Source organism: Ipomoea triloba, chromosome 1, assembly GCF_003576645.1.
Source record: "Ipomoea triloba cultivar NCNSP0323 chromosome 1, ASM357664v1".
Classification (NCBI taxonomy): Eukaryota; Viridiplantae; Streptophyta; class Magnoliopsida; order Solanales; family Convolvulaceae; genus Ipomoea; species Ipomoea triloba.
The window spans coordinates 17,660,082-17,724,194 of NC_044916.1; the positions used below are offsets into that span (position 1 = coordinate 17,660,082).

The 64,113-nt window shown below is 34.0% G+C and overlaps 3 protein-coding genes and 1 long non-coding RNA gene across 6 annotated transcripts; 2 read left to right on the forward strand and 2 right to left on the reverse strand.

The window, feature by feature from the left end:
* Positions 1 to 12,220: 12,220 nt before the first annotated feature.
* LOC115999806 lies at positions 12,221 to 14,076 on the reverse strand. The gene is made up of 2 exons (XR_004094037.1): positions 13,940 to 14,076; positions 12,221 to 13,145 (listed from the first exon to the last, which is right to left on the reverse strand). It is a non-coding gene; the product is annotated as an uncharacterized LOC115999806 (long non-coding RNA).
* Positions 14,077 to 20,796: 6,720 nt separating this feature from the next.
* Positions 20,797 to 30,332, forward strand: LOC116030595 (cell division protein FtsZ homolog 2-2, chloroplastic-like). Of its 3 annotated transcripts, XM_031272906.1 has the most exons (10): positions 20,797 to 20,943; positions 21,101 to 21,856; positions 22,481 to 22,562; positions 24,261 to 24,478; positions 26,217 to 26,307; positions 26,634 to 26,758; positions 28,368 to 28,460; positions 29,485 to 29,547; positions 29,651 to 29,782; positions 29,886 to 30,332. In XM_031272906.1, the coding sequence occupies exons 2-9, from the start codon at positions 21,203 to 21,205 to the stop codon at positions 29,780 to 29,782; spliced, it is 1,458 nt and encodes a 485-aa protein (XP_031128766.1). In that variant the 5' UTR covers positions 20,797 to 20,943; positions 21,101 to 21,202; the 3' UTR covers positions 29,886 to 30,332. The 3 variants fall into 3 exon arrangements, with proteins under 3 accessions (XP_031128766.1, XP_031128774.1, XP_031128758.1); XM_031272914.1 differs by lacking the exon at positions 24,261 to 24,478 and having other exon boundaries at positions 22,481 to 22,780; positions 29,883 to 30,332; XM_031272898.1 differs by lacking the exon at positions 24,261 to 24,478 and having other exon boundaries at positions 22,481 to 22,780.
* Positions 30,333 to 33,755: 3,423 nt separating this feature from the next.
* Positions 33,756 to 39,324, reverse strand: LOC115997366 (protein CIA1). Its single transcript, XM_031236914.1, has 10 exons — positions 38,954 to 39,324; positions 38,312 to 38,458; positions 37,360 to 37,578; positions 37,181 to 37,245; positions 36,904 to 36,969; positions 36,695 to 36,766; positions 36,184 to 36,246; positions 35,839 to 35,908; positions 34,692 to 34,778; positions 33,756 to 34,086 (listed from the first exon to the last, which is right to left on the reverse strand). Exons 1-10 carry the CDS (start codon positions 39,146 to 39,148, stop codon positions 33,994 to 33,996), a joined length of 1,077 nt encoding a protein of 358 aa, XP_031092774.1. The 5' UTR covers positions 39,149 to 39,324; the 3' UTR covers positions 33,756 to 33,993.
* A 13,542-nt stretch (positions 39,325 to 52,866) lies between these two features.
* Positions 52,867 to 54,551, forward strand: LOC116008798 (replication protein A 70 kDa DNA-binding subunit A-like). Its single transcript, XM_031248713.1, has 7 exons — positions 52,867 to 52,976; positions 53,067 to 53,123; positions 53,316 to 53,381; positions 53,476 to 53,611; positions 53,684 to 53,971; positions 54,053 to 54,280; positions 54,366 to 54,551. The coding sequence occupies exons 1-7, from the start codon at positions 52,867 to 52,869 to the stop codon at positions 54,549 to 54,551; spliced, it is 1,071 nt and encodes a 356-aa protein (XP_031104573.1).
* The last annotated feature ends 9,562 nt before the right edge of the window (positions 54,552 to 64,113 follow it).

A 64,113-nucleotide genomic window follows, 5' to 3' on the forward strand; every position in this document is an offset into this window, starting at 1 on the left:
AAAAAAAATGTGTCATCTTGATCGATTTGCTTTTTATGTGTAGTTTGTAAATTATTACTGAGGAGTGGATCATGTAATGATTGTGGGTTTCCTTTATTTGATAGCTAGATTAGTTTGGATAGAAGCATGTACTTTTATAAGCGCAATTCCTTATGGCTGAATATATATAATTATATATTCCAAAAGAGGGATGTAAGCTAGGTACACATAATAGCACAATAATGTGTCTGCATCTGCATACATGTATGTATATTTGATTGCATATATACAGATCGAACACCTAAGCTGATCTGGTTCTTGTGGCATGTTTGTATTTAGAGAAATATTTTTCAAAGCTAAGTATTTGTCATGTTAAATTTATCATGAAAAAATAAAATGAATAAATGTTTCTACTTTCTAACGTAATTTCATATTGATAAATGAAATAGAAAAAAAATAAAATAGGTGAAGAAAAGAAAGATGAGAGCGGTGCCTTAAAAGGCAGTGAAATTTTAACAATATTAAATGATCATGACTGAAAAATTCAATCTTGAATGGAAAATTTTTCATATTGACTGCACTGCTGTCTTTGTATTCCGACTCTTGACGTTTGCGGATAATGCAATCGCCGCGAGAATGGAATTATAAGGACTCATTTTCTTGGTCTACCAAATCTACCTGTTTCTAAATGGGAGGGAGGGATTGTAAAAATGTACTTTCATTTTAATCACCATCCAAACATTGCATTAATGTGTGTGGTGACTATGGTTTGAATATTTTTGGTTAGCTTAACAGCAATTGGTAAAGTGCTGAATATGTTGTACGCTTGCATCAATTATGAGTTCTCCACGATTAATTTTGTCCATTTTTATACTCTTTCCTACAATTGATATAACAATGATATTAACACAAATCCTAATAGTTGTTGCTTATTCATTAAATTAGTGCTAGTTATTTCTGTGTCATCCGTGTAATACTCAACATAATTGGAATTGATATCATATACATTTTCCAAATTCTGGGGATTTTGGATGGCAGCAACTGTATGCCCCTTAACTTTATCACACTCCAAAATAATAGCTTTTCAAAATCCAATTATAAGCTAATTAGTAGCCAACTAAAACATAGACTACTAATAACATTCACTTGAATTTCATATACAAATGTATGCATTTTCTCAAAATATTCATATGTATGCATTAACGTACATACTACATATGATATATACTAAGATTACTCAGTGGAAAAATATTAGAATCAATATAATATTCATAAGATCATATGAATTGGGAAACTATGGCCCCCGTTTACTAACTGGAAATTTTCTCCAATTTTTCTGGAAATTTAGAAAACTGGAAAACAGAAAACAGAAAACATGTTTACTAGCACAGTTTTCCATTTTGAAAACAGGATATAATTTTTTAGTTTTATAGAAAACTGAAACACTATAAAAACCTGTTTTCAAAATGGAAAACAAAATCAGCTATCATATATTATACTATATATGTCACTATAACCACATTCTCACCATTCTCGTCATGGCTGGTTCTAGGAAATCATGGACTGTGAAGCTTAAAAAAGCAGCAACCTTTACTTGTTTGTAGATGGTTGGTCTGTTTTGGTGAATGATAACCAGTTAGAAATTGGGGATTGTTTTGTTTTCTGGTTGATGGATAATTACTCTACTTTTCATGTTCAACTCTATGGTCGCACTTGCTGTGACAAACACTTGTCATCTTCACACTTCTTCCTTGGATTTTCAGGTACAAGAATTTGTTTTTTTTTTTACTAGAAATCTTACCTTAAAGATTGTTGATTTGTTTTTAATTCTGGTTTAACCATGAATTAACATGTGAAAATTCATGCAATTTTGATTAGGCTATAAGGGTGAAGAAAGAAAGCCACACAGGATGATAAATCTCAGATGTTGATTGGCCCTTTCAAGACCACAACCAATCGAAGCTTTGTCACCATCCTTTTAGCATCCATTGATGACGAAATGGTGTGCGTTTCTGAAGTACAACTCCATTTTTCTTTCATCTTTAACCTTCTAAACTCTAATCTCATCTGTCTTTCTTTTAACATTGTGAACACAGACGCGCACACACATATATAGACAATACCAAAAGGCTTTGTAGAAAAAAAAGAGGAATTGCAGGGAAGAGAAACATAATGCTCCTGGATGCACAAGAAAAGGAATGGGAGATCAAAATAAGAAAAACAAGACGATGTGTTCGTTATGTGCATCGGCATACAGGCCGATTTTCGGATAGCCAATAGGTTGTCCAAGTGATATGTCTGTAAGTTTGAGATGGTTGGAAGTCATGCCGCCATCATCAACTTCAATTCTATTTGGAGAAAAGATCAAGAGGACGGCCCCTGGCCGACAATAAGTATGTTGGGTTAAAAGATATTTATTTATAAAAATGAACACTCTCATTTTTTAGGAGAAAAAAAGTTAAATTAGCCTTCTAAGTCTAGCAAATAGTATAATTGAGTCTCTTAAATATTTTTTTTAAAAAAAGTTCCATTAAAACCCTCTAAACCGTAAAAAATGTTCAATTGACGGTTTAAAAGTCAACCCAAGAAGTAGTTTAGATGGCTTTAATGGAGCTTTTTTTTTTTTTTTACTTAAAGGACTCAATTACACTATCCGCTCGACTTAAGGGACTAATTTGATCATTTTTCTTAAAAATAGGAGTGTTCATTTTTATAAAAAAAAAAAATCTTTTAACCCATCATACTTATTGTCTTCACGGGCGAGGGTTTACTCACTACTCACACCATCAGGAGTGGGGTTTACCTCGTTAGTCCAAGAAAATCGGTCCATCCGTCGTCGCACATAACGAACTCGTCGTCTTGTTTGCTTATTTTGATTTCCATTCCTTTCCTTGTGCATCCTGGATAGGGGTGGAAATAGGCTAGGCCGAGTCGGGCTTTAGAAAATTAGGCAAGCCTGGGCCTTGGCCTGAGCCTGTATGTAGGCTTTTTTTTAGGCTTAAGCCTGAGCCTACAGTTGGCCTGGCCTAGCCTGAAACCTTTTTAAAAGCCTATTTAACATATAGGCCTTTAAAAATGCTTCAAAATAGATTCTAAATAGGCTTTGAGCCTATTTAAATAGGCCTTGAACCTATTTAAGGCCTACATTTTAAAGCTTTTAAAGTATACCTGTAAAAAATTTAGAAAAAATAGGGATTTGGGTATTGAAAATTAGTGTTATATATATATATATATATATATATATATATATATATATATATATATATATATATATATATATNTAAAAATCACATATTTATTGGGTAGTGAGGTAGTTAAATATTCACCATCTTTGTGAATATTCTTCAATCTTCAAAGTAGTCCTAGGCAATTTATATCATGGACCAGGTCTACGTAGCATTATAGATCTTGGATCGAAACGACGATGTACAAAATTAATATTCGTAATGTACAAAATTTCATAACACAAGATACACAAAATCACAAAACAAGACACATCACATGTTATATATTTACTTATTTTTCAAATTTGATTTAGATACATAATTGTGTTCATAGACATAGAATTTTAAAATATAAGATACATAAATTTATAACATAAGACACAATTACTAATTTATTTAACTACAAAATTCATATTTTTAAAGTAAAGAATTTTCGTGTTCAGGCAATGGAAGTCTTCCGCTCTAATATAATGACGCATTGGAACTCTGATCTGTTCGTCAGTTTAGCGCTCTCTCTCTCTCTTTATATATATATATATATATAGTCATGATCAGGTGTGGCCGTGTGGCGTATTTTCAGTCATTAGATCATATCAACGCGCAATATATATATGTTACAGAACACACCATCCTACGTACTAAAACGTACCAGAGAACCGATAAAACACATCATTCCATACAATATACCAAATGCGTCTTTTCACTTAAAATTCATCAATATACTTAATAAAACACATCATTCTGGGTATTAAAATGTACCACAACGTGTTTCATGTCAGATTATAAGCATACACTATTTACACATATTAAAAAACATGTGCTAGTTTTCAAAAAAAAAAAAAGAAGAAAGAAAACACGTGCTTAAATATGCACCATTATACATATTAAAATTCACCACACTTATTAGAAACACATGTGTTAAAATGCACACCATTCAATGTATTAAAATGCACCAGACGACGTATTAAAACACACCACTCCACAACACAGTTAGACATCATTCTACGTATGAAAATGCACCAACGGATAGATTAAAACACACCATTCCACAACACAGTTAATGCACCAACATACGTAATAAAACGCACCACAACATGTATTCAAATGCACCACACTATGTACTAAAATGCACTATTCAAATTCACGTAATATAAATACTAAAATTACCATAATAACCCCACTTAAACATACGCGAATTTCAGTAAGATTAATGAAATTGGACGGTGCAGATTAGGCGGCATGACCGCACCGAAGCTCGTCGCCGCATTTGAACCAATATATATATATATATATATATATACAGGGTAACAAATAATAATACAATTGAACTTAGGTATTTTTTTGTAAATTTTTACATGTATACTTTAAAAGCCTTTAAAATGGAGGCCTTAAATAGGCTCAAAGCATATTTATGATCTATTTTGAAGCCTTTTTAAAAGCATATATGTTAAATAGACATTTAAAAAGGCTTCAGGTCAGGCTAGGCAACTATAGACTCAGGCTTGAACCTAAAAAAAAAAAAAAAAAACCTACATACAGGCTTAGGCTCAGACTTAGGCTTTAGATTTTCATAGCAAGTCCAGGCTTAAATTTCTAAAGCTCAGTTCGGCCTAGCCTATTTCCATCACTAGTCCGGTGGGCAAAGTGGTTAATTTCAAAATTTGGAGGGATTAACGGTCATATGGCAGAGCAGTTAAGGTGGTAATTTCATATCACGGCGCAGGGAGGGATTAACAGTCATGGCAGCGCAATTAATTTAAAATTTTGGAGGGATTTTAGACTTTCGGCAACGCTGCGAGGATTTAACGGTCAACTAGGCACTTTGACATAGCTGGTAATTTGGAGGAATTATTATTTTTTTTATAGGCCATTTAAGCATGTTTTTAGCAACAGTTAATATTGGATATTTTGGACTCCACATAAAAAATAATTTGCTACAACATGTCAAAAATGTCTAATTGTATTTTTTTAAAAAGTTTGAGTGTCTCTTAATTTTTATTTTTTTTTACATTAAAGGGACGGGCAGACCCCAGTTGAAAAGGAAATAATATTTTTTTGTGACAAGGAAAATCACAATCATTACCAGAGAATATGCATCACGTAAATTTCGCCTCATGATCCTAACTGACAAAAGATAATGAAAAGTTTTTTTTAGTTTAAGTATTTGATTGCATTCTCCTAACATATTCAATGATTTATTTGATGATATCCTTAACTTTTTTTGGTGCTTCAATAAATGCTAATGGAATTATCATTCAAAAAACATATATGATACGGAGTATTATACATCTAAATGTATAAAAAAAAATGTGTCATCTTGATCGATTTGCTTTTTATGTGTAGTTTGTAAATTATTACTGAGGAGTGGATCATGTAATGATTGTGGGTTTCCTTTATTTGATAGCTAGATTAGTTTGGATAGAAGCATGTACTTTTATAAGCGCAATTCCTTATGGCTGAATATATATAATTATATATTCCAAAAGAGGGATGTAAGCTAGGTACACATAATAGCACAATAATGTGTCTGCATCTGCATACATGTATGTATATTTGATTGCATATATACAGATCGAACACCTAAGCTGATCTGGTTCTTGTGGCATGTTTGTATTTAGAGAAATATTTTTCAAAGCTAAGTATTTGTCATGTTAAATTTATCATGAAAAAATAAAATGAATAAATGTTTCTACTTTCTAACGTAATTTCATATTGATAAATGAAATAGAAAAAAAATAAAATAGGTGAAGAAAAGAAAGATGAGAGCGGTGCCTTAAAAGGCAGTGAAATTTTAACAATATTAAATGATCATGACTGAAAAATTCAATCTTGAATGGAAAATTTTTCATATTGACTGCACTGCTGTCTTTGTATTCCGACTCTTGACGTTTGCGGATAATGCAATCGCCGCGAGAATGGAATTATAAGGACTCATTTTCTTGGTCTACCAAATCTACCTGTTTCTAAATGGGAGGGAGGGATTGTAAAAATGTACTTTCATTTTAATCACCATCCAAACATTGCATTAATGTGTGTGGTGACTATGGTTTGAATATTTTTGGTTAGCTTAACAGCAATTGGTAAAGTGCTGAATATGTTGTACGCTTGCATCAATTATGAGTTCTCCACGATTAATTTTGTCCATTTTTATACTCTTTCCTACAATTGATATAACAATGATATTAACACAAATCCTAATAGTTGTTGCTTATTCATTAAATTAGTGCTAGTTATTTCTGTGTCATCCGTGTAATACTCAACATAATTGGAATTGATATCATATACATTTTCCAAATTCTGGGGATTTTGGATGGCAGCAACTGTATGCCCCTTAACTTTATCACACTCCAAAATAATAGCTTTTCAAAATCCAATTATAAGCTAATTAGTAGCCAACTAAAACATAGACTACTAATAACATTCACTTGAATTTCATATACAAATGTATGCATTTTCTCAAAATATTCATATGTATGCATTAACGTACATACTACATATGATATATACTAAGATTACTCAGTGGAAAAATATTAGAATCAATATAATATTCATAAGATCATATGAATTGGGAAACTATGGCCCCCGTTTACTAACTGGAAATTTTCTCCAATTTTTCTGGAAATTTAGAAAACTGGAAAACAGAAAACAGAAAACATGTTTACTAGCACAGTTTTCCATTTTGAAAACAGGATATAATTTTTTAGTTTTATAGAAAACTGAAACACTATAAAAACCTGTTTTCAAAATGGAAAACAAAATCAGCTATCATATATTATACTATATATGTCACTATAACCACATTCTCACCATTCTCGTCATGGCTGGTTCTAGGAAATCATGGACTGTGAAGCTTAAAAAAGCAGCAACCTTTACTTGTTTGTAGATGGTTGGTCTGTTTTGGTGAATGATAACCAGTTAGAAATTGGGGATTGTTTTGTTTTCTGGTTGATGGATAATTACTCTACTTTTCATGTTCAACTCTATGGTCGCACTTGCTGTGACAAACACTTGTCATCTTCACACTTCTTCCTTGGATTTTCAGGTACAAGAATTTGTTTTTTTTTTTACTAGAAATCTTACCTTAAAGATTGTTGATTTGTTTTTAATTCTGGTTTAACCATGAATTAACATGTGAAAATTCATGCAATTTTGATTAGGCTATAAGGGTGAAGAAAGAAAGCCACACAGGATGATAAATCTCAGATGTTGATTGGCCCTTTCAAGACCACAACCAATCGAAGCTTTGTCACCATCCTTTTAGCATCCATTGATGACGAAATGGTGTGCGTTTCTGAAGTACAACTCCATTTTTCTTTCATCTTTAACCTTCTAAACTCTAATCTCATCTGTCTTTCTTTTAACATTGTGAACACAGACGCGCACACACATATATAGACAATACCAAAAGGCTTTGTAGAAAAAAAAGAGGAATTGCAGGGAAGAGAAACATAATGCTCCTGGATGCACAAGAAAAGGAATGGGAGATCAAAATAAGAAAAACAAGACGATGTGTTCGTTATGTGCATCGGCATACAGGCCGATTTTCGGATAGCCAATAGGTTGTCCAAGTGATATGTCTGTAAGTTTGAGATGGTTGGAAGTCATGCCGCCATCATCAACTTCAATTCTATTTGGAGAAAAGATCAAGAGGACGGCCCCTGGCCGACAATAAGTATGTTGGGTTAAAAGATATTTATTTATAAAAATGAACACTCTCATTTTTTAGGAGAAAAAAAGTTAAATTAGCCTTCTAAGTCTAGCAAATAGTATAATTGAGTCTCTTAAATATTTTTTTTAAAAAAAGTTCCATTAAAACCCTCTAAACCGTAAAAAATGTTCAATTGACGGTTTAAAAGTCAACCCAAGAAGTAGTTTAGATGGCTTTAATGGAGCTTTTTTTTTTTTTTTACTTAAAGGACTCAATTACACTATCCGCTCGACTTAAGGGACTAATTTGATCATTTTTCTTAAAAATAGGAGTGTTCATTTTTATAAAAAAAAAAAATCTTTTAACCCATCATACTTATTGTCTTCACGGGCGAGGGTTTACTCACTACTCACACCATCAGGAGTGGGGTTTACCTCGTTAGTCCAAGAAAATCGGTCCATCCGTCGTCGCACATAACGAACTCGTCGTCTTGTTTGCTTATTTTGATTTCCATTCCTTTCCTTGTGCATCCTGGATAGGGGTGGAAATAGGCTAGGCCGAGTCGGGCTTTAGAAAATTAGGCAAGCCTGGGCCTTGGCCTGAGCCTGTATGTAGGCTTTTTTTTAGGCTTAAGCCTGAGCCTACAGTTGGCCTGGCCTAGCCTGAAACCTTTTTAAAAGCCTATTTAACATATAGGCCTTTAAAAATGCTTCAAAATAGATTCTAAATAGGCTTTGAGCCTATTTAAATAGGCCTTGAACCTATTTAAGGCCTACATTTTAAAGCTTTTAAAGTATACCTGTAAAAAATTTAGAAAAAATAGGGATTTGGGTATTGAAAATTAGTGTTATATATATATATATATATATATATATATATATATATATATATATATATATATATATATATATATTAGATATAAAATGTAATATATAATAATTAAATATTAAATATAAATATTATAGTATATATATAAATAGGCTAGGTTTGCGGGCTTGTAGGCTAGACTTTTAAATATAGGCCTCGGCCTATTTAACTAAATAGGCTTCTGATTAGGCCTAAGTCTGGCCTTTTTATTAAATAGACTAGGCCCTAAGTAGGCCAGGCCGTAGGTCCCTATGAAGGGGCCTGGCCTATTCCCACCCCTAATCCTGGAGCGTTATGTTTCTCTTCCCTACAATTCTCGTTTCTTCCACGAAGCCTTTTGGTATTTTATGTGTGTGTGTTTTGTATGAAGACAGAAAAATGGAGTTGTACATAAGAAGCGCACACCATTTTATCATCAATGGATGCAGAAAGGATGGTGACGAAGCTTGAATTGGTTGTGGTCTTGGAAGGGCAACATAGGAGATTTATCATCCTCTATGCCACTTTCTTTCTTCACCCTCAATTTGCTGGCTGGAAGCTAACTATGTAAATAAGTAATTTAACACTGCTTTTTTTAAAGCATTTTTAGATCATTAATTTCATCTTTTATGTGCTTTAATACTTATATTTATAGTAGTTAGTTCATGAATATCTACTACTCCGTAATTAATAAAATATTTTCTACATAATTATCTCTATCACTAATCCATTCTTTTAATTATTCTTCATTTTCTTTAATTCTATTATTTAGTTGCTTAATAATATTTTAATCTGGCTATTTTTTTTTTGAATACTATTGACCCTGTTACATGTAGTATCTGTCCATATACTTTCTCAACCTGCATTGTCTTATTCTAACAGATCCAGAATTTCGTTTGGGGGTTCATGTAGTCGATTGAAACCCCTTGGATAATCCCTTGCCTTCCTAGCCAGGTAGTCAGTTGGGGCGTTAACTTCACGTGGGATGGCGTTGATCTCCCAGTTTTGGAGCTTTGTCAGTTCCTGTCTGCATGCTTTGATGACATTGCATACAGCCCTTATGGAGGCTGAACCTTCATTGAATATACTAATTAGTTCGTGAGAGTCGCCTTCAAAGATAGCTCTCCTATAGCCCATAAAGTTGGCCAACTAAATGCTTTTGAGCAAGGCCCATGCATCTGCTTGCAATGGAGAACAAGTGCCAATAGTATATGTGAAACCTCCCAACCAAGTCCCCTTGCAGTCTCTGATTACACCTCCATAGGCTACTTTGCCCGATGTTATATCTACTGAGCCGTCGAAGTTGATCTTGGTCATTCCTTCGACGAGTTTGGACCATCTTAACTCTTCCCTTTAGAAAGGGCAGTGTATATCTCCTCTGCTTGGGACTTAACCCATTCCAATTTAAATCTAAGGGGTTGATTTGAGTTGTTGAATATTGCGTCATTTCTCCACTCCCAAATCCACCAAATAGCTACTGCAAAAAACGACTTCCAAATCCATCAAATAGCTACTACAAATAGGGTGTTTTCATTCTCTGGTCTGAGTTGGTTGCCTTTACTGGCTATCCCTCTATCCAACCAGTCCTTAAACGATAAATTCCTCGTTTGCCAGTAAAAGGAAGGTAATAACCTGGTTCGTATTGCATCAGCAACTGTGTACTTGCGCAAAACGTGATCTATGTCTTATATTTCGTCTTTACATAGCCAGCAATTAGTATTCTCTGTCATTCCCCTCCTTGCTCTCAAATTATTTGTCATTATCTTCTCGTGGCGGACTAACCATATGAAGATTTTGATTATGTTTGGAAGTTTCAATTTCCATATAGCATTCCACTTAGCTGCATCTGGTGGAGTGGTTTTTGATACTAGCTCTCTTCTAGCTCTGACTATTTTTGTTTTCAATTTTATCTATTTCATTATCGAATCTTTTTAAATTATTTACTGCATGTTGCCATTTATTTCAATGATATATTAATCATGTTTTTTTTTTTAGTAATACGGAGTAGTAAATTATAGTATAAACCTAAAGAATAGAAGTACACAGGGCATATCTTTGTCCAAGAAAAAGTCTGCAAAAATAGTAGTCACCATCAATAAGAGTAGTGACAAACATAAATCAAGAAATTTCTAATTAATATACAAATAGGCCTAGTTAAAGGCATATAAAAGAAGTGAGACTGGTAGGTATGGGTGGGAATAGGCCAGGTCCCTTGTAGGGGTCTATGGCTCGGCCTAATTAAAGCCTAGTTAGGCATAGCTCGTTTAGTAAAAAGGCCAGGCTTGAGCTAATTTCAAAAGCCTATTAAACTAAACAGGTCAGGCCTATATATACTAGGCTCGGCCTTCAGGCCTACAGGCCTGGCCTATATATATATGTGTGTATTCTATTTTATACCTAATATATATTTTTAAATTTACAATACAATCGCAAGTATATATAATTACCAAACTCTAACCCTCCACCTCCAAAATCTTATTCTAAATTATGATTCAATTATAAACATTGCTGCTAATCATGCTGTATGTATTTTTGTTGTTTAATTTTTTTATTAACTGTTCTTACTGTTATAATATTTAAAGAAATATCGCAACTTAATTATGTGAGTTGATTGTTTATTATTTATGATATTATATAGGATAACAAATAATAATACAATTAAACTTAAGTATTTTTTGTAATTTTTTTACAGGTATACTTTAAAGAGCCTAAAAATAGAGGCCTTAAATAGGCTCAAAGCTTATTTATGATATATTTTGAAGCCTTTTTAAAAGCCTATATGTTAAATAGGCTTTTAAAAAGGCTTCAGGCCAGACCAGGCCAATTGTAGGCTCAGGCTTGAACCTAAAAAAAAACCTACATGCAGGCCCAGGCCTAGGCTCAGGCTCTAAATTTCCATAGCAGGCCCAGGCCTAAATTTCTAAAGCTTGGCTCGGCCTAGCCTATTTCCACCCCTACTGGTAGGGATACAAGTGGAAGAACGTTACTTCATCAATTGAAGATAAATAGGGGCACATTCATTTGCCCAATGAGTGCACAAAAGAAATGATATCCATAGCTAAAGAGCAAACCAAAACAACTGCTGGGAGCAGACCATTGAGCATGAATGGGAGTAGATGTGTCCAAGATAGGCGATACAGCCATTCACTCGAAATCAGGAGGGGAATCATAAAGGTTGAGCACTCAACCAATGCTCGACAGGCCGGATAAGTAACATCTAAACTCCATCCTGGAAGAGGGCCATGTGAGGTCATTCACCTGCTCAACGAGACCACCAAATGGTTGGAATATGTTATGCTCTGGTGAATGAGGATCAAGGCCTGGTAGAAACGATCGATCACAACTCACAAGTACCGAAATTCTTGTGATTGGGTAGTCTATACTACCACCCCTACTGCTAGGGGTGGAGTGGCTGCGATTCGCCATTATTTTGGGAGTTTACAGAATTCAAAGTAAACAAATACAAACTGCAAAATTAGTTTATACATCCACTCTGGAGAACAATGTAAAACACATGAAAACAAATGCAAAAGCTCTGAAAGAGATACTGTTTTGCCACCCACTGAATTCTCTTATAACCAAAATCCTTGAGAAAAACATTAACAAGAAATTGTACTAACAAACAAATTTTTTGGTGGAAACTACTGTCACTTGACCATTTCCTTCCTCCACTATCATAAAAAATCATGTTCTAACTACAATTTCCTTCAATACAACTTGGGAAAGTGAGACCATAAGATTAAAAAAAATCTGATCAAAACTAAATTCTAATTAATTTATTTTTGAATTTTTCTTTGGGTAGCAAGATGAAAATCAATTTTGAACATATCCTGAAGAAAACAATAACTAACCTTGGAAAAATGCCTGAAACTCTCAGTGCTTGGCTTCTACAGGGACTCTCCTGAAATTCACAGCATGGATACAATGTATTTTTTTCATTTTCAGCTAATCTAGTTCACTGTAAACACATCCATTAACTATTTTACAACTGGGTCAGCTCCTGCTGGTTTTCCATGGATTGCCTAAGAATTAACTCTGCTCTCCTCTTCTTATCATCTTTATCTTCATCTCGCCTAAACCATGTTGCTGTTCTTGCAGAACTCTTGTTCCAAAGCCTCAAATTCAAAGAATCGCCTAAAACTTTCTTACCAGGTCTGAACACTAAACATACAGCAGGTCTTTTGTACAGAAGAAGCTTCTCCATGCCATTTCCTGTTTCTGAGAGCCCATCTTTCATTGCTTCAATTGCTGGAGCAAATGTCTCCAATAAAGAGGCATGGTTGTTGGTGTGGACTTTGGCAGAGAATTTAGCTTGCAGAGCAATGGGAGATAAATCTCTCTCCAGCTAGTAATGTCTTTGCAGGGAATGCGAATCTGCCCGCTTATCCACAGTATCCTCTCGCTCTCTTTTACTCCCCAATTTGCCTCCATTGCTCATATTCAAATTCCTGAATCATTTAAGATTTCTCAATCAAAATCCAACCAATTAACTAAAATCTTAAGCATTCAACCCAAAAACTCACTAATCAACTAGCAAACACTACTCTCTTCTCACCATCAAGAATTAGAGATAATAAAACATTCGGAGCATCAAATATCAAAGCATGATCAAGAAGATCTCAAATTACCCAATGCTGTTCAAAGTCTAGGTAAATAAAACTTCTAATACTCAATTAATAATAGATTAAAGCACAAAAGTTTTTTTTTTTTTAAATCAGCATCTCTTAAAGGATACTCTTATTGCAAGCTGAAGTCTAATTTATTCACCTCAATTCTTCACTTGTACCCTTTTTTTCTAAAAATTAAAAAAAATAAATAAAATCGGAAAGAAGGTTTACAAAAGTAATTCAAATACTGCAGAGTGCCTAGTTAACTGGGGTGCGTATCAAAACGTAGCTTTCCCTTGCCAAGAACAAACATGATGACCAACGAAGAGATATTGCAAACACTTGAAAATACATTCATCCAGGAACACATGGCAACACGAATTATTAAGCCTTATTCTCACGCTTTTAGCCAATTTACTTGAAAAATAAGCATAAATATGAAACTTCGGTGGAAATTCAGTTGTTGTGTGCAAAAATATAAGAGCCGCCTAAAGAACTAAATCAATTTAAAAAAAAAAATATTTACCAAAATCATCATCCTATCAACATTTTCCACAAACTATAAACGGTAAAAAAAATTTAAAAAAATTATTTTCGATTATAGATAATGGATGCTCTTAAATAAATTTCCTTACGTGTGCAAAGTTAGGGTTTTTATGCATAGTCGTCGTCGGGGTGGTGAATTGCCACGCGTACTCAGGTAGGGATTGAAATTGAAGCCAGCGGACTAGCGGAGCCGATCCAACTGCTCCACAGCGGGTCACCACTCACCACCTACAAATTTAAAATTTGGTTCAAATAGAATCCAAATCTGAATTTGAATTAAATATTTATATTTAGTGCTCCGTATTCCGTAATAGTATTTTTATTTGATACGGAGTAATAAGAGCTAATGACCGATTTTGTCCTCCGACTATTGCAAATTATCAATTCGTCATCGACTATCATTCTTATCGAATTAAGTCCTCAAACTTTACAATTTTTGTTCGATTTCGTCCTCCGTCTCTTTGAGCCGTCAACTAAAAGGGTAATTTTGGTACTTCAGGTAGGTCACGCCATTCCCACCACCCTAATGCGTATAGAATATAAACCCTAGGCCACCATTGTTTATGTGAACTCGTCCATCATAAGCAGTCTTCCATTTCTTCAATCGCGTTCGAGTTATATATAAAAGTAGTGAAGGGAGCATTGGTGATTCAAGAGGTCAGAATGGAGAAGCAAGATCTATATGTAATTGTCACTGTGACCATAGGTTGAAGGTGCGAACTTCATGGACGGATAATAATCCTGAACGAAGGTATTGGGATTGTGCATATGATCATCAAGTGAGTAGAGTTTAATAGTTAATTCTTTGTTTTTTTTTGTATGCTCGGTACGTACTTTGTGTACAGGGGAAGGGGTGGTGGTGGGTGTGGATTTGTGAGATGGTATGACCCTCCAATGTGTTCAAGATCAAAATTATTTCTGGGTTGTTGAGAAGAATAAATCGAAATGACCAAGAAATTGAAAGACTAAAAGCACAGCTAAGAGATACTCCTGTTAGAAATAATACATGTATGTAATGATGTAACCTCATTGCGGAAGCTAACATGATCGAGCATCTCCAGTCATAGTTGTTATCTCCGTAACATTGCTCGAAGAACGATAAGGAATTGAGTTTTGTTTACCATTAATCTCATGTAGTAACTAGATGGTGTAGTTGTCAGACAGTAACAGAAGTAGTGGGGGGATCATACTTAAATAGCATACGTGCCATCATTATAGGCTAAGTAACGGAAACTGTTACTTTCGTTTCAAACCACAACATAATGACCATAAATGGTCTATTAAACTTGCACCACTTAATAGTGCCATAATGGAAAATGTTACATTCTCCCACTTGGTGCAAGTATTAACTCAAAGAAACAAAAAAAAAAAACATGAATCATAGAGATAGTTCCTCTTAATGTGAGTAGTATCCACTTATGAACACAATGTGACTTGTTCTCTAAGTAACTTATGTGGTAAAAACTTAATGAATAAACCTTGTGTTCATTCTTGATTATAATTAGTTATCAAAAACTAATTATTGCCGTAATGGCTAAACTTGACCTAATAAACTTGCACCACTTGATTTGTACAACATTAATGAAAAATGTTACAATTTTTCATTTGGTGCAAGTATTGGCACAATGTTCATTGAAGATCAAAAAACATGAATCATAGTGGTATGCCCTCTAAATTAAAGTGTGAGTAATACTAACAATGCATCACATGCATTTTGATTTCAAACTCAGGTTCTTTATGAATAAACCCTACGTTTATTCTTGGTCCAACCTTAAGGATGTTTCTCAAATAAATATGCGCATAACCATATGAGAAACCACCCACATTACATAGAAGTGACAAAATGTACGTACAATATAGTCACATAATAAGTTCCATGTACCCTTTATGATCCCTAAAGTTCTTATAAACATACCTTAAGTAGAGATCCGAAACTATTAGCAAAATGCTAATATATTTCATGACTAACTCCTTATCTTTAATATTATCTATGACGGCTAAGTTTTCGGAGTTGACACGTCTATCACTCCCACTCTCACTAATCTTAGCCAAAGACAGTAATTGAGTAGTCCATGTTCTAATGGCTTTAAATGACAAAATCCATAAGTCTAAGCCCACAACGGAACTTTAAACATACACATTGTAAATAATCTCCAAAACAAAAAAGGAAGCCCAATTTTTATACCAGAGAGCATGCAATGACGAGGATTTATTAATGTAACTTTATGTAACAACAAAATATTGTATCAATATATATAACAAACAATCCTCAAGATTTATTTATATGAACCAACATAATGAGTCTTTGCTTGCTTTAATTTATGTCTCTCAACATTAAATTTTGAGTCTTTTCAAATCTTAATGACCCATGATTAATTTGATGAGACGAAAAACTCCAATAAATGCTAAAGAATCCAACTCATGATAGTTCACCATAAATTTCATGTCATTGTTAAAATAAAACTATTAATGTTGTTACAACATTTTCATAAATATGTTGCACAACTTGTAGTTCAAACAATTTGAACTACTGATTTTATGATTAACAAGGCAAAGTGTCTTATCCTTGAAGTGGAACAATCTTGAAGTGGGGTATCTTAATGATCAAATGACTACTCCCACTAGTCAAGCCATTACTCCCACTGATCAAGTCATTTTTAAGCATTATAAATGAATACATACACACCAATGATCCTCAAGTCCAACTAATTTTACAAGGAACATAATTCCCCACCATAGTTAGATATGCTAAATATGTACATGTAACAGACACAATTTCCAACTACTTAAACAAATAAAATTGCTCTAGTTGAAATTTGGCTAGATATGTACACTTCCAATATAAGGATCCAAAAGTATATCATGTCCAAAATTCATAATCTCTACTGTGGTTGGGCTAAAAAATCAAGTAAGCTATATATAGTAACAATTTCAAGTTACTAAAGTTTTGAAGATTAACAAAATACATGTGTTGCCAATGCAACCCATGACACATAGAATTATAAATGACCTTAAAGTTATAATAAATTATAAAAAGATGGTATGACAAAATTTTATCTTGATCATCAATTTAAAAAGAAGAATCTAGTATAGCGACATAAAACTTGCATGTAGGCTAAAGATTTATTCAATTAGACTAAACTGAGACTTTATGAGAATCAAATAGAAGAATTTAGTGACATAAAACTTGCATGTGTGCTAAAGTTTTATTCAATTAGACTCAACTAAAATTTTATGATAAAATTGTTATCAAAGTGATAGAAGAATCTAGTGACATAAAACTTGCATGTGGGCTAAAGTTTTTTTTTATTCAATTAGATCCATCTACAACTTTATTATAAAACTATCAAATCATGTTCCTTTCCTCAATCCCTGTGGGTAAATTAAGAAATATGATTCGATTTTTATCTTGACTATTTACATTAATATAATAAATTTCCTGTCAGTAGATTTTATTATACTTTATGTAATTAGTCACAAAGTGATCAAAATGTCTGAATAATTTTAGTTATGAAATTGTATTGATCACTTGATATATGTACACAAAAGAACATTAATGTATCAAGATATTAATCTATTTTTTTAATGCATAATAAATACACATAAAAGAAACTAGACTAATACCTTCATGTGGATAAACTTAAAGAAAAATATTCTTTGAATATGTACATATATCAAAACTTTATGATATATAGAAGATGACAATTTATTTATGAAAATGACCATGCTCACTTAAAATTTTGTAATATTTATGAAAATGACCCCGTTTATTTTTTACTTGATTTCTCATCTATTAGATCTTGCAGATAAATGATTTGAATTTGTGTACAAGTTCTCATATGGGAAATGATTCTCATATGATTAGGATTATATATATATATATATATATATATATATATATATATATATATATGAGGACACATATATTATGGAGGACAAATCCTAGGCATTCAAATAAGTGTAATCAAGGGTTGTGACTATATCAAAAATAATGTGAGATTCTAACCATAAATAATAAAAGAGGGCAAATAAGACAATTGAGAGGCATTTTAATTTTGGAAGGATTGCAATTAATATAGTTAATATATTAGATGAAGATATACACGGTAATAAATTGTAGGCTCATAAGGAAGCATAAAACCGGGATTGTCTTCATCTACGTACGAGAACAAACAGAATAGTTTGAACACCTCCATTGGGATAAATCACGCAGTGATGTCTGTGTGACTGGAGGTTGTGTGCCATACATATATAAATCGTGTGTCATGTATAAGACTGTCGTGTGCACATACATCACAGATTTAAGGCTAATTTAACTGGTAGTGTGATAAATAATTTATAGTATTCTGTTTTGAAAAATTTTAGCTTTGCGCATGTATATTTAGTTCAATAAAAAAATTACTTTGTAAATGTTTTAGGTATTTTAATTTTTGGCTAAAAAGTATAGCTGCATATTCAATTTATTCAATCAGCACAGGTAAGTAGAAATGAGATTTGGATAAGACAGTTGAATTTCTATACCAAATTCGGTCCATGGAATAAGACATTTTGAGCAATGAGCCATGTCAAAATAACTTGAAGAGAAAGGAAGGCCCTGCCGAAATGATTCCAAGAATTGCAGGAATTCCACGCTCCAAAGCGAACTGAACTTGGGCCTCATGGTGATCTCACCGTAAGAATCCCACGATCTAGTAAATCCCCTCCCCAACTTGCAACCTAGACATTAGAAGACCATTCATTGTATTGTATGACACACGTTTATTATAAGTATGACACGCAATTATTATAAGTATGACACACATTTATTATAAGTATGGCACACAGTTCTTTTAAGTATGGCACACGATTATAATAAACATTGAAAAACTATTATTTATTCATGTCTACATGTCTACATGTATTCCTTGTCCACCTTGCTACTATGTACTTTGGCGGTATCATTTCAGTGTCATCGTCTTCATGTAAATAATGGTATATATACCTATGCGACCTAACTAAAAAATTGTTGATTAGAAATACAACTACACTTGGACTCTAAATGGTAGGACCATTGTCCAAACAATTGATGATGATAACACCCCACCAGCTCCAATTGAACAAGTTTACACATCATTCTCATAATTTTATCGATGTATGAAAACTTCTAAAGAAATTAAGTTAATTTTTACTATATCATTATAACAATATCTATTGTAACCATATAATTCAAATTATTTGACTCCATCCTCTATTGACAACAACTGTAGCACTTGCTATTGACAAACTCACAAAACAATTTGTCTTAACAACGAATAAAAATAAAAATAAAAATCAGTGACTTCATTGTTGTTGATGAAAAGTAAGTTCTCAATTGTATTACTCTTGTTAAATTAAATAAATTAGTAGCTACAAGAAAAACATACATATTAGAATTAGGTGTCTACAATAGCTTTATGCCTTTATTCAAATTTTTTTTTATTTATTATCAATAAATTAAATAAGAGAAATAATTTCATTAGTTATATTGTTTTTATTTTTTCCAAATACAAAGATTCTTTAAATTCAAATTCATTAATTGATTATATGCACTACATTGTCCATTGTCTTCTTTTTACACTATCTTGTAATTAAATATCAAAATTATTTTGAGATGATTTGTTGACAAAGAGAGTATTCAAATAACCCAATAAATTAAAGCGGAAAACTAATTCGTAGTATCTTTGGATTACATAATACTTGTTCACTTTAAAAGTAAATTGTATTTCTTTATTAAGATGATTTAAAATGTTTAAATTTTTACTACCTTATATAATCTTATTCCTTGAATTATAAATTTCTCTCCTCCCGAAATGTTGAATCCCCAACCCCAGGGCCCCACGCCCCGGCCCGATAAAAGCACTGGGAAAAAGGCTAGACCTCTATCCACAAGAATTCACTCAACAATAATGGTTAAACCAAATGAACCTCAAGCAGAATCCTAAAGGACTGGTATGTTTTTAAGTTGATAATAATATGTAAATGTTAATTAGATCATTATCTTACGTAACTACATTTAAAAATCATTATTAAAAATGCCAATGTAGGGCAATAGAACATCGTGACGCACTTGACGCATTGAAAATATATCGAGACTACAACAATGTTGCAATCAATTTGACAAGTCTATAAAATGAAGAAATTTCAAAATAGTCACCATTGCTGCATTCATTGATCATGTATGTAAAATATTTGTTGTGCATTCATTAAATATATTAGAACTAATATAAATTTAAAATTTATTTCATCTTCTATACTCAACCTACTTAGATTAAAGGCAAAATCAGCGTCAATCTTGGCAACAAAAACATTTGGTATATAAGACGTAGCAACTATTTAAAAAAGGTTTATGCACAAAGTGACAAACAATTTAACTCCAAGGTTTACGCACAACTTCCTACAACATAATCTCATTACATGACGTTGTCATTTATGCTACCACCAGTAATCCAATTGCAAATGACACACTACCAACAAAAAAGAAGAGAACAAATAGTGAAGATGAAGACAATAGAAATGCTACCTAAAAGAGAATTTAAAAGACTTGAAGAAATTCAAACCAAAAGTAGTATTTATTTAGTCTATTTTAGACTAAGTATTTAGACTATCAATTTTACGAAGTTGAAAACAATTATTTTAATGACAACTATAATGAATCTCATATATTATTTTGCATTCATATACTTTGAATTACCTATTTAAATAAAGAAATTAAATTCGATACACAATTACTTATATATATGAACTTCTCATATATAATCTTGCATTGATATATTTTAAAATATTTATTTAAATATAAAAATTGGACATTATTGTAAAACTAGTGTTATAATAATGATAAAAAAAATAAAAGGGACTATTTTTAGAAGTATTTTATTTGATAATTAGATAATGTTGGGTGAAATGAAAAATGATAACAAATGTAGGAATAGGATCCCTTGCTCTACTCTCTGCAGTCTACACCTTGACTGGCCTAAGCAGCTTACCCTTCCGTTTATGCTCACAAGGATCGCTCTTGCTGTTCACAAGCCCACGATATTCTTGGTCTCTCTCTCTCTCTCTCTCTCCAACAATCCAGGTGCCATTCTCTATTTCTCTTTCTACACTCGATAGATGTTCTAGGTTTTACCTTTTCTCTTTCTGCTACATTTTCTGCCGTTATAAGTTTCTTTGAGAATTACTGTGATACTAGTCCGTTAATAGTCTGTCTGGTTTTACTCTTGCTCAACATTCAGGACAATCTTGGAGAACAGAATTAAGGGTGAATGCGTATTTTCTTGAACATTATTATATAAAATCTAAATTTTGGAATTGGGTATTTTGTCTGGTAATCTGGTATGGCTATTTGTACTCCAACTTACTTTATGACTTCGGATACTTGGTGCCCGAGGGGGGTACTGACTGTTATTGGGGGGAGAGTTAGCCCTGTGAAAATGCTCAATGAAAAGAACGGATCTTTGAGTTTGAGTGTCAATAGAAGGGGTGGTTCGAATTGGTCTCTGCTTAAGTGCTCTGCCAATTCCAATAATTCAGCCAATGCCCATAGTGCAAATCAGTATCAGAGTAAAGATCCGTTTCTGAACCTGCATCCAGAGATTTCAATGCTTAGAGGTGAGGGGAACAGTACAATGCTGACCCCAAGACAGGAAAGTGGCATTGAAAATGTCACAGAGAGCTCAAAAGATTTGGCAAGTCTGAACAATTTCAATGAGGCTAAGATTAAGGTTGTTGGAGTTGGTGGTGGGGGTTCCAATGCAGTGAATCGGATGATAGAGAGTTCAATGAAGGGGGTGGAATTCTGGATTGTTAATACTGATATACAAGCTATGAGGATGTCGCCCGTGTTTCCCCAGCACCGGTTGCAAATTGGTCAGGAGCTTACTAGAGGACTTGGTGCTGGTGGGAATCCAGATATTGGTATGAATGCTGCCAAGGAAAGCAAGGAGGCAATTGAGGAAGCAGTTTATGGTGCAGATATGGTCTTTGTGACTGTAAGTTCAATTTCTGTATCTAAAATATTTTAATTCATGAGCACTTTTTTAATTGTTTAGAGTATAATCCCTGTTAACTTTTCCTCTCAATATCAGTATGTAAGACAGATGTGCATATATATTCCATCTTATTATAGTTTTATTGTCTTTATTATGCAGAACCTCTGAGATATATGTGTTTGTGTGTGTAAGCTGGACCAACTAAACATAATATCATATTCATACTATCCAAAAGATTTGAACTTGTCTTGCCAGGATAGCATTTAAATTTGAAGAATAATGGTCACCAGTATAGAGAAACCTCTCAAGCAGTTTGGTGATACACATCTTTCTCTTTAGTATTATATGTGCCTGTGTCCATGTTGTAGTTGACTGAACCAATAGGTGTTGGAAAAAGCTTTGTGAGAGAACATACACAGACATAAGGTCCATGTACTATTTTAAAATAAAAATTCTCTCGGCATATAATTTTTTCCCTGTTACCTTCCAGAATGGGCCAATCTGGTGGAATGAAAGCCATGTCTAGCTCTCAGACACATTAATTGTTGAGATCGTGATTCCATCTGGAATTGGTTGCTTTTCTCTTCTCTCTCGCTCATATAGGACTTCAACTATTATGTGCAGGCTGGAATGGGGGGTGGAACAGGGACTGGAGCAGCTCCTGTAATAGCAGGAACTGCAAAAGCAATGGGTATCTTGACTGTTGGTATTGTCACAACCCCCTTTTCATTTGAAGGGCGAAGAAGAGCAGTTCAAGCCCAAGAAGGAATTGCAGCTTTAAGAGAAAATGTTGATACTCTGATTGTCATCCCCAATGACAAGTTGTTGACTGCTGTTTCCCCATCTACCCCAGTAACAGAAGCATTTAACCTGGCTGATGACATTTTACGACAAGGTGTTCGTGGTATCTCTGATATAATAACGGTATGGATGTTGGAACATTTTTTTAATGATACTCCCTGTTCCTGGCTAGATTTTTGTTCTTGAACTTGACTGTCATTGCTATGAATTTCACTACTTAGTGGGGTTATATTCTCCACTATTACTATTACGGGGTATTATTATTGTTATTAGGAATTAGTTATGGCCTATGGGATATAGTTTTTTACATCACTAAATTGTCACAGTGACCATATTAGTCCCTAGTTGTAACCTATAGTTGCAAATTGGTCCCACCTTACAGAATCCATTATCTTCCTAATGGAAGAGAAAGTGAAATAACTGTGAACTCAGATACTCTTGAGTTCAGTATAATTATAATGGTTATTGTTTTTTGGTTTAATATATTCAGAAGATATTTTGGTTTCTAATGTTCATTATGAGTGAGATTTTTGGATATTGAAGGGAAGAAATAACTAGATAAGTGGACGGGGATTGACTGGGAGCAGATATTTGATGCAGCTTTGTGTGGTCCAGATTGATGAACCCTACGCCTCTCTGCATGTGTACCTCCTCCCCTAAGGTTAAGGAAATTTAGGCTCAAATTTCAGGACAGTAGAAAGGGTGGGGTAGGTGAGTGGGAGCTTAAGTGAGGAACAATCCCTCTGAGAGTTGCAGAGTTGGAGGAAATAGAAGCAGCTTTAATGGCATGAAAGAGGTCTGAACAAATGGCCTTCAATAGCTTCAATTGTAGGTCATTACCATTGCGATTTTTTTTTAATAAAAATTTTCTAACAAATTAGGTTTTCTTACATTGCTATTAAGGAGGTAATGGGTTCTCTAGGTAAGGGACGAATTTGGCAACTATAGGTCACAATTGGGGACTAATTTGGTCACCATGATGATTTGGGTATGTAATACAATATCACATAACTAAGTTTTGAAAATGACAGTTTCCCCTTGTTTATTATTATTCTGAACTCTTGTTTTCCTCAGTGGGGTTTCTACACTGCATAGCATTGTTGAACTATGAGTTATGACACTCAGGCTGCTTTCTGTTTATTTTATTTCTTTTGTTGTAGTGAGTGGAGGCTTCTTGTGTCATTCTGTTTAGTAGTGGTCTTAGTTCTTTTAAGAATTAAGACTACTATTCCTGGTCACAGTATTCATTACTTTGATAAAAACACAACGTTTGTCTTTCTTTAAAGTAAAAATAAAAATTAGCTACTTGAGTGCTGACTTGTTAAACGTAAACATAACTTCTAAACGACAAAAAGTCAAAAAGACCTCAAACTTGTATTTTATGCAGAAGATGGCTCTGGTGTTGTCATTCATAAAGTGCAATAGATAGTCTTCTTGGAGTTATATCATTTAATCTTAATGTTTTTGAATTTAAACATGAACATGCATACATACACTTGTGTGTGTGCGCGCATACACATATATATGGGAGGTTATATAATGCCTTTTTGCCAAAACAAAAGAAAAGGTGGGGGAGGGGGGGGGGGGGGGGNCTTGACTGTTGGTATTGTCACAACCCCCTTTTCATTTGAAGGGCGAAGAAGAGCAGTTCAAGCCCAAGAAGGAATTGCAGCTTTAAGAGAAAATGTTGATACTCTGATTGTCATCCCCAATGACAAGTTGTTGACTGCTGTTTCCCCATCTACCCCAGTAACAGAAGCATTTAACCTGGCTGATGACATTTTACGACAAGGTGTTCGTGGTATCTCTGATATAATAACGGTATGGATGTTGGAACATTTTTTTAATGATACTCCCTGTTCCTGGCTAGATTTTTGTTCTTGAACTTGACTGTCATTGCTATGAATTTCACTACTTAGTGGGGTTATATTCTCCACTATTACTATTACGGGGTATTATTATTGTTATTAGGAATTAGTTATGGCCTATGGGATATAGTTTTTTACATCACTAAATTGTCACAGTGACCATATTAGTCCCTAGTTGTAACCTATAGTTGCAAATTGGTCCCACCTTACAGAATCCATTATCTTCCTAATGGAAGAGAAAGTGAAATAACTGTGAACTCAGATACTCTTGAGTTCAGTATAATTATAATGGTTATTGTTTTTTGGTTTAATATATTCAGAAGATATTTTGGTTTCTAATGTTCATTATGAGTGAGATTTTTGGATATTGAAGGGAAGAAATAACTAGATAAGTGGACGGGGATTGACTGGGAGCAGATATTTGATGCAGCTTTGTGTGGTCCAGATTGATGAACCCTACGCCTCTCTGCATGTGTACCTCCTCCCCTAAGGTTAAGGAAATTTAGGCTCAAATTTCAGGACAGTAGAAAGGGTGGGGTAGGTGAGTGGGAGCTTAAGTGAGGAACAATCCCTCTGAGAGTTGCAGAGTTGGAGGAAATAGAAGCAGCTTTAATGGCATGAAAGAGGTCTGAACAAATGGCCTTCAATAGCTTCAATTGTAGGTCATTACCATTGCGATTTTTTTTTAATAAAAATTTTCTAACAAATTAGGTTTTCTTACATTGCTATTAAGGAGGTAATGGGTTCTCTAGGTAAGGGACGAATTTGGCAACTATAGGTCACAATTGGGGACTAATTTGGTCACCATGATGATTTGGGTATGTAATACAATATCACATAACTAAGTTTTGAAAATGACAGTTTCCCCTTGTTTATTATTATTCTGAACTCTTGTTTTCCTCAGTGGGGTTTCTACACTGCATAGCATTGTTGAACTATGAGTTATGACACTCAGGCTGCTTTCTGTTTATTTTATTTCTTTTGTTGTAGTGAGTGGAGGCTTCTTGTGTCATTCTGTTTAGTAGTGGTCTTAGTTCTTTTAAGAATTAAGACTACTATTCCTGGTCACAGTATTCATTACTTTGATAAAAACACAACGTTTGTCTTTCTTTAAAGTAAAAATAAAAATTAGCTACTTGAGTGCTGACTTGTTAAACGTAAACATAACTTCTAAACGACAAAAAGTCAAAAAGACCTCAAACTTGTATTTTATGCAGAAGATGGCTCTGGTGTTGTCATTCATAAAGTGCAATAGATAGTCTTCTTGGAGTTATATCATTTAATCTTAATGTTTTTGAATTTAAACATGAACATGCATACATACACTTGTGTGTGTGCGCGCATACACATATATATGGGAGGTTATATAATGCCTTTTTGCCAAAACAAAAGAAAAGGTGGGGGAGGGGGGGGGGGGGAGGGCATATTTGTCACATGGCCCTTTTTTCCTTCTTTTACCAACAAGGTTGATAAGACAAACATACCCTTACTTTTTTCTTTTTTTAAGAAAAAGGTGTTGTAGTAAAAAGAATTTTAGAAATTTGCAACAAATGCCAGGGAAGTGTTGCATTGTTAGAAATTTTGATGTTTTTCTTTGATGAATTTAATATATTTTCTTCTCCAATACATGCAACTTTTAGATGGTTGAATTTCCATTTTCTGTCATTCCTAATGATCTGCACAAATTGCAGATTCCAGGATTGGTGAATGTAGATTTTGCCGATGTACGTGCAATTATGGAAAGTGCTGGTTCCTCATTAATGGGGATAGGAACTGCAACAGGTATGTTCACAAAGCTCAGATACCTTAATTCATTAATCAGCAGAATGCAATTGCTGCCTTGCCGCCTAAAGCTTGAATAGAGTCATTGTTCTTATGTCTTACTCTGCATTAAATTTGAATGTATTCATTTAGATTTGAAATTAGTTCCAATCTTCTAAATATATTTGTCTATATTGGCATTGTGCCTATATTCAATCCTTATGAGGAAATGAAATATGTAGAGTTACCTTGTTACAATCTGTCTCTAACAAAATAGTTATTTTCTCTAGTGTTATCAGCCAACTAAAATTGAGCAAAAAAAATGACGTTCTGTTGTTGTTATGCAGGGAAGACCAGAGCCAGAGATGCTGCATTAAATGCCATTCAGTCTCCATTATTAGATATTGGTATTGAGAGGGCTACTGGAATTGTGTGGAATATAACTGGTGGGACTGACTTGACATTGTTTGAGGTACTCCCCCTTCCCACCCCCCACACCCTTTCTGATCTATCTTTCTTTTTATGGCATGTTCTCAACATTACATTCATTTTACCCTCAAAACAACATGACACAATTTACTGATCTTGGGAGCCTAAATCTTGCATATCAGCCTATTGCACATGTAGTGCTGGAAAATTTTAAATGGACAAAAGAACTTACATATAACATATCAAAGGTTTGATAAAATTGGGTTAACAAAAATGGATGTCAAGGGTTACGAGGAACCTTTGTTTTCATCTTGTACCATTATGCAATCAAAAGACCCATGCTTATGATGCATCTCCACAAGCATTGAATCCTATCTGCCATTGTTCTATGCCAACTTCTTACTTTTACTGGGCGTTTGGTTGCAAGGAGGGAATTAGGGGGGAAAGGAATTGCAATTCCATGGGAGATGAATAGTGTGGGAATTTAAATCCTAGTGTTTGGTTTGCAATAATAGAATTATTGGAAATTTCCAGTGTTTGGTATCCATGGGAATTGAAAGGTAATTAGTATAAAGACCAAAGCCAAAACTATAATGCAATGCAGTCATTATTTGGAACATGCCCACATGTTTTGGATTGATTGTTCACTTTGGATATAAACTTGTATCACTAGAACATATTTAATAGCTCACAAAATTTACTTAACCATGCAATTTGAGATAATACTAGGGGATGCATGGGATTCTAAGAATTGCAATTCCAAACCAAACGAAGGAATTTGTTTGCCTTCCGATTTAGGTGAGAGTGGAATTCTAATTCCCTCCGACCAAACGAGCTATTATTGTTTTATTTTCATTTAGCATTTTTGTTATACCCCGGAGTAGTTCATGTTAAAATTTTTGGCAATGCATTACCCAGAAATTAATACAGTTCTGTTTTATTATTTTGAGCAAAACACATGACTGATCTTATATTATTTTTCTAGGTATATATGGCTTTTCCACCAATCCTGATACCATTTGTTTTTGTGTTTATAGTCCTTGTTGGATTCCTTTTTCTTTTTTGGTATACCAGTGGGGGTAGGTGGTCTGAACTCTGGAACTTAATTTTGTGTTTGGATGGGTAGAAAGTGGGAAGAAAACAATAGGAGGGTGAGGAAAATGAAGAGCGGAAATAGGGATGAAAATTTTTGTTTGGATGGGAGGAAAGGGAGAGAGAGGAGTGAAGAAATAGGTCTGATGCATGGATTGAGGGTGAAAGATGAGCAACCATGAAGGGCAAAATTTCCCCTCATTTTGGAGGGGAAGATATTTTGATGTGATGGAGGGATATTTTTAATGTTCTCCCTCATTTCTTTCCCTTCCATTTTCCTTCCAATCCAACCAAGGGAAAATAGTATTTTTATACCCTATCTCTTTCCTCTCATTATCTTTCCTCCATTTTTCACCCATCAAACTCACTATCTAGGAGGCCTCTCGCTTACCCTGTCAAACTTGGGGGTTTTAGTGTCGTTGTTGGATTCTTGAAAACATTACTTTTCATACTTATATTTATAAATATACGGAGTATATGTTAGGACATTGCAGAATCGCTAATTGTCCTTTATTTGAATCTCACACCCACTTTCTTATGATGCTGTGAACTTTTATTAGGTAAACGCTGCAGCAGAGGTCATATATGACCTTGTTGATCCAAGTGCCAACTTAATTTTTGGAGCTGTTATCGATCCCTCAATAAGTGGTCAGGTATTTCCTCAACACAATAAGCAATCATTGTTTTCTTTTCCCACATGCTTGAAAATGATTGGTTTCCAACTTCCAAGTACTGTTTGCATTGGATTAAGAAATTAATGAGAGAATTTGGCTGTTTATCAAGTGGCATGACTTCAGACAAGAAATATGCAATTTTATCCAACTAGGCTACAACTCAACATGGTAGAACATTCAATTAATGTAGCTTTACTCAGCTAAACACCTTTTCTATTTGTCCTTGTGAAGTTGCATTAAATGGGGAGGACGATAATTTTTAGACTCATAGGTACAAGCTACTGATAGAGCGTTTTCATGGTTGGCTATTTATTATAAAGAATATAAATAATAAATGAAAGTGTGTTTTTACGGTTGATTGGTGTAGAAATCTTTCTCATTGAATCACAGCGGGGGGCAAATCCAACTAGAAAAACTCACATTGGACTTGGGGATAATTCTCTGCATGTAATATATGCACTCAAACAACTAACCCCTGACTCTCTCAGAGGTAAGGCAGACCTTAAAAGGAGTTTAGGTTAGGAATATGGCATCCTCTGCAGCAAGATTGACTGTGGTCCTGGCTTGTAGACCCCGCAACAACCATCCCTCCGGAGAACAAAATTGTAAATTTCATTGCATGATTCCTGGCTAGACAATTTCTCAGACACTGTGTCAGGTTCTCTGACTCAAAGCCATTTCTAAGTTGTCCATCAGCTTAAACAGGGAGAAATTACCAGCGCACATTTGGTTTGAATCTGGAAAATTTTTATCGAGCTAAACATCTATTAAGGTTGTCCATAAAATGTTTAGTTTAATCTGCTTGTATGTAGACAAAATTCTAAGCTGTGATCTGCTGAAGGCGTGAGAAAATCTGACAATGATTCATCACCTTTATGGGCTCATACTTTAATCATTCTGTTGTTCAGCTCGTTGCCTTTTCATTCTCGTTTTGCCCTTGTCCCCTATATTTGCTTAACATGCAACTTTGCTTTATTTTTGTCTCGTTGCCTATATCACTCAGGTTAGTATTACTTTAATTGCCACTGGATTCAAACGGCAAGAAGGTGATGACAAGCCCCTCCAGGTAATTGTTTCTCTACTCTATTTTTGTGTTTTTAAAAAACATGGCATGGCATACAAACTACGTCAATTTTCACATTGATTTATTAGCCTGCATTGAAATATAGGCAAATCAGGTAGCACCGGGAGATGCTTCCATTGGAATCAATCGACGGCCAGCATCATTCATGGATGGCAGTTCAGTCGAGATCCCTGAGTTTTTGAAGAAGAAAGGACGCTCACGCTATCCAAGAGCTTAGGTGACTCCTTTTTATTCAATATAATTTTTGCCTTGTTTTATAACCCCGTGTTGAGGCCCTTGGGTGCAATTTTTTCTCCTTATCAAGCCACTCTTCTCAGCAGGATTTCACTAATGCATCAAAGGGCGAATTCACCTCCAAGAAAGCATTAGTCCATCACGCATTTCTCAATAAAGTGCTATACGTATGCGATCTTTTAGTTGGTGAATACTTAGTGCTTCCAAGCCAATCTAGTAGAATAAGTTGTCGATTTTCGCGATTAGTTGAGAAAAGTTTATAGAAGACAATTAGATGAGCCTTGTGGTGGTGTGTACAGTGTATTATATTTGATGCTTAGTTGAAGGCTTCCATGATTATGGTTTATGAAATAGGGCAGTTTTGGTTATTCCAATTCTTGTACTAATATCTGTTTTGTTCTTTTCTGCCACTTATAGTCTGTGTAAACATCAGTTTCTCCTCTAACATTCAAAGAGAATGGTAGACACATGAGACAATATTGGTTAAAATGATTGACATGTTTCTTGTATAAGAATCCAGACATGGTTGAAAATGATGCCTATAAGGCCAAGAGTTCTCTATTTTCTTTTTTCTTGATATAATAATTATAACACTAATTACATATCAATGTATAGGTTGAAATTAACATGTGTTCAATTGTATTTGTCATCCTTATACCATGGACCAGAGTTTACAGTGCACTGTGGACCCCGGTGAATGTGTATGTGTCCTATTTTGTGAGTTTTTGTGTTCTGTGTTATAAAATTTTGTACCTTAAGAGTATGAATTATATACTTTGAAACAAATTAGTAATTGTCTTATTTTATGAATTTTTGTGTTCTGTGTTATAAAATTTTGTACGTTAAGAGTATGAATTATATATCTGAAATAAATTAGTAATTGTCTTATTTTATGAATTTTGTATCTTGTATTGTGAAATTTTGTGCTTACAAAAACAAATTATATACCTAAATTAGATTTGAAAAATAAGTAAATATATAGCATATGTATGTGTTTTGTGTTTTGATTTTGTGTCCTGTGTTATGAAATTTTGTACGTTACGAATATAAATTTTGGACCTCATTTTAATCTAGGGCTCCTAATGCTATATGGAACATGCTCCATGATACAAATTGCCATTGTATTTGATGGAATATATGACAAAGGGCTGACTCATTTAGATTCAACCCATTGCTAGGAGTGGAAGAAAGATGGGGAAAGGATTGTGGTTCGTAGTTGCATTGTAGATTTGTAGGTCATGACTAGTAATTGTGTTTTAGGCTTATGAAGGATTTTTTAAATTGTAAATAGAAATATTCTTCATTTAGGAAGGAAAGGGAAGAGAATAGAGAGAGTTTCATTTTCAAAGTAGAGGGAGTAGACTGCTTCTCTATCTAAAATATGTAATTACCTAATTTTTTTCTCTAATACTCTAACGTATATTTGGCTCATAGATTAGGTCCAAAATGGAGAATAAACATATTAAATATTTTCATCGTTTGTTTTGATTTTTTATTCTCAGTAGTAGCTCAGATAATAGCATTTTTAAAAATGAAGTTTTCATGAATAGCTTCTTTATTATAATACCAAAACACCATTTACACACATATGCTTATACACACATACACTCCCCTATTTTTGTCAATGTCTAGTTGACCTTAATTAATAATTTTTTTAAAAACATGTATAATAATAATAATAATAATAATAATATTATTATTATTATTATTATTATTATTATTTACTCTCCCACACAACATTTAATATAAAGAGTATTTATTTCTTTAGAGTAATTATTTCATTATATTCGTTAAACCAATCAAACATGAAATACAATTCCAGAAGTCTATTATTTCAGTAATCCGGACAATAGAATAGAATTTATATTCTATAATTTCTACCCGTATTTCTTATTTACTCTATTCTTTATAGAATAATATTTCTATTCCTTCAAAATCCATTATGTGAACCAAACATGCTTAAATTTGATTAAACTTGTACTAAAATAATATGATTTCTAATCCTTAACCTCTCTTAAGTTCAACTAATATATGAGGTCAAGGGTCATTTAAATACACAAAATTCTGATATACAAAATAGGAAAATTATACTTGTATTTATGAAGTATACACTATACTTTAAACACTTAAAAATCAGTGATTTGTCAACATGTGGAAGCAAGTATAGAATTAGAAATATCTCCTCCGATCCCAAAATAGACCAAAGCAATACGAGTCATATGATAAAAATGATTGGTGCAAGCTAAGGTGATGAAGAGCCACCCTAATGTGGGGTTAAAAATCCTCCACAAATCAAAACTTGCATCCTCATTGGCTAAATATCTCACAATCCTTCCAACATATCCCCACACCCACCCACCAAATGGAGCTCTTCTTTTTCTCTTTTTTTTTTTTTCCTCTCTTTTTTAGAAACAAAGGAAATTTACAATGAAAGTATGTAGGAGATAAATTCCGTTCCTATGTAGTAATAATTTACTAATCACATGAGACAAATCTTGTATGACAGGGTCAAGAAGAATCAAGCATATGACATTTAGGTGTAAGAATTATATTTCATCCACTCTTAAGGACAAATGGAGCGTTTTTCATACCGTAAGAGAGAACTGATCTAAGTAAAAAAAAAAAAATTTGTAATAGCTTGTAAATCACTAGGTAAATCACATTATGAAAATCTTGCGTGACTGGGTCGAGAAGGTGGACTGATTAAAAAAAAAAAAGAAAAAAAAATGATGTTTGAGAGGTGGGGTGTGTTTTTTTAAAAGAAATTAATAATTAGGGATGTGGGAAGCTTGAAATAAACCACACAATTGGGTGATGAAAATCTCCAAAAAGACACGTACAACTATGAGTGGCCATACAAAAGAAGCATCACTTTGTGGTGACGTGAGAGAGAACCAACACCACCTTTACTTCTCCCACCCAAAAATAAAATCCCTTCTCCCTTCATCCCATCTTTCCCTTCTCTTCTCTACACATAATGAGTACTCATAACAACACATCCATGAAACACCAACTTCCACCACCCAACTCCTCTTGCAGTGAAGAAGTTGTTGGTGGAGAAAACCAATCCAAAAGAAGCGTGCGTGAAGCTGAAGCAGCGGCGACGGTGGAGGATTGTGGAAGGGAGAGGCTGAAGAGGCATAGAGGAGAGGTGGCTGGGCGGGTTTGGATCCCGGAGATATGGGGACAGGAGGAGCTGCTTAAGGATTGGGTTGATTGCTGTGCGTTTGATGCGTATTGGATGAACACCAATATCATCTTGGCTCGTACGGCTTTAATTGAGGACACCAGAACCCATTCCCATTCCCACTCCACCACATTAAGATTAGACAACACTTGTTAACTTCACTTCTTTACTTTATTATTCTTCCCTCCATTTGTCTGTCTTTGTTATCTCAAACATTTCTGTATTTTCCTTCGCAACAAATGCCAAGTCAAATATTGAGAATGTTTTGAGTTTCAATTTCTACTTTTATTCTTAAAAATTACAAGAAAATACATAAATACATACAAATTTTGTTAATTTACAAGGTAGTATTTATTTATGACGAACCTGTGGACCTCCCATTTAGGAGGGAGTCTCAAGGGGGGAGCCACAGAGACGCCATTGAGCTCTCAAGTTACTTTGAGGTGGAGTACTAATTTTTAAGAACTTCATTTTTCATCACAATGAGTTTTAATTTCTACTTATATTCATAAAAACTACAAGAAAATAAAAAAATACCTACAAATTTCGTTAGTTTACAATGTAATATATGTTCATACATACTGTCTCAATCTATTCAATCTATTAAAGCACACAAACATACTTTCTCAATCTATTAAAGCACAAGATGAACCTGTGACCTCCCATTTGGGAGAGCTACTTCGAGATGGAGTACTAATTTTGAACAACTTCATTTTTCATCACAAATTCACAATGGGTTAGAGGAAGTTAGCGAATAGCAGTAAAACACTAAAGAAAGAAATCTCTATAAAATTTATTCACATATGTTTACTCTGTTTCCTGCCAAAATCATATTATGTGAAATATGTGAATTTCTAAATTACACAGGTATAAATTTGAAGATACAGATTTCAAAGCAAACCCAAAACAAAATACAAATTTCTCACAAAGGGGGCAGGAAAATTGCATTATAGATATAATATATTAAAAATAGTGCAAGTTAGCGCACAAACATCTCTATTATAAGACTACAATGATAGTTCTTCGCCTCCGGATTGAGGAGCCAATTCCCATATCTTGATTGTCCCATCATCACTAGCTGAAGCAAGTAGCCTCTTATCCTGCCAGGTTTAGACAATCAAATGCAAAGTTTTAGAGGCTTCCTGCCCTTCAAGTTAATCCTCATCAAGTAATGAAAATAGTATGCATGGTTCAGATTAAAGTCAAGATCTTGCTCTTCTTCATCTTATGGATATTAGAATTAACAAGCTCCCAGAATGCTGGCTGCATTGGGTATTTATTAATAACTTGGGAGAGACCTAGGCAAATGGCTTGGAAAGAAGGAATATTTCGATTACAGTGAAGTCTATCTGAATGGTCAATCAGATAAATATATCACCAACATTCATAGAATGCAAACCTCACCTGGCCATGTAAGCTATCTCTGGTATTTGATAAATTAAAAGTTCTCTGCCAATTAACAGATTGATGGCTGTGAGCCTGTGACAAGGAGTATCACAGTTCCAGCTATAAGGTGATAAGAACTAGTTTTACATGTATTTTGATCTAAACCAAAACCTTGGATCTCATCTTAATGTTTTAAACCGTACTAATTTGATCCTTATCTATGTTAGTCCTAGCTTGTTCCATAGCACATTACAGGCAGAAAGAAGTGACGGTCAATGCTTATGATAATACATGTAGATTTCAAAATCCAAATACTTACTGTTGCAGTGTTCCACTGCACAGCATTTACATCCATTTCATGAGCCTTTTCCTTCTTCAAAAGTAAGCTGTATGTAGGTCCATCAACCTGAGATTAAACATATGCAGAAACAAGCTGTTATTTTAAAGAAGTTCAAGTGAAACAAGCAAAAATTTTGGTTGTTCTGAAGCAGGAGCTTTGTGCAGTTGTCAGTAGCGTACTTTGACTAAGCTTACTAAAGCTCAATATCTTATGTAGTTCATAAGAAATTGAATGCCCTGCACACCACACCCACCACACAACTCCATCTTCTTCTCATGTGCAAGAGGCTATTGGAACTAAATTTATTTCAACTGTAAGTAGTTATAAGTTTTTCATGGTCTAAACTGAAATCTCTTGGTATGTGAGTAACATTTCAGTTCTTTCCAATTTCCTATTTACATACACAATCCTTTAACTCAACTGTTGATTCTCATCTCGTAGGACCTTTGCATGGGAGATTGGGATCCATTGTTTGGAAAATCTAGGTTCGGGTTTCTTAGAAATCTGGGTGGAAGGGCAATGGGATCTTGCTTAATAATTTGAGTTCGTTCCTGGCATTTCTGCCATTTCCACCAAAAGTACTCGCTTTTTTTTTTTTCCTAACTTGAGCCAATATGTAACTCCAGATACAATGGAGATTTTTCTAATTGGGGAATATTTTAACTATATTCATAACTAGATTATACATTTCTCAGATGTAGAAAATGTGTGTTTAAAAATGGCAAAAGTTCACATAGAACCAACCACCTCCTCAAATTTTTAACAGCTGCACACGTGAACTTCTTGTATTTTCATTATAGAAGGCCAGCATATCCCACTTGAAAATAAACATGAGCATACGGTTTTCAAAAAAAAAAAAAAAAAAATGAGCATACAAACTATAGAATATCCCTGAACTGCCCTGGATTGCAACCTTCAATATTTATCAGAGGTCAAATAGGCCTCTATTAATTTAGTGTACTATATTGTCTATAGCTTTCACTAGTTAATTCTTTTATTTGATTTGGATCAAGTGAACTTTGTTAGCTCTAAAACATTTGAAGTAGGGAGGTAAAACTGTGTAGTATATTAGTAAATGAATCAAATATCAACGACGGTGAGGGTTCTTAGATAATTAAAGTAGTACCGATTTGTCTTCATTCTCAACAAATAAGCGTATAGCATCATCAGCTGCTCCACTGGCAATTATTCCTTCTCTGAAATGTTACATAGATCAAATAAGCTTTGCATAAATGATAAGGCAAAAGAAAAATGAATAACGAAGTAGAAGAAAATAGAGAGCATCATCAATTAAAAGATTTCTTGTTAGCAGTTAATTAAACCACCCCACTCAACACTGTCCTGGTCTTTTAAGAAAAAAGTACTCCGTAAAAGAGAATATGGAAAATCTTTAGACCAGTGAAAGTGAGAAATGAAAAGTGCATACTAACCACAAATCATATGTTTTAAGAGATAAAAGGAAAGTTGATACCTTGACCAATGTACTGAAAAAACTGTTCTATCATGGTACCCAGAGAGAGTGCTAATATGCCTCCTGGGAGAACGAAAACATCATTGTAGTGAGCATGCAAATCAGAAACTACTAACTAGAAAGAAAAAAAAAAAAACAAAAAAAACGCACAAATATTAGCAAGTCAGTTGCTACATATATTTAATGAACTCTGTGAATGCTCTCTTGAAGTAATATGCTATTTTATAATTGTTGATTCCTTGATCAGACATATCAAGATTAATTTTGCCTTCTTTATATACAGAAAATTCATCAAATGAGAGCAGTAACTTCATCTAGCATCTGAAAATCTATAAAAGTTCGGTCACAGTTTTTAAACTGATTTAAGTCAGACCAATTCTTTTCAGAGGCAAACAAGTAAAAAAATGCACTTCTAGGCGAAAATTATAATGGAAACCAGAAAAGCATGTTAGAATACATAACTACTGATTGAAGAACAAATACACAGAATGAGTATTAGCATTGCACTCACCAAGGTGCTTTTACATCACCAGACTGCAACCTTGCTATGTCAGCACTCCATATCTTTAGGGTAAGATCATCACTGCAAAACCATTACAACAATAGCAACATAGTACCCCTTTTATGTGCACTTCCATAAGTAATTCAATTCTAACCTTATACCGTTGTACGGATTTAAAACAAATAAAAATGAAAGAAAAGAGACATCTAACTACATACCTACAGGTAACCATTTTATCTCCACTGAAATTAAAAGAGAGAGCCCAAACTGTTGATGTATGACCACTGTAAAGAGAACAAACAGGTTTGCATCAGCTTTCAACAATCTTATAGAACATTGCTGGTAATAAATGTTTGACAAGTGGTAACTTGATATAGAACATGTGGTCAAAACAACATAATTAAAGATAGTGTGCAACAAATGTCAATAATCTTCTTTTAAAAAATAAAATAAGATAAATTTAAAGCAAAATGGTGGAGCAAGCTTAGTTGTCACCTGCTAGATTCAGCTAAAGTTTGAATGCAATGCCAATCATCACTATCACCTTCCTCTGCCCAAACCTGTCATTTGAACCAATTTTCTGGTAAATTGAAAGGAAGATGGATGTTGAAAATACACTGGCAATAGTAGGCCTGTAGTTAATGGGGGAGTGGGAAGTGTAATGTCACATTTACCTTGATGGTGTTATCATAACTGCATGAAAACAAGATATCCACAGAAGGATGCCATTGCACCATTTTAACATCTTGTGTATGACCTTGCAGCACAGAAACACATTCAAATTCATTACCAGGCAATACTTCCCATATCCAAACTGATTTGTCTCGTCCACAAGTTGCAAGCAGCGTGCCCGATGCATTCCATGAGATACTTTTGACTTCATTTTCATGACCCTAATGTAAGTCCATATCCCAATACAAACTAAAATTAGGACACTTAGAGATGGATGAAGGGTGTAAAGGAAGGATAATTGGGAACAGCTTAGAAGTTGTTGCACAAACATGATACATGGAAACATCAATTCAAATTAGTAAAACCTTTAAACCATTTAAACAGAAACTTAAAGCAAAATCAGCACAAGGGTTACTGTTTTTTTTTTTTTTTTGGGGTAAGTAATTGTAAACATGAAGTGTAGAAGTACTTAGTAACAGCTGATTCCAAACCAGGTTGCAACAAGAAAATGATAAAGTACTTGTTTCTTTCTCTCACTTCATTCCTCTATTTGGGATTGCATTTTGTTGGGTTAATTGCACTTATGGTCCCTAAAATATGTAAAAAAAAATAATGGTCATATTAGTCTCTCAATTATATTAATGAGACAACATCACCTCGAATTATGCATCAAGGTGGCAACTTTGTTCCCTATCACTGCAGTCGATAGTTCCACTTAAAATTTTCACATGTTTTGGCCAAAACAGACTTGTTACCATTTAATAGAGGTCCTCAAATCACCGCCTTGTGCATAATTAGGGGTAATATTGGCTCAATTAAGAAATTAATTTGATCAATCCTGCCTATCTTAGGGTCCAAACGTGCAATTAACCTCTTTTTTTTATATGATGTTGGAGAAAGAGGGAGAGGGGTGGGGTTGCAAAACTTTCTGTAAGGAATTAAGATACAAAGTACCTCTAAGGTGGAGACACATTCAAAATCACCTCCAATGTGTTCCCATATAGCAGTAGTGGCATCAAAACTTGCAGTTGCCAGCAATTTGCCAGATGGTGACCATCCACAAGACCTAACAGTTCGTGTGTGAGTCTCCTCTAAAACTGCCTGCATATTGAATATAACAGGTGCTAATGTTAATGAGTAATAAATTGACCTCAATTGCTACACCAAAGGAAACAAAGAATCCTAGAAAACTAGAAAGTATAAAGAAAGCGAGGATAAAAGACATTTACAAAGATCATCAGGCGCATTAAAGATATTAAATCTTTCCTATTTGTTTTGATATTATATGAAGACTAAAAATCTCTATAGCTGAAATTCACTTCCCTTATCATTGCACAAGTAGAAGCTAACAGCAAAGCAATTAGTGACCGAACAATTTGACTCAAATAACAGACGTAAAAGGAGACGAATAACACAAAGAGGAATGATTCCAGAGACCACTTGGCAAGCCTGGTGTTAAAAAAAAAAAAAAAAAAAAAAAAAAAAAAAAAAAAAAAAAAAAAAATTTNAACTTTGACACAGCAAACATTGTAAACCTAATCTGATTTCTTTCTTTCTCTCCGAGAAAATTGAATAGTCTAAATAAAAATTCCAAACCTTGCAATGGAAAGAACCGGATGGGGAGCTCTGTTCCCAAATACGAACGGTCTTATCGCCGCTACAAGAGGCGAGTACTGCGGGTACGCCGTCAGTTCCGGTGGCCGGTTTCCAAGCGACACTCCAGACCCGGTCGCTGTGGCCTTCGAGCCTCTGAATCTCCTTCAGCTCGAAAGTTTTGTCCAAGAAATTCATCACGAAGATCGCGGAGCAGAGCTGCTGTGAAGTGTCGGAGCACCGGCTTTGTGTTACGAGTTCTTCGGCACAGTGCACGCGCCGCCGAGATCAGAGTTTTAACTGGTAAGACCTTGAGAGACCCGTGCACGGCACACCCGCGAAGAAAATACTTGTACCCGCACAATACTCCGCGATTCACTAACAATTATTCCTTTATTGTAAAAAGAATTCAAAACAATAATGGAAATTAACTATTTGTTTGTTTCATGGATTTCGGAATTAAGAATATGAATTAAAATCATAGTTTTTTTTTTTTTTTTAAATAGTTATTGTTGTTTGTTTGACAACTTTTAAAACGCAATTATAAGATTTGATTATCCTTTAAATTAAAAGATCTATTCCCTAATTAAAAACGCAACTATGATATTTGTTTTGATTTTTTGTTCATATTGGTGTTTTGGATGTCGTTATATTAGGATCAATTGCCGTAATTTTTATTTTTGTATTTTTTAAACTTGTATTACAGAGTCGTACATAACTAAACATCAATATGGACAATTGTTCCAATTCTACCATACTACCAAACATGTAAATGGTGTTTTTAGTTGGAAACTTTTGCACCCTACTATAGATTTTGATATTCATTATCATGTTTGTTTGCTTATTTTTGTTATCCTACTATTAGAATCAAATCCTTTAGTAATTACAAAACACATTACCCTTTTACTCATCTACTAAATAATGGAATAAAAAATTAGGGTGAAAAAAAATAAATAAAAAAGTTATTGTCCATACATTAAATTTGGAATTTTAATATATATATACACATATATGTGTGTGTGTATAGAATTCAGTTCCCGTACGGTTGTGCGGTGGCTTTAGGTGCGTAATTTTCTTCTTAAGGTGCGTGATTTGTATGCTTAAGGTGTGTGAGTGTTAAAGTTTAAGGTGCGTGATTTTCCTTTTTAAGGTGCGTTGTTTTTCCTTCTTAAGGTGCGTGATATGTATGCTTAAGGTGTGTGAGTTGTAGAAACTTAAGGTGCGTCATTTTAAAACTTTAGATGCGTGGTTTGTGTTCTTAAGGTGCGTGACTTGTGTACTTAAGGTGCGTGGTTTGTGTACTTAAGGTGCACAGTGTATTCTCAACTGAAGGTGCGCCATTTAAAAAATTTAGGTGCGTGATTTATGTTTTTAGCTTAATGTGCGTGGTTTGTGTGCTTAAAGTGCGTCGTTTTAATGCTTAAGGTGAATACCGCACGGGAAGATATACCTGCACCTGAACCATTCCCTATATGTGTGTGTGTATTAGTATTTTTATATATTTAATTATTTATTTATTTATTTTGATTTCAATTCTTATTTACTATATCAAACAAAGTGACTCCTTATACTCAAACCTATTACAATTACCTATAAGACATATAGATACACATACATATATGTTTACCTATATTAAAATTTCATATTTAATACATAGATAATGACATTTTTGTTTTTAAATTTTTTTTTCCTCATTTTTAATTTCATTGTTCAAAGTAGGAGAAGAGAAGACTAGAAGAGTAATGAATATTCTAATTACTAAAGGATTTGAATTCAATAGTAGGATAACAAAAGTAGACAAACAGACATGGTGATGAGTATCAAATCCTATAGTAGGTAGGATACAAAAGTTCATAACCAAACGCCAACTACTCGTATGATTTAGGGTGTGTTTGGTTCGCACATGGAATCCGAATGGAATGGGAATCAAATACTTGGTAATGGTAATGAATTTTGGCGAAAGAATTTTGCATGTTTGGTAGTATAGTGGAATTAGAATGATTACCAATATTGATGTTTGGTAAATGGTAATATATGACCCTATATGGGAATAAAAAATTTTAAAATACAAAAACAAAAAATCAAAGCAATTGATCCTAATATAATGACATCCAAAGCACCAATCTATCTATAGTATTAATAAAAATAAAATCTTCAAATTTAACATTCCGTCCAAAACACTCCTATACTATTAAGGTTTGCGTAAAATTGTAAAATATTGTAATACAATTCCTATTCGTACTACAATTGTACATTAAAATAAGGTAATGCAATTGTTAATAAAATATATATTCTTCTCTACTTTCCTATTCGTAATACAATTTTAGATTAAAATTACTAATCGTAATAATACAGTACATATATTTCCTACAATGTAGAACCGTCAAAATGGGCTTAGCCCGCCGGGTTTGCCTGTCCCGCCCCGCGAAAAGGGCGGGGCGGGTTTTGATTTTAGACCCGTATTTTGACAGGCTTTTTAGCCCACCCCCGCCTAACCCGCGGACGTGATTGTTAACGAACATGTGGACGAACATGTTTGTGAACGTTTTCGTTAACGGTAACGAACACGTTCGTGAATGTATTCGCTTACGTTAACAAACACTAATAAATGCTTAACAAACAAACACGAACAAAATTTTCAAAAAACCTTAACAAACAAACACGAACATACCAAAATCCTTAACAAACGAACACAACCCTAAATACTACCCCAATGGGGCTCAAACCTATGACCTCCTATTTGGGAGAGTCACTTCGTGCTACTATATCACAAAGTCATTGACAAATTTTGTCCTTAATTATTCTAAATCTTAAAGTAGAAGAATTAAAATGAACTCACATGTACTTTGACCCACAATTTTATGATACCAATGGTTTTTGAACTCTATGAGTTACACATACATAAACTCGTCTTACAACAAGATTGGTAGGAGACCCTCTAATTTATCAACCAACTTCAGTTCCTTCCAATATGTTCCTAGCAGGGGTAAATTAATATATTTGAGCTATAATTAATAATTTTCAAGGTCTCATATCATTATTTTATCAATAGTTTTCAATAATTCATCTCTCAAATAATAAGTTTGTGGTCTAATTTCATTGTTATGCCCAATTATTAGTTCAAACTAGTGTTTTACTCGTGTGGTGCACGAAAAAAAATTCGTTATTATGATTTTAAATAAAAAATTTTAAAAAAAATAAAAAGATATTAAAATGTTCAATATAATTATATAGTTAGACTTTTATATATTTGGTCTAGTATCTATTTTTATAGAATACAAAATTAAAATTAAAATTTTATTTGGTTACTATAATCTCTAATCATATACATATTTAGATAAATTTATAAAATAAATTTACATAATTAAATTGATTTATTCTTAATTGTATTATATATATATATATATATATATATATATATATATATATATATATATATATATATATATAAATTCTAACAATATAAATAATAACAAAGAAAATTACTTAAAATTTTAAAATTTTATGAGTAAATTTCAACTCTAATTAGACTTATTTTCTTATAAGATTATATAATACGTTATACATGCGGATAGTATTTATTAATATGTATATATACAAATTCTATAATATAATTTTTGTAATTATAATTTATACTAATATATTTATAATTAAAATAATTACATTTAGAAATTTTAAAAATAGTATTTTAATTTTGTATGATTAATATAATGCATAAGTATATGTATGTATGTATTTAAAAAATTTATAAATATTATGAACACACATTTTGTTAATTTTATAAATTCATTTATTAATTACATTTCATATTTTATTAATTATAATTAAGGGAATTGCATTTCATACATGTCCCTAACTATATTACATATTTAGACAAATTTATAAATATTTTTGAATTTTTAATTAAGAGTATGAATTTAGACAAATTTTAAAATAAATTTTCTTAATGAGTAACCACTATAGTAATTAACGTGTATAATTATACCAATAATCAAAATTCTATATAAAAGAGTGTATATATTTTCATATTGTACACAACACTATAAATATAGGTTAAGTTTAGTAAATGACTATTAGCTGATTGTGTTGTAGAGTATAACTAGACAACTAGTTGACAATATTAGCTAATTATAAAAAGATATTTGGTAAATTACCTGTTAGTTGATAGCTGTTTGGTATAATATTTTTTCCTCAAAAAGTTAATTGAAAAAGTTGCTTTGAGCAACTTTTTGAATTTTAGCATTTTGGAGTTACAAAAAGCTGATTAACCAAATACTTATATTGATTTTTTAACCAAGTCAAACAATTAATAGTGAACAAATAAGCTAAAATTGACTGATAAACTAACTATTTTATCAAACATGGCCATAATGTATGTCTACATAAATGGATAAAAAAAGACATTGATAATAATAGTCGAGAATCAAAGTGGTGAAATTATAATAGTTAATTGACCATTTTAGGTAAAAGTTGCATAGTTAGGGACTAAATTGAGCAACTTGATAGTCGAGAACCAAAGTGGTGAAATCTTAACAGTCCATAGACCATTTTAGGTCAAACTTGCATAATTAGGGACTAAATTGAGCAATTTTGTTAATTAAAAACTAAAGTGATAAAATCCTAATAGTGGAGAGATCAAATTGAGTATTATGGTTAGTTTTAACTGTGAATCGTTTGGTTCAAATCATAATCAACGATTTACAATGTACCAAAATAAAGAGCCTTAACTGCTATTGTAGTCCATTTGGTGTTCCTTATGGTTACAGTTCGAGACCAATTTACACCGTGCATCAATCATTATTGCATGGATCATTGTCTACACAGCTGTGTGGACCAAAAAAAAAAGTATATTATTTTTGTACTGAAGGTACATTATTTTTGTACTGTAGGTACATTAGTTCCAATACTTGGTAATGGTAATCAGTGGAATCTAATTCTTTTGATGAAGGAAAAAGGAAATGAATATACTAAAACGAAAATGGAATATTATGAAAAATGAAATGAATATATTAATATTTCACTGCAAATATAACACAACTTTTCCCTACGAAAAATAATATTAGTTCTTTTTATGAAGGAAAAAGGAAATAAATATATTCAAAAGAAAATGAAATATTAGGAAAAATGAAATCAACATATTAATTTTTCACTAGAAATATAACACAGCTTTCTCTACAAACAAATTAGTAACCACCAAATAAAATATTAGAAAAAAATATAAAGGAAAAAAGAATGGAAATGAATATTAATTTTTTTATGAAGGAAAATGGAAATGAATATATTTATAAGGAAATGAAATATTAGGAAAAACGAAAAGAATATATTAATATTTCACTGGAAGTATAACACAACTTTCCATATGAAAAAATTAGTAACCAACAAATGAAATAATAAGAAAAAATTATGAAGGAAAAAAGGAATGAAGATCAATATTAATTCTTTTTATGAAGGAAAAATGAAATAAATATATTTAAAAGGAAATGAAATAGTGGAATAAAAGAAAGTAATTGATTAAGGTGAAAACTATATGATAAAGGTATGGGCCTGATCAGGGGGATTGTAACCTTGATGTTCTAACAAACTCAGAATTAGGGAAGGAATAATTAACCAAGGGATTTATGGGCAATGCACATAAGAATTCAACTCAGCTACTTTCGTAATCAATAAGCCGAATTAGGCTACAATTGTCCCACTGTCGTGATGCATCAATCATAACCTTAAGCACCTAAGCGTTGTAAGCCCCCAAAATTACCTCTATTTTCACAGTAGGAAAATTAGGTTGAAATTGGTAAGGCTCGAGGTCTCCATCCAACTTTCGTTGTAATGAATCCCTCTCTCAGACTAGCAATTAATTGTGGCCATCAATCAATAACAAGTAGAAAGAAATCCCCAAATCAACATAAACCCTAGGCAAAAGATTCAATCCCTTTATGCAAATGATCATAAACCGAACATCAAGATTAACAATGAACCCCTAATCCAAACCCATAAACGAATTACTCCCGCATGATGGGAGTAAACACGACAAAGCAAGAATAAATAACCATAAACATCATAAGAAATAAAAGGGAAGAGAAACTTAACTGATAAAGAACAAATCCAACTTCAATCCAAGATTCCAAGCTTGAAATAAAATAATCTAATGTAAAACTAGTCTAAACTATGCTGGGGAAATATAAACTAAAGCTAGGGTTCAGAACTCTGTAAGGGAACTCTGTTTAATTGTAGAGAATAGGTAGAATATATAGGAGGTAGATGGGCCTTGGCCCATTAGGCAGCTTCCAATTCTTTTCCAACTTGTATTCTTCCTTGTAATTTCCTTTTCTTCCAGAACTTGTCCAAAATGTTCCAATATTCTTCATTTGTTGTTCCTTGTAGATAATTCAGCACTTGGACAATATAACACACAAACAATTCCTAATTTCACTAGGATACAGAAAATAACCTTCAAAACAACTAGAATAAGGGGTGAATAATTGTACAAAATAGCAGATACCAAGGCGAGCATGACCCAATGCTGTATATAAATCCTTTTTTCCATATCCCATTCTAGTCCCTAACAACACCCCCACAGGCTGCTCTACCTGATGAGGTGTCTACCGAGCCGTCAAAGTTGATCTTTATCATACTTGTCATAGGTTTCGACCATCTTAATTCCTCCCATTTATATGAATGGAGTGTGTGCGGGTGCTTCCTTCCTTTTGCGTATGCTGCATTTATTTCCTCCACTTGGGATCTTATCCAGGCAGTTTTAGCCATAAGGGGTTGGGTAGAATTATTGAAGATTACCTCATTTCTCCACTTCCAAACCCACCAAATAGTTACGCTGAATAGCACATTGTCATTCTCGGGCCTGTTTTGGTTACCTTTCGTTGTGATACCCAGTCTAACCAATCTTTGAAGGTGAGATGGTTGGTCGTTGCTTGGGCTAAGGGTATAATCCTCGACCAGACTGCGACAGCAGCTGGGCACGTGCGCAGGACATGATCGACATCTTCGAGTTTATCCCTGCATAACCAGCAGTTGCCATCATCTGTCATTCCCCTTCTCTGCCTCATGTTATTTGTCATGATCCTACCATGTCGTACTAACCATAGGAAGGTTTTCATCCTGCTAGGGAGTTTAAGTTTCCAAATGGCATTCCACTTGGTTGCTTCTAAAGTGGTATGCATGTTTGAGGCCATTTCATAGGCTGCATTAACCGAGAAATCATCGAAGTTTCCATATCTCCAAGTTAAGAGATCTTCTGCGTTCTGATCCTCATTGATTATGATGGCTGCTATTGACTTTAGTGTTGCTTCCGGGAGGACTTGTTGCAGTTGATCCCAGTTCTAGCCACTGTCAGTGCTCCAATATGAAGCAACTGTTCTATACCGGTCCAAAAGATGGACATTTGAGATGGCCATCTCTATCAGGGGAGCATGACCAATCCATATGTCATCCCAAAACATAGTTTCGTGACCATTTCTTACCAGCTTTGAAATGCCTTTCTGCACAATTGGTGTTGCTTTCAATATCCCTTTCCACACGAAAGACATATTTGTCTTGGGCCTCCATGTCGCACAATCCAGGGAATTATTCATGTATTTCGCTTTCAAAACCTTCGCCCATAGGCTGTTCTCATTCTGCATAAGTCGCCATCCCAACTTAGCTAAAAAGGCCTCGTTCATTTTGTCCAGTTTACATAGGCCTAAACCTCCCTCTGCTTTGCTCTTGGTGATAGTATCCCAACTAATCAAGTGTGTCTTCCTTATGTTATCTGAGCCTCCCCACAAGAAGTTCCGCACCAACTTCTCTATGGATTTGATTACCCCTACTTCCCAGTGTCGTTTGCATAGAGTAATAGGGGATTGCCGACAGGACTGATTGAACCAGCACCAGTCTCCCAGCCAACGATAGTGTTTTAGCCTTCCACCCGGTTAATCTGTGCTAAATCTTTTCGATGAGCCCAACGAATGATTCCTTTTTCAATCTCCCATGAACTGAGGGCACACCTAGATATCTTCCCAGATCATCAACTATGGGAATTCCTGTGAGTTCGGATATCTTTTGCTGTATTTCTGCTTGGGTTTTGTTGGAGAAATAGAGAGCTGACTTCTGAATATTTACTCTTTGGCCTGAATGCTCACAGAAGTTCTTTAAGCATTTGGACATCTCCTCGGCTTGTTCTACCGTTGCTTCCCCGAAGAGCACCATATCATCTGCAAAAAACAAATGCGTAAGGTGAGGTCCTTGTCTAGTTATCCTAATGCCCTTCCACCTACCGAAATTAACCGAATCAAGTATTAAGTGACTAAATCTTTCCATGCATAAGACAAAGAGTAGTGGTAATAAGGGATCTCCCTATCTAATTCCCCTTTTTGGTCTGAACCAACCAGAGAGTTGCCCATTCCAGTTGATCGCCAGTCTTGAAGATGTGATGCACTCCATAATATTTCTTCTCCATGCAGTATTGAATCCTATGTCCGCTAGGGATTCCTCAATAAAATTCCAGGCCAACTTGTCATAAGCCTTTTCCAAATCTATTTTCATAATCATCCATCCTACTGAAGCTTTTCTAATTCTCATAGAATTTAGGACTTCCTGAAACACAATAATGTTGTTGTATGCAATCTGCCTTCCAGGAATGAAGCTTGTCTAGTGATGCCCTACTAGTTTGGTGGAGATGTCCTTCAAACGGGATGCCATTGCTTTCGTTATCAGCTTGTATACCACATTACAGAGGCCAATTGGCCGTAGTTGTTTGACTAATTCTGGGTAGGGACTTTTGGTATGAGTGTTAAAATCGTGTCATTTACACCTGGGGGGGGGGGAGGAGCTTGCCTTCGGAGAAGAAGCTCATGGCGAATTTTAGCAAATCCTTCCCAACTATGCCCCATGCTTATTGATAAAAACCAATTGTATACCCATCCGATCCCGGGGCCTTGCTTGGGTTCATGTTAAACAAGGCTTGCTTTATCTCTTCTGGTTCAAATGGTCGGTTAACTGACTGCCATTCTTGATTTGACAATACTGGATAGTGCCCATATATGAAATTTTGGGAGCTTCTACTATGGTCCTCTGCAAACAATAGAGTAAAGTAATTTCGAACATGTTCTAATAGGAGGTCTCTATCTGTCACCCATACCCCTTCCTTTGTTTTAAGCTTATCAATTTGTGTCCTATTCTTGTTAACCGATGTCGCAATGTGGTAGTATATGGTATTTCGGTCTCCAGAGAGTATCCATTCCTCTCTCGAACGCTGAAACCAGATAAGTTCCTCTTGGGCTAGAGCTTCATCAAGCTCACTTTTCAGTTTCTTCTCGAGCTTGATAAGGTTTGGGGTCGCTCTCTGAGAGAGGCATCTTTGCACCCCTTTTATCCTGGCCAGGAGTTGCTTTTTCCTTTTGAAGACATTACCAAACGTATTAACATTCCATTCCTCTAATGCTTCTGCTGTCAGCTTCTTATTCCTCTCCAACTCTTCACCTGGACACCATGATTTACCGATGCAATTAAGGAAATCTTTATGGGTGATCCATGCCATATTGAATCTAAATCTTTTCCCGTCCCTCTGGAATCTTCGTCCTCTAGTCGTAATTAGGAGCGGTGTGTGGTCTGAATTCACTATTGGCAGATGTTGTACTATAGCGTCAGGAAAGTGAATCTCCATTCTGCATTACTTAAGGCTCGAACTAACCTAGCACCTTTGAAAGTCGAAGTGTTGATTCCTCTCATCCATGTAAAATTCGTTCCCAAGAAGCCTAGGTCTATCAGACCTTTTTTAAATATCCACTCCCGGAAGTCTGTGCATCTTGTTACATTGAATTGTTCTGTATTGCTCACCTCTTCCCTACTAACTACAGATTTGAAATCACCGCACACTAACCACTGGTTTTGAGAGTTGAGATCCTGAAAAGAAAGGTTAGAAAACAAATCTTTACGCAAGGAAGAATTCGGGCTGCCATAAACCACCGTTAGCACCCAGGGAGGTAGATTCTCTTCTTCCACCTGCAAACTCACAAATTGTGGGTGAGTCCTCAGTATCTCTACCCCATGGGATAATTTCCATAGGATCCAAATACCACCGGAAAAACCAACCGCTTCGACCCTTACCCATTCGTCAAAACTGAAACTAAAACAAATAGAATTAGCTTGATCACCTGAAGTTTTGGGCTCAAGCAGACATATCATATCAGGGGAGAAATCCCTGCAATATAGCTTAAGGGTGCGCCTAAATGCTCTAGAGGCTGCACCCTGACAATTCCAACAGAAAATAATCATAAAAAGATTGGGAAAAGCAAACACGTGCTCAGAAGCACAACAACAACTTACATATCAAAATCCCCTTGGCCCAACTGGCCAGACTAATCTCTCATGGTAACATCATTAGTTTCAGATCTGTTTTGAAAAACTCTTGCAATGTCGGGAGGATCCTCCTGAAGCTCATGGTTAACTTCTGCTCCATGGGAGGACTCAGGGACGTCAGCTTGATGATGAACAACTGTAGTGGAAATTTGTTTGCCGAGCCTTAACCCCCTAACAACCGTGTGTTCTGACTCGGCTGCAGCACGCCTCGGTGCACCACCTCTGCAACCCCTCCCTCCGTGTGCTCCACGCTCAACCGGGTGGACTTGTCTGACTTGGTGAGGTTGCGGAGCCTGCCTCTGCTTTGGGGTTGATGGGACGTTCGTATTCTTGCTAGATTCCTTGGGGTATAACCGGTTTCTACTGGGGGGGCCGTTCCTGACCTACTTGGCTCCGCCTCATTCTCCTGCAGATTTTCAAGAACAACATAACGAGATTCAGTTGCGAGCCTAGTTGGGTTTACTGGTGCAGGTACATCTTGGTTCCATCTTCGATCTTGAAAGCCCAGTGGCCGAGACTCCCTCCTTGGTCCTCCTTTTTCCTTCCTAGTAACTAGCATCCAAACCCCATAGTTGTCTGTGTAGTCGTAAACTGGAGCCTTGGTCTGTTTTGCCTTCCGTTGAGAACCATTCGGTTGCTGCGTGTTCGTTGGATTATCTCTGGGAGATTGGGTGGCCGCATTCTCTCCTTCCTTATTCTCCTCCCCTTCGCACTGCCCCTGCTTGTGGTCGAAAATGCCGCAGCGAAAACATACCATATGTATCCCTTCATACTCAATCGACATTACCTCACCAGCTAGAGTAAATTTCGACAGTAATCGTTTCGTCATATCCAGCTCTACACAGATTCTTGCAAACTTACCCTTGGATGCCAGGCTTGTCGTATAATACACCTTAACCGGACAACCCACCTCCTTCCCTATTTTCTTCAAGAAATCATCATCGAAATATTCAATGGGGAGGGCCGGGAATCCATACTAACAGTTTCTCCAGCTTGCTCTTTCTTGGGAGGAAATTTGGTCTCCATTCCTGGACTGTTATGTAATGCCCCAAAATGATCCACGGGCCTTCATATTTGGCGAACTCATAGTCTCGCAAGGATTCAAATTTTGCCAAGTAATAATCTTGGTCTAATGCTATTAAATCAAAGCTTGATTCTGGTGTACACATCTTGTGAAGCCTGTCTAGTAAAAAGGAATAGCTGACCTTCCGCCCAAGAACCTTGATGATGAGTGTGCGCCGCCAAAGCCGGCGTAGTCGCTCCTTCTCTTCCTTTGTAATATGTATGACTGGGCAATTCGGGTCAGATTCTCCCTCGTTCATCTCCTCGTCTTCCAATATCGCTTCTTTCTCAAAGCTTTCCGGGATTTCCTTCCGTCCCCAGGCTATATTGGGGGTTTCTACCGGCGTCCTCCATTGGGCGGATTCGGGTGATTTCAGATCGACTAAGAGTTGCGCTTCTTGGGCGAAATTCCCAGATGATAAAGAATCCGTTGTCTCTATTCTTTCCCTAGGTCTTTTCGTCTTCTTCGTACTTCACTGGAGAAGATCCTCGTCTTCCGGTGACCGGGTGGTCGCCGCCGGCGAACTCGTTCCAGAGAGCGTTCCTGGATCTTGGTCCATTTATATTATAATGTTCTCTAATAGTAAATATTTCATCATATAAGGAAATTGATAATACATATGTTAATTTCATAATTAAAGGAGATTACAAAAACTTATGATAATTATTCTAATTCACATATTATTATGCTAATTCACAGATTATTATGCAATACAATTATGCAAATTATTCCAAACTGATTATTACACATATAAAATGATCCTAATGGATACTTTTGAATAAAATCTTAACAATTATGTTAATTAATAAATTAATTCACACATTATATTTTTATTAAACTATTTGTTTTATACTTGCTGTAATATAGATTTATCTAATCAATCGAGGAAATTAAACATGCACATACTATGAACATAATTTAAAAAAAAAATAAACATACACATATTACATCTATAATTAAACAAAATTAAACATACACATGTTATTTTATTAATAATAATATATAATCCTTAATTAATATAATTATTCAGATTACATGGACGCCATAATTAGTATAATAATTAATAATATATACTCTTTAATTACCATTAGTAATCATAATAAAATGACCTCATTCTTATTAGAATTAATGATAAATTTTTCTGCCCATATAAAAAATTAAACATACACATATTACGGTGGGTAATTAAAAGAAATTAAGCATACTATACACATATTACGTCCATAGTTAAAGGATATTAAATATAAACATATTACGCCCATATTACCAACTTATATTAAATACTTTAATCTTACTATAATAATTAAACATACGGATCTTCATTTGATTATAGTAAATTTTTATTACTTAAAATAATTCAATTAACCATGCTCTTCCTTCTATTTTTTTAGACTTTTCCTGTTATAATTTTTAAGTAATCAAATTCAACACTAATATACAAATCTTATAATTTCAAATAAATGTATATACTTTCAAATATTAAAATTGTTTATAATTTCATCATTAATTTTATTATTTAAATATATAATAAAAAATTTATTTGTGCATCGCACGGGTAAGTTACTAGTCATGTACTATAAAAGGAGTGTAATTTCAATTCACCTCTGCCACTGCAATCCTATATAATTACAAACACTTTTAACAAAGAATATTTAGGATACAAAATGCCGCCGATATATATCTTGGCCACTCAGATATCACCGATGAGAACAACGTGCGCATTGAATGTTAGATGTATTCGAACTTATGAAGTGAGGGAACGGAAGTCCAGTGAAGTTGTGAAATGTCGAGAATGTGTCTTCCATGATAGCGAGGTAATTGTCTAACCTGCAAAAATGCATATAGGATTATCAAGTTTTATATGAAAAGTGTTCATATACAGCAGTGTAATTTTTGTCTTCTTCTCATTGTAGGGTAATGTTTTACATGTTCACATCCCACGTGAGCATGTTGTTAAATTTCAAAACCAGTTCGTTGAAGGCAAAGTTTATTGTCTAAAAAATTTTCTTGTGGTTACTAATTTTTATACTTATAAGACGAGCCCAAACAAATTCATGGTCAAGTTCAATTACTCTACGGTTGTGAAACAGTACAAGAATTTAAACTTTCCTAGGCATATGTTTCCTTTGAGAAGTTTTAAATCTTTGAGAGCATCTGAGCAGATTGACGACAAAGAACTCATTGGTAAATAATCTTACTATATTGTAATCATTTAGTATAGTATTTATTTTATGCCAATCTAGTACTCCCTCTGTCCCATTTTACCTGTCATGTTTACTATTCATTGGTCAAACCAACTCTTTCTTCATTGCTTATTTTCTTTAGTAATTTTTAATTATTTGTAAATTTAATTTTGTGTGTTTAATAGTACTTTTAATGTAGTTTCTAAATATATAAATTTTATATACTAATACTAAATTTAATATTATGAAAAATTGAATTAAAAATAAATTCAGTCAAGCCTCATTAACCGAATCAGACAAACAAAATGGGACGGAGGTAGTATATGTTTCTTTTAGATGTGATTGGAAGGATAGTTGAGATTTACTCTCCAATAGAAAGGATTGTGGGTGGAAGGCCTTCTCGGTTGATTGACTTTCTCATTGAGGATGAAAGGTAAATTATGTTGTTTTCTTTCAATTCTTCTATTTTTAATCCTAGGATGTGTTTTTGGTTTTACAGTCTATTATCTTTTTAAATATTCAGTGGGGATGAAATGAAATGCACAGTATGGGATGATCATGTGGATAAGGTTGACTCTTGGTACAAAAAAAGTGTCAATCTTCATGTCATAATGTTGATGCAATTTTGTAGGGTCAGAAGTTGTTACAATAGTAAGTACACATAACAAATTATATTCCTAATATTGTTTCTACAAAACACACTACATTATTCAATAATTTTTTTTATTATCTTTTTGTTATTTTCCTAAGCTGGGGAAACTAAAATTTCAAGCTCCTATGATGCCACACAATTATTTATCAATGAAGACATCCCTGAAATTCTGGAGTTTAGGGATAGGTAAAAACTACATTTACCTATACTTTATTCTAAGGTTAAGACTTATAAAAAATACTAATCTGCCAAATCTTAAACTATTTGATCTATATTATAGAATATGTGGTGAGAAGACTCCTATGCGTAGTATTTGTTTTATTTCAAGTATGTCTTCTGCCACCAATACTTTTGACACATTCAACATTGGTTCTATGATAATGACTACCATTGCTGAGGTTTATGACAAGAAACAGGTATTTTCCTTAAGATAAATTAATAAAATCAAATCTTTAAACTCTTTTTAATCTATGATGAGTTTTGTCCAGTACAACGACTATTGGGTGGTGGCTAAGATCGTTGGTATAGAAAATGGTTTGGACTGGTATTATAACTCATGTAAGACATCTGGTTGTAGCAAAAAACTTACCCTAAATACTAATGGGTGCTACGATTGTTACAAGTGTAATAAGACATGGGGAGAAGGAATGTTGAGATATAGGCTTAAGGTCAGAGTTGTTGATAGGAATGGAAATGCACCATTCCTTTTGTGGGACCGGGAGTGCAAAGAGTTGATTGGCATGTCTGCTGTTGAACTGAGAGACAAATATCCACAGGTAATGAACCATTACTCATTAGATGACTTTACAATCAAGTATAGACCTTACTACTTAATATATTTACTCTCTAATTGTTAGGATAACCAACTTCTACCTAATGAGATTTTATCCTTGCGTTCTATGACACTAATCTGGAAGATTGCCGTGAGGAAAGAACAGTTTGATAACCTTCATAATGCATTCGCTGTTATGAAGGCTATTAACGATACTAAATTGGTTGATTCCTACTGCCCTGAATTACTGGAAAGCTTTGATAATGATCCAACTTCTAAGCTTCAGTCCAATGATTGTTTTGAATTGGATGAGGTAAAATCTATATACTTTTCACTAAAATCAAGCTGAATTTTAGGGTAAATGTAGTACTAAATGTCATTTTTTCTGTTTTTTTCAGGAGTTTATTTCTGAAGGTGAAGCTGAAAGTCCCCTAGCCATAACTGGAAATGCCACGGATGTTGAGGATCTAGACTCTGGTGCTGTTAAGAGGTGTCTTTTAGATGAATTTTCCTCAAGCAAGACCTCTACAAAGAAAATGCTCCTACAAGTCAAATTGGAGAAGACCACTGAGGATGTAGTTTAAGACTTAAAAGAGACATTGATTGTTTCAAACATGTTTTTGAAAACACTGTTTTGGTTCTTTTTGTTCTGCTACTGTCAAACATTTCTGCCGTGTTGGCTTTTTTTGCTTAAAACTTTGACTACTATATCACTGTCTAAAATCCTTAAATAGATTAATCACTAAAAACTGCTTGAATCTCTATCTTAATGCTCAGTACTATTCAATACCTTTTTTCCTATGTTTGAAGTACAGGTAAATATGAAGAACTTAAAAGCGGGTATGAGCAGCTATATGATTGCCTAGCATATCATTGGACATGGTATGGTTTCTTTACCCTTTACACTTACTAAGGGTTACTTTTTTTTTTTTTGAAACCAATAGTAAGTGTTATTTATTGATAAGCCTCCAAGATACCCATTATTTGAGTACATATTAGGGTGCTTTGCCACGTTTTTAGTATCCTTACATGATAAATTGCGATCAAATATGCTTTAAATTCACTAACCACACGCAAATCTACTTTTAGCATAAATTGAGGTGATACAGGAGTCCCGGGAGCCAATAGGAACGAAAATTGAGCTTAAGGAACGAACCAGGCAAGGCTGGAGCCCCGAAAGACCCAAGAAGACCTCCACACGCGTGTTGGTGCGCGTGGCCACGATCCAGTAGCCATCCACGCACGACCACACGCGTGTGGAGGGGCGTGGAGAGGACAATGCGCGAATTTTCCCTTGGGTTACTTTTCGAAGACCATTTAAACTCCCTTGATAGATTTTCAGGGAGTCTTCTTCTTCTTTCCCAATTTTTGGATTCACCTTAGATAATTTCTAGGATTATTTTAGAGAGTTCTTCCATATTATTATAATAGTTTAGATAATTCTCATTGTAGCAAGACAACAAGCTTGGATTGAAGGATCACTTCAACTCTAGGTGATTTCTATTACATTTCTAATCTATTTTACTATTTTGTTCTTGGATTGAATTAGCTATTGTCTTGAAATTCTTATCATTAGTGGCTAGTTTAATCTAGGGATTTGGATTGTGTGAAGATATGTTGCTAGTATGATGATTTTATATCTTATTTTGGATCTAAATGCTTGGATTGTTGGGTTATCTATTCTTGTCTACTGATTGTTGTTTTGATGATATCTTGTTCAGATTTGGCCAATCTAGATGAGAGATTGAGCTCTTGACTCTTTCATGTCTTTGATTAGAGTTAGGATTGAAGCTTTGTAACAATCATAGATCCTATGGACTTCTTAAGAATAGTAGGAAAGTGTGTAGCTAAAGTGTTTGATAAAATGTCTCTTAGAACTTTGGATGCTTGAAGGCATTCCTAAGTCCAAGAAGCCTTAGTACACAAAGGTGGAAGAGGACTAAGAGCACACATTCTTGAATAGCCAACATCTTTGTCTTGTTTATCCAATACCGTAGACACACTAGGATGCAACATAGATGAGCACTATCCAATCCCTACCTTTTTACATACTTTTCAATCTTACTTATTTTACCCCTTTTTCTCTCACAAACTTTATGAACCCTTTCACTCCCAAATCGTCATTCACCACTCTCAAATCTATCGCATGACTCAATCACGTGAATGCTCGAACACTTGACACACCTCCACGTCCTTCCTTCGAGACCGACACTCGGGGAGTCATTGACTTTCCGTTTTAACACACACACATCTTTTGACGATTCACCCTTACCATAAACTACCATCCGACCATTTATTCACTAATACTTGCAGTAAATGTAATTTGCATGTCAAGAAGGTATAAACAAATCAAGTCTGAACAACAAGGTCAGTGCCTAGGAAAAAGTTTTTTTTTTGTTCTAACTTCTTATAAATTGTATTTCAATTTTACTGTAAAAACACTATGTAATTTCCCAAGTTGGGCACAACATTATTAATACAACATTTTACAGCACTACAATATATATATATATATGTGTGTGTGTGTGTGTGTGTGTGTGTGTGTGTGTGTGTGTGTATTAAACATATCATGCATTTCACATAGCTCACAAAGACAAGCAATCAACAAATTGTACAAGTAACAGTAAAAAGACTAACCTTTCAAGTCATAATCCAATGTCTATAAATAGAATTCCAATATAGCCAAAGTTCATGTTCATGTTCCTGTCATCAAAGTTTATAGATCCAAATTCAAGTCAAAATACAATATAAGCATATAAACTAATAAAAAATCTATTAAATTAAGAAATTAAAACCATGATTATACTCACCATTATGACATAGATGACTTTATTTTGCAATCTATGCCCATTATAGATAAGTTATACCCTTAATTGAACACCTGTTAACAGATTGAACTAAGTATAAGTAACTATAGGAAATTTGTTGTCAACTGGATTGTGTTTTGTGTACAAGGACTTAATGCCGTTGGGTAAAAAAATTGTTACTAAGCTGTTTAATCAGGAAATACTTAAACTATGCATATAATTCAATTTTTCATCTGCTGTATGTACGGAAAATACATAATAAAGTAAATCTAAAAAATGTAATTGTATTACAGTATGTACGGAAAATACAATACAACAACAATATTGGGACATGAGAAAACTTATATATTACTCCCTCTGTCCCATTTTACCTGTCCTATTTACTATTCATTGGTCAAACCAACTATTTCTTCTTTGCTTATTTTCTTTAATAATTTTTTATTATTTTTAAATTTAATTTTTTGTGTTTAATAGTACTTTTAATGTAGTTTCTAAATATATAAATTTTATATATTAATGCTAAACTTAATATTATGAAAAATTGAATTAAAAATTACCTCAGTCAAGCATCGTTAAACGAACCAGACAACCATTTTGGGACGGAGGTAGTATTAAACATGTGTGTCAAAATAGGAATTTTTATCAGCTGCAATGTAAAATAAATTCCCAACCACTTAACTGTGTACAAAAATCAAATTCTAATATAAGAAACCGCAACAAAATTCTATTGTTTTCACTACTGCTTTGTAACTTAAATGCACAACCACTTCATCTGTGTAAAAAAAAGAGTCTTCATATAAGCAACTTTAAAAAAAGATGAATGTTCTCAACTGCCAGTGAACTGAAATCCAAGATCACTTAACCTGTAAAAAAGCAATTGCTAAAATATGGATCTATAAGGAACGAAACAAAATCCATAGGTATATAACTTTTAAAATTATCATATGTGTATTAAAACAATTAATGAATGATTGATAAATGATATTTATGTTTTTTGGTTGATGTGAACTCATCATTTTAAAAACTATTCAGTCCCCAATATAAACAACTATCATTCTCTAATTAAAACAACAATTTAATTACAGATTGGTTAGCATATAAGACCATCCTCAAAGACAATTCATAAGATTGAAGAAAAATGAAGCAACTGTCAAGTTCCACAGTAATTGGAAACAAGAGGAAGATATCATCATCATCTAGCCAAGGTTAGTCAACACTTTCCAATATATACAAACTATAAAGTTTTTCTGAATACAATACTCAACATTATACTTTAGAATAAAAATATATTCAATACACAATTTTCTAATTATAAACTTGTGTAAAAGATTACTGTTGTAAGTATAATCATGTCTATGAAATTCTTGATATTGTTTTGCATAAATTGTATTCTAATCTGTTTGTAATTACTAAAACCTTAGGAATTCAAAAAAAAATCGTTATGATATAATGAAATGTAAACACAACTAATAATTTTTCCCAAAAAAATAAATTATCATTCTGTAAACATATAGCAGTAGAGAAGTCCAATTCAGATAGGAATTCTTATAATTTCATATAATTAAATTCCAAAATAAAAAAGCAAAAAAATAAAACTTATCTTTTCCTATATTTGTTAATCTTCTCAGAGTTGTTGATTAGCTGAGTATTTCAATTCAAAAAAATAACAGATCTATAGACAGATCTGTCATGCATGATATAGATCTTCCATATACCTACAATATACACAAAATTAAGATGAAAATCGTATAAAAAAATACTAAATAAAAAACTATATTAGAAAGCCCTAATTTACACTCCGTAGAAATTTGAAAAAATTAACTAATCCGATTCAAAATGAAGAAGCCCTAAATCACACTTAGCTTTTCGTATAGCTCAAAGCTTGCCCTTCGTATTCCTTTGTAGCTGGTCTGATCTCCATAAACAAATATGAAACTTCTGTGAACATTCATAGTCTGAATCAACTAGATCCGTCGCAAGGGGTACTTTAATAGATCAACAACGACTGTGTTGAAAATCCGAGAAATGGAGTACGTAACTGAGATTGCTAGATAGATCTATCAATTTCTCTTCTAAGACACATAAATGTGTCGGAGAAGAAAAGTAAGAAGCAAGTGAAAAGGAAAGTTGAAGGATGAGAAGAAGCATCTGGAATTGGGTTGAGCGTACGAAGACCACACCTCATTCTCATTTACGGACAAAAAGAATATATATATATATATATATATATATATATATATATATATATATATATAGAGGGAATTATGATGTGTAATAAACATATTATATGTGAAAATATATATATATATATATATATATATATATATATATATATATATATATATATATATATATAAATTGGGTAATTTCATGAATAAAATAATTATCAATAGTTGACTAAAATTTTAATGTTAAATTTTCTAGAAATAGTATGTATTTACATGTTTCATAACCAATATGAATATACAAATATCAAAAGTTTGTGGACTAATGTAGTACATTTCTTTTTTATTTTGTAGAAAATTATTCACCTACACCGAAAAATAGTGAATCAAGTCTTTTACTCATCTATGGTGTATTTCAAAGATCGCTATCCACTCCTTTGAGTGTCTTGACAAGTGGTTAGTGTTAATTTATTACACGTATTAGATTTTACACATGCCTTGTATATATAACTATACTAATCACATTAACATTATTTTAGACCTAAATGTTGTTAATACGACTATTCGTAACACATCTGCACATTCTATATTGGGTGAGCTATATGAGAGTAGAAGTTCAGAATGACCTACATATAAGGGAAAACAACCACTTATAATAGGTTAGTACAATTTCATATGGGTTTTGCACCTAATAATATTTTTTTTAAAAAAAATTTATATTGTTATTCATTATGTATTCTTATTAGTAATATTCATTAAAATTATTGTCCACTAGGAAGTCCAAACTCATATAAAAATAGGAAGATGAACAATACTCCAAGAAGTAGTTTGAACGTTACTGTGGGATCCAATCAGTCAATACCTCTTAGTGATATTACAAACTGTAAGTAAATGAATAGTAATTATAATATGGAATTTTTTACTACAAATTTCAAATTAATTGTCGTTGCTTAAACTAACCCTTATCAAGCGAACAGGCAACCGGACAAGGCAACGAAAAAAAATCAAAGGTGCATTGGCAGTAACGGTTGATTCAAGATTAGAAATCAATTTGAATGTATCTACATGTATGTACATAATCCATATTCATTTTTTGATGAAATGAAAATTCACAATTATAGTTATTTCATTCGTTCTTTTGTTTGTCTTAGGTAATCATACTACTCAATCATATTTGTTGGAAAATTCTACAACAAATCTTCCACTAGAATCAAATACACAAGATGTAATTTGTCGAGATTTAAGTCAAGATTTTGATGAAATTATTGAAAATGAAAGTAATTGTTCTAAATAATTTATGTTGTACATGTAAAATTAAGGTAAATTTTAAAGTTCTGTTTAGGGGTACATTAACTTACGTCTTATTTTTGTCAAAAGGTAATGCATTTCAATATGCTGATTGTGGAGATCCATCATATAGTTGTGAACATTGTTCTGCAACATTTTGGAACAATGAGCGCCTTAGTCAGTCTAGAGTAAATTCATTGCCTAAATATTCTGTTTGTTGCTAACATGGGAAGATTAAGTTGCCGCAAATGTCCACTCCGCCAAAAGAGTTGTATGAATTGTTCTTTTCTCACGGTGACAAGCGGACGTGTTTCCTAAAAAACATTAGGTCATACAATAGTATATTTAGTTTCACATCTATGGGCGGTAAGATTGACCACTCAATTAATTGCGGTGGTGCACCACCAATTTTCCGGATAAATGGGCAGGATTTTCACTCAATTGTTAGTTTGTTACCCATTGAGGGTAAGCAACCAAAATTTGCTCAATTGTACATACACGACACAGATAATGAAATTAATAACCGTATTGGTTCTGTGAGGTCACTACAAAAAACTGGATATTTAGCGACAAACACTTAGAGGCGATTATACATAACCGCCACTAAATATTTATTTAGTGGCGGTTCCCACGACCGCTACTATTTTTTTTCATGAAACATTACTTCTATAATGTTAGTGGCTAATCCAAGCCACTCATCTCCACTCGCCCAAGCTTAGACTCACCACTCTCTCCCTTTCCAAGCTTCATTTTCCATGAATACCCCTTTCAAATCCCCTTTCATTTCCATGGATACTAAGGAATTTTTGTAGAAGCGGCCTCTACCACTTGAAGCTCAAGTACTGAAACCCTTCTCTAGATTCTTCTCCCAAATAGATCTTCTCACTACATAATTCTCTTCCGCTAGCCATTGAGCCATTCATTTAAAGGAAGAAGAGGGGGGGGGGGAGAGAGAGATGAAAGCTTCAAGGCCTAGCAAGAACGACGAAAATGGAGAAACATTTACGGATGGCGACATGAGCAGGGAGAACAATCAACGGTTACAGCTCAATAACTCAAGTCCTCAATTCTTCACTCGTAACACTTCCTCCAAGTAGGATTTCATCAAGCTTTTCTTTTCTCTCTACTCTGTATGCGTTTTCAATTATCTTCCATGTAATTGGTTATGATTTTTGAATATTAGGAAAAAAAATTATGTATAGTCTCTTCCTGTCATTTTAACTCCTTATAATTTTCTAGAATCCAAGTTGGTAGTGGGTAGAGGAATTCAAGTTCTTGAGAATGGCGAAATCACAGTAATGTATCTAATCCAGTGCTGGCAAGGATGGAATTGTGCGTGTTTGGAGGGTGATTGAATTTGAATTCCCAAATAAACTAAACAATTAAGAATTTGAATTCACTAAATCACTTCTCAATCGGGGTTAGCTTCCCTTAACCTTGATAAAGAGAAGGTAGGTCAAATGAAAAGAATGAGAAAGTCATCAGAATCAGCTTGTGTCATCCTCCCGCAAAACTCCTTCTAGATTATAGAGAAACCAGTACATAAGTTCTATGGACACAGGGTGAAGTCCTAGCTCTTTCTTAGTTAAAAAATGAGGTCAGTATTCGGTATGATCAGGAAAAAGTTCTTTTTTCTGCTAGCCTTTTACTTCATCTCTTATTCACATTACTTAATTCTTTAACTCAACATTGCTCAATATCTATCATCCTATGTTGATAAAACAGCTCGCCTGTGGCAAGTAGGACATGATCAATGTTTTGGCATTTATTCACATAATAATTATGGTGAGTCTATTTCTGTTTTGTTTTTGTGAGGTTTCTTGAACTCTATAGGATTTTATGTATACATATGTAGTACATTTCACGTTATACTCTTGATGTAGTGACCTGCATAGAATTCAATCCCATGGATGATAACTACTTTGTTAGTGGTTCAGTAGATGGAAAAATACGTCTTTGGGAGGTGCACCGCCATTGAGTTATTGATTGGATTGATGTAAAAGAAATAGTTACTGTTGTGTGTTATTCCCCTGATAGAAGGGTTTGACTAAGACATTTTTTATTTTGAAATAAGAGCTTGTTTGTATAAAAAAACAGGTCATATGTTTTTTTTTTCTTGGAAGTTGGAAAAAAGCATTGGCCCTGTTAATTTTAGTAAATTTATGTTACTTTTTAATCGACGCAGGGTGGTGTCGTGGGCTTCATGGATGACAGTTGCAATTTCTATGATGTAGTAGGTACGTATAATGGCATAATTGTTTCTTCTACTTGAACCTATCATTCCCGACATGTTTTATCATGCTTCTACTACCTGTACAGACTAGATTAGTAGTCTTTATTGAAGTTTTCTAAGACTGCTCATATAATTTATGCTTGGACTCTACATGATGCCTTTATTTCTTTCATTTCTTTGATTTAGGTAATTGCTTGCAAACGGGCTCTCGAGTATGCCTACAAGGGAAGAAAAAGCTTTCTCACAACAGAATAGTTGGATTTCAAGTACTTTGAAATTTTCTAATTAAAAAAAGTTATAGTAATTGTGGATTCTTTGAAAGCATGTGTATAAACCTCTATTTGATGGTAAATCACAATCTTAAGTGAATAAATATATGTATTCTAAAATTGTTTAATATCATAAGCATATGCTTTCAAATTCCATTCTTCATCTATGATTCATTTTGCAATTGAGTTAGCCTTTGACTGAAAGTTTTGAGCCTCCTACTGGTTTTGTTAGGTAAATAGGTGGAAGTACTTCTTTGTAAGGCACGACCAAACAACTTGAAATGCAGGCATGCAGCTCTCTGCAGAATCTAAAAACTTAGGAGCTTCCTAGTAAGTATTTTGTTTCATTTATTATTAACTTCTTTTTGGTCTCTAGTCTTTTTGAAATGCTTCATCCCTTCAAAAGGCCCGGGGCTCAGAAACACGAACCAACCAAGGAACTCATCGGCCCTGTCAATGTGAGCTCATAGTGGCTAGCAAAATTAAAAGAATTAGAGTCATCTTCACTTATGTTGTGTTTTCTCTTATTTCAGGCAATAAATCCTACAATTCTAATAGGAACTTCGAAAGTTGGAAGAGCATTACTTTGTCAAATTGTGGACATAGGTCTTGAGCTTAGTGCTTGCTTAGGAGAAATATTGGATTTTGCATTAGCTTGTGCTGACAAGGATCTGAGTGTTGTTTCTGGGAAACTGTGTGTTGCACTGAAGGTATACTGGTTATTCTTCAGACAGAGTCCAGATATCTTTTGAGTGAAAGTGTTTCTTATGGTGTTCACTTTCAAGATTTTATATTAACATTCTCCACTGTAATCTATACAGGCAATAGATGTGACTGGTTTTTGTGATTGTGAATCAAACTGCAAATTGGAGTTGGCATTGTTAAGAAATTCATGGAGAGTTGGAGATCAAAAACTGATGGACGGTCCACAGAAGCCTACAATTCAATAGCTTCGGCAACGTCTAAAAGACGTTTGCAGTAATTCACTGCAATAAAATTATACTTCTTCATGGAGTAGCTATAAGCATTTCTTCAAAATATTACTTTAGACAAAGACTGCATGAAGTAAGGAATATAGGATTGCAATGGAAGGATACTACAAAGAAAGTAGTAGTGTTCACTGTTCATACTAGGTATCTTTCCACAAGTCACAACACTGCTAACTACTACTACTATTGTCTTCTCTTGGTAGGTTGCTGCAGGTGGTTGTGCACTTGAATTGGATAAAGTCTTTGATCTCATTTCTGAGTGTGAAAATTTGGGTGTGAATTATGATAAGGAACTGAAAGTAAGAAATACCTACTTCCTACCCCATGTAGATAGATATAAATATCATGAAATATTTGCCTCATTTTTTATTTTGCGGGGGGGGGGGGGGGAAAAAA

Bases quoted from the DNA above. Each gene is read 5' to 3' on its own strand.
- LOC116030595 (XM_031272914.1), top strand. From the start codon at position 21,203: ATGGCTATTTGTACTCCAACTTACTTTATGACTTCGGATACTTGGTGC. The intron at 21,857-22,480 runs GTAAGTTCAATT...TATTATGTGCAG, and splicing joins CAGATATGGTCTTTGTGACT to GCTGGAATGGGGGGTGGAAC. The intron at 22,781-26,216 runs GTATGGATGTTG...CACAAATTGCAG, and splicing joins GTATCTCTGATATAATAACG to ATTCCAGGATTGGTGAATGT.
- LOC115997366 (XM_031236914.1), bottom strand. From the start codon at position 39,148: ATGAATTTCTTGGACAAAACTTTCGAGCTGAAGGAGATTCAGAGGCTC. The intron at 38,459-38,953 runs GTTTGGAATTTT...TTCAATATGCAG, and splicing joins CCGGTTCTTTCCATTGCAAG to GCAGTTTTAGAGGAGACTCA. The intron at 34,779-35,838 runs GTACTACTTTAA...GTTTAATCTCAG, and splicing joins TTGAGAATGAAGACAAATCG to GTTGATGGACCTACATACAG.
- LOC116008798 (XM_031248713.1), top strand. From the start codon at position 52,867: ATGTTTCTTTTAGATGTGATTGGAAGGATAGTTGAGATTTACTCTCCA. The intron at 53,382-53,475 runs GTAAAAACTACA...TCTATATTATAG, and splicing joins ATTCTGGAGTTTAGGGATAG to AATATGTGGTGAGAAGACTC. The intron at 53,612-53,683 runs GTATTTTCCTTA...AGTTTTGTCCAG, and splicing joins AGGTTTATGACAAGAAACAG to TACAACGACTATTGGGTGGT.